This window comes from Globicephala melas, chromosome 3, assembly GCF_963455315.2.
Source record: "Globicephala melas chromosome 3, mGloMel1.2, whole genome shotgun sequence".
NCBI classification, from domain to species: domain Eukaryota; kingdom Metazoa; phylum Chordata; class Mammalia; order Artiodactyla; family Delphinidae; genus Globicephala; species Globicephala melas.
The window spans coordinates 170,363,456-170,429,937 of NC_083316.1; the positions used below are offsets into that span (position 1 = coordinate 170,363,456).

A 66,482-nucleotide genomic window follows, 5' to 3' on the forward strand; every position below is an offset into this window, starting at 1 on the left:
CCGGGTGGTGCCCACCTTGCCCGCGTAGTAGAAAGGGAACCAGGACAGAAGTAGATCGCTGAAGAACTCGGCCAGCCCAAACAGGCCGTACACCACCCAGTAGGTAAGCCACACAGTGTCGTCTTCTTTGCTTGGGCTTTCGATAGCTTTGATCCTGGGGGAGGCAAGGCAGGGTCAGGGGCTGCTCAGAGCCCCAGACGCCCCTCCCCGCGCCCCCAAACCAGCGGGCACTCACGAAGCATATGCGGGGTATGCAAAGCCGATGAGATTGCACAGCAGAGACGCCCCGTACCCGAACAGAAGATACAGGCTTAGCAGAGCGGCGGCTCCTGCGGAGAGGGGGCTGGGTGTGGGCTGCACGTGCTGAGCCCAGTCTCCAGAGCCCCCTTGGCCTGGCCCATGCAGCCTGCATCCATCACTCCTCCCAGAAGCCTCGGCGGCCCCTCTAGGAGGGGTTATTGCCCTGCAGCACCTGGGCAACCCTCATCGTGGCCCTGAACCCCACTAACATGTCAGTTTCCACCGCGGGACTGTGAGCTCCCCAAGGGCAGGCCGGCACCTTAGGACTGGTCTGTACTGAGTGGCTGCCCCGTGTTTGTTGAATGAATATGTGATCTCTGCAATTATAACCACCTCACTCTGGGTCCTATAGGAGGAGCTGAGCACAAGAGGCTAGAGTTTGAATATAAGTAAATGGGAGAAAAACCAAGGCATGATTCCTGGAGAGCGGAGAAAGGCAACAATTTCTAACTTTTTTCTTAGTCCAGGGTCTCTTCCCCTCACCACTGCTGACTCTGGGGCGGGGGGAACCACCCTGGGCACTGCATCTGGGGTGTGGAGCAGCATCCCTGGTCCCTACCCACTTGATGCCAGGAGCCCCCCACAGTCGTGACCATCAGATGTCCCCAGACATCGACCGGTGTCTCCTGGGGGCTGCACGGCCCCCTCTGAGAGCCCTTGTCTTAGTGGGAGGATGCAAAGCGCCGTATTGAGAGTCCCCCTGACTGAGGAGGGCTCTCACCCACTATGAGACACCTAGCAAGTGTCTCTCTGATTGCAGCCTCAGTTTCCCCAACTGTCAGTGGGGCGGGTAGTGGCCCTGTCTCCTAGGGCTGCTGTGGAGTTAGCTAAACAAGACTCAGTAGAAGGGACCCCGCCCTACACGTCTAGGGAACCCCTTCCGGTGGCCCAAGCACACTCCCAGCAATGAGGGCTCAGAGGAGAACGGTGTGGGGGATGGGGGCCAGGAGCGTTAGCCACTCTGAAATCATAATGGTCGCTGCTGCATTTATGAAGCGCTTCTTGTGTGCAGGTCTCTGTCCCTCCCTGCTCTGTCTCATTCAACAGCCAGGACGAAACGGAAGCTGGGGGTGGGGGTGGCGGAAGAGGCTCATGCTCATCACTCGGGGAGCCTCTGGCTCCTGGGAGCATTTACAGCCTCTTCCCCCACCTCCAGGCTGTTATCTGCAGAGAGAGACAGAAGTCACTAGTGGACCAAAGGGCAGAGTTCTCTCCACCCTCCCCTCCACCTGCATTAGCCTTTATCCTGGGGGTCTGGGGTCAGGAGAGGGAGGGGAATCCCCAGCTGGCCCTGGGAGGCCTGGTCACTGCCTCTTCTGGGTTTCCTCCTCAGTTACCTGGGAGGGGGTATTTTGGCTGTCTCAGGCCGGTGGGGCCCAAGGGTTCCGACATCTGGGAGAGGGGGGTGGGGGAAATGGCACCCCTTCCCTGGCAATTGCTGCTAGTTGGGGAGAAGCAGCTCTCCCAGGGCCCCTCTCCGCTCAATCCCTATTCCTGCAGCCTCAGCAAAGGGAGGATGACCTTGGACATGGGCGGGGACAGTCCAATCAGCAGCATACGGGGCTGGGGTGGGGTGGGGGTGGATGCTCCAGACAGGGCAGACAGCAGGGGCAGCCTCCCACTCCAGGCCTCGGTTTCCTCCCTGTGACCCCCCAGCCTACCCAGCAGGCCCCTCCCAACAGGCCCCTCCCCTGTGTTCTATGACCTAAATTCCCCACCCACTGGTATCAGGGATGTTGAAAAACAGGCAGGAGGTCAAGGGCTTGCTCTCAGGGGCAGGTCCCTGGCTGACCCGACACAGATTGGGCACTAGGAAGCTGGGGGGACAGGTTTTGGACCTTCCTTGGGCTGTCTGGCATGGGAATCCCCCAGCTGGCAGGGAAATGGGAGGAAAGGGGACTCTAAGGATCTGTACACAGGGCTCAAAACACGTGGCATGTCCTCAGCCAGAGCTGCCCCCCAGTGTCCGAACAAAGTGTCCTGTGATTCATTCCAGGGGGGCTTCCTGGAAGAGGTGGCAGAGGGCAGTCGGGTCTGAAGCACCAAAAAAGAGGGGAGGCACTTAAGGGACACTTACTGGACAGTTTCAGAGGGTGGCAGGGGCCACCCAAGGTCATTGAGGAAGAAAGGCAGAGGAGGGACTGGAATGGAAGTGACAATTGGGGTGGCTGGACCTCCCTCTCCGTGGGCCCCATCCAACCCTTCTTCAACCCCACCACAGCAGTCAAACAACCCAACTCCGGACGGGGGAGGGGAGAGGGCAGGCCAAGGGCAGGGGTAGGGGGTGATATTAGCAGGAAAACAACCTGAGGGGAGGTGGGAGTGACCCTTCCCCTCCATGTCTGGAGCATCCCCTGGGAAAACGGGAAGATCTCTACACTTGCTTCCATGCTGGAGTCCATCCGGGAAGAGGGTGGCAAGACTGGCAGGGCACTGGCTGCCTACCTGCCCCGTCCTCCCCCGGGGCCAGTAGGACAACTGGAAGAACCGGACTTCTGCCTGGCGGGCACCCAGGGCCCGGAGGGAGGGAGCAGAGGACGGCTGCGGGGCCGAGAGAGGGGGTGGTCCTCGACCGAGGTCGCACAGCGGGGGCGGGGAGGGGCTGCAGGTAGACCCAAGGTCCCGGTCCACGACCCTACCCAGAATCGCAGTCTCCTTCCTGAACTGTGGGCGCGCCCCGCCGCCTGAGCTGGACCCCGCAGCCGGAGCTGGCCGGAGGGTGCAGGTCCGAGGCCCCGGTAGCCCACGGCCTCAGTGTGCCCGTCGGTGAAATGGGGCGGCGGCCCCGAGAGCCCCCCCGACGGCTCACCCGCGGCCAAGTACCGCTTGTCGACACCGGTCTTGGCTTCGAGCGCCCCTAGCGCTTCGGTGGCCAAATTCCTCTGTTCCAGAAAGCGCTCGAAGCGCTGGCGCAGGCCATCCATGGCACCGGCGGGCCCGGGGCTGGCAGCTTGAACTTGACCGCCACCCCGTGCACCTGCCGTAGAGCCTGCGCGCTGCCTTCCGTCCACGCGAGCCGCACCGCCGGACCCCGGGGCCACTCTCCGCCCCCGGGCTGGTCTCCGCCCCTGGGCTGGTCTCCGCCCCCGGGCTGGTCTCCGCCTCCTGTCCCCCTCTCTGGCCAATGGGAGGGCAGGGAGGACAAAGGAGGTGGGGCCTGCCCCGTCTCCTCCGCCGCATTGCCCCAGGGCTGGCCGCGGCTGCCGCAGCCGCCCCTTTGGAGGAAGGGGGCGGGGCGCGGGGGCTAAGGACGCCGATTGGCCCAGCGGTAGCGGGACGTAACTGATTGGAGGGGCGGGGTCATGGCCGGGGATTATTCGCTGAGCCGTTGTGGGTGGAGCTGGGTGAGGAGAGAAGAGTGCTGGGGAGGCGGAGCTGGTGGGAGGGGCTGGAGAAAGGCCAGAGCTGATTGGAGAAACGAGAAGAGATTTATTAGCAAAAACAGGGAGGGGGCGGGGCTGAACGTAAAGGAGGAGGGACGGAATCTGAAAGGCAGGGTGGGGCGGAGCTAAGATGAGGAGGTGGGACTTATTCGAAAGAGCAATTCTGGTTGGACCAGGAAGGAGGCAAGGCTTATTCTAGGGGGAGGGGGTGTATAGGGAAGTAGGCGGGGCAAAATAAGGGGCGGGGTCAATTATAGCAACAGTGAACCCGCACCTCTGGGTCAGAAGAATTGGTGAATCATTGTACAAATGGGGAGACTGAGGCTCCAGAGGGTTCGAGTCTGCGGAAGAATAGGGTGGGCATGCCTCTCCCCCACCCTGCTGTCAGATCTTCGCGCCCATCAAGTTGGGGAGCTGCAAGGCCCCCTGGGAGTTGAAGGCTTTCAGGGGTTGCTATGGCGCCGGGGGCGGGGCGGGCGCTTGGGCCATCTCGGCGGTTTGGCCAGGAGGAGGGGCTTTTCTGAGGCCCCGCCCCCGCCGGCATGCGGCCCGCCCGGAGTGCGCTCTGGCTGCGCCTGACCTTGGCCTTGGGCCTGGCACTCGTTGGCCCCATGGCTGTGGGTTGGGCCTCACCCCGGGCTCCCATCTATGTCAGCAGCTGGGCCGTGCGGGTGTCCCAGGGTTACCAGGAAATCGAGCGCCTGGCGCGCAAATTCGGCTTTGTCAACCTGGGGCCGGTGGGTGGGACCCGGACTGACGGGAGGGGGCGAGGGCTGGACGACCCCAGACCCCGGCAGATGAGAGGGTACCTCGCTAGGTTCCCCAGATATCAAGGACCCCCCAGCTCACTACTGCCTAGACCATCTCCAGATCCTGGGACCCTCAGAGGGCATCTGAAGCTCCCACCTGGGCACCTGGTTGAGGGAAACATAAGGAAGGGGGGCTGGCCCCTGTCCTGGGAGGGACTCCATCAGGGGTACCAGGTCCCAGCCATGTAGCTGCTCCCCTTTATTCCCAGATCTTCCCTGATGGGCAGTATTTCCATCTGCGGCACCGGGGTGTGGTCCAGCAGTCCCTTACCCCACACTGGGGCCACCGCCTGCGCCTGAAGAAAGACCCCAAGGTGAGCCTGGCCTTGAGGCTGCCTCCTGAGGGATGTCAGCACCTCTCGTTATTCTTGTAATTGTAATAAATGTCTGTGTGACCTTCGGCAAGTCACCAGCTCTCTCTGAGTCTTGGTGTCCATTTGGCCCCCTAGTCTATACAGTGGGGAGTCAAATGGGGAAGATCTGTGCAGAGCACTCACCCCAGGGCAGATGCACTGTCAACAATTTCTTGTCACCTCCCCTTCCCTCCTCTATCTCACCCTGAAAGATCAAAGTTCCCAGGTACCCCATAAAGAGGCTGGGTTGGGGGAGGGGGTGCTGATTGGTAAGGAGGCAAGAAGCATGACAGCTGGAAACCCCACCAGGAGCACTGGGACAGAGAGAAGTGGTTGGTTTGAGACGTGGTTTGCAGGACAGAGGCCAGGATTGGATGTGTGGGACAGAGAGAAATCACGATCTGGAGCTGAGAAAACGGGGAGAAGGTGGCCGTGATTGCTGAGATGGGGACGGGGGAATATGAACCAGGTTGGGGGGGTATTGGGAGCAGAACAAGGAAAAAGGGGAAAGGGCAAAGGTCTGAGAAAGGGTGGCCTGGGGCAGGCAGAAGGGCATGTGCAAAGGCCCTGGGGTGAGGCAGCCACTGTGGCTGCAGCAGAGGAAGGCTGCTGGGGGCCAGACAGGCAGGGGGCCTTGTGGGCTTTGGAGAGGTGTTGGACAGGCACAGGTTTCACAGAGAGGGTTCCACAGAGAGTAATGCTGCAGTGTGCCAAGAATGGGCTGTAGAGAGGCAGCAGGGCAGGGCTGCTGGAAGACCAGGGAGGAGGTGGGTGTGGCCATACAGGGGTGTCCTGCACCAGGGAGGGTGCGGTTGAGAGAAGTGAATACTGCAAGGGGATAAGGGCATGTCTTGGGGAGAGGGATTCTAGAGCAGGGATGGGGACGGGGGCAGGGGTGGGACCCCAGGAGCCACAGCCACCCTGAATAGCAGCCACCACATGTCTGTGGGCCACAGGGGATGGGTGCTCTGAGGGCTTCAGTCCCCTCCGGAAGCAGAGCCCCAGGCACATGGGGACCCCCAAGAGCAGCCCCAGCAAACACGGGGTCCCTGGCCCCATCGCACACCATGTGGGCCCCAGGACAAGTAGGTGACAGCCCAGACACATTAAGTCTCAGCCCCACACCGCTGACCCTTGGCAGATCCAGGGAAGAGGCCGATGCCAGACCCTGGAAGCAGATTTGGGCCCTTTGACCAGGAATTGGTGGAAGGGCTGAGGGCCAGGGCCCTCTAAAGCAGCCTGGTGTGAGGGCAGGAAGCTGGGAGGAGGGTGGGCTGCTCGTGGGTCCAGCCTCTCCCGTGGTGTGGTCTCCCCACCCCCAGGTGCAGTGGCTCCAGCAGCAGACGGTGCAGCGGCGGGTGAAACGCTCCTTGGTGGTGCCCACGGACCCCTGGTTCTCCAAGCAGTGGTACATGGTGAGCTGGCCAGGCTGGACGGCGGGGCCAGGCCAGGCCAGAGCCCCACTGACCCCGGCCCCGCCTTGCACAGAACAAGGAGGTGCAGCCGGACCTGAACATCCTGCAGGTCTGGAGCCAGGGGCTTTCTGGCCAGGGCATCGTGGTTTCTGTCCTGGACGACGGCATCGAGAAGGACCACCCAGACCTCTGGGCCAACTATGTGAGACTGTGGGGCTTGGGTGGGGGCTGCCCCAGGTCCCACGGCTGGTCGCAGCCCCTCATGTCTCCACCCCCCAGGACCCCCTAGCCAGCTACGACTTCAATGACTATGACCCGGACCCCCAGCCGCGATACACATCCAGTGATGAGAACCGGTGAGCCCAGCATCCCACAGGGCATGGGGGCAGCCCCCACTACCCTACGAGGGGCCAAGGGGCTGTGACAGGCACCTGTCTCTGTCCTGGCGCCAGGCATGGGACCCGCTGTGCTGGGGAAGTGGCAGCGACGGCAAACAACAGGTTCTGTGGTGCTGGCGTCGCCTACAATGCCCGAATTGGAGGTACTCAGGCCAGGAGGGTGATGGGGCGCCTCTTGGCCCCACACTAGCCACTGGGCCATGTCAGGGCCCCAGGCTAAGGGTCGGGGAGAGCTGAAACCCCCACAGACACCTCCATCCCCAGGGCGGGGAGAGTGCGGAGCGCAGGCGGGGTGTTCACCAAGGCCACCTGTGCAGGGGTGCGCATGCTGGACGGCACCATCACTGATGTGATCGAGGCCCAGTCGCTGAGCCTGCAGCCGCAGCACATCCACATCTACAGCGCCAGCTGGGGCCCCGAGGACGACGGCCGCACAGTGGACGGCCCGGGCATCCTCACCCGAGAGGCCTTCAGGCGCGGCGTGACCAAGGTGAGCTGGTATGGGGCACGGAGGGCCTGGGCCAGCATGCAAGGCCCACACCCCGTCCCCGTCTCTGGCCTGGTTCTCCATCTGCAGGGCCGAGGCGGGCTGGGCACCCTTTTCATCTGGGCGTCGGGCAACGGCGGCCTGCACTATGACAACTGCAACTGTGACGGCTACACCAACAGCATCCACACGCTCTCGGTGGGCAGCACCACCCAGCAGGGCCGCGTGCCCTGGTACAGCGAGGCCTGCGCCTCCACGCTCACCACTACCTACAGCAGCGGCATTGCTGCCAACCCCCAAATCGTGAGCGCCCGCCCCACCCGGTGCCCTGCCTTCCCTCCTGTCCCCTACCTTGCCTCTTCCCAGGGCTGCCCGGTTCACGTCTGACACATAGACTGGGGTTCAGGGACCAGGCCCCACGGTTGGCGCCCCTTCACATGCCCTCGTGTCTCCCAGGCAGGGCTGGCAGCTGGGCGGCTGTGTTCACGGCCCCAGACATGCTGTCGTGCTCTGAGGTGCCTCTTCCTTGGAGCACTTGGGCCGTTTTGAACAAGGGCTGGGTTTTCCTGTGCACCAGGCGCCTGAGTCCCTCTCTGTGCACCCAGGTCACAACAGACCTGCACCACCGGTGCACGGACAAGCACACGGGCACCTCGGCCTCCGCCCCGCTGGCTGCGGGCATGATCGCCCTGGCTCTGGAGGCCAAGTAGGTGATGGAGGGGTCCTGCCTACTGCCGGAGCTCCCCAGTGTGGCCCCGGCTCACCCTCCCTCACCCACCCCCAGCCCGTTCTTGACGTGGAGGGACATGCAGCATCTGGTGGTCCGGGCGTCCAGGCCAGCGCAGCTCCAGGCCGAGGACTGGAGGACCAACGGCGTGGGGCGCCAAGGTGCGGCAGAACGGGCGGGGTTGGGGACGCCACGCCCACAGGGCGATGACCACGCCCCTCCACACAGTGAGCCACCACTACGGCTACGGGCTGCTGGACGCCGGGCTGCTGGTGGACTTGGCTCGCTCGTGGCTGCCCACACAGCCCCAGAGGAAATGCATCATCCGCATCGTGCACACCCCCACGTGAGCGCCCTCCTCTGCCCCCTGCACGCCCGCATCTAACCCCAGCCACGTCCCCACTGCCACGTCCCCAGACCTCTCCCCCCACCCTGGTGGGTGGACACGTGGAGGCAGGCCCCGAGGTCTCAGTTCACCCATCTGTACAAGGAAAGGGCAGGATCTGAGCCCAGACCCTGCCTGCTGGCCGCCCATCTCCCAGCAGGCCAGCAGGAGGGACCCTCACCTCACGTGCTGCAGCCCCCAGCCCCATCCTGCGGGTGATGCACGTGAGGAAGAACGTGTCGGCCTGCTTCGGCCACGCCAACTACATCCGCTCGCTGGAGCACGTGCAGGTGCAGCTGTCCCTGTCCTACAGCCGCCGTGGGGACTTGGAGATCTCGCTCACCAGCCCCATGGGCACCCGCTCCACGCTTGTGGCCATCAGGTGCGGGGGCAGGGGACCGGGCCACAAACTCTCTTTCCTGAGTAACCCCACGAGGAGGAGACAAGTGTCCCGTGGGGTCAGGCGGGCTGGACCCCACCCCTTGGCATCACAGACACTTACTGTGCTCGCGGCTGCTCAGGACTCTGGTTGTGAAGCCCCCCTCATCCCCCTGCCTGCCTGTCTGTCCCAGACCCTTTGACGTCAGTGGCCAAGGCTACAACAACTGGATCTTCATGTCCACCCACTTCTGGGACGAGGACCCGCGCGGCTTGTGGACCCTGGTCCTGGAGAACAAGGGCTACTATTTCAACACAGGTGAGAGCCGGGCACAGGCTGGGGCTCGAGCCCCACCTGCCCCATGCTCTGGAGCTGGCGGCCTCCTTACTGCCCCCAAGCCCAAGGCACAGGGCTCCCGCTGGTGTCCTCTGAGAGACTGAGCACACAGGGCTGGCATGTAATTGGTGTCTGGTTACCAGTGCACAGTAGGGGTTCAGGTATTAGGGGCAGGAGGTATCCAGTTACCAGCGCTTAGAGGGTACTGGGCGACCCTGGGCACCATCTGAGTCTGGGGATCCGGGGAGGGTGTGGGCCCAGAATGTCAGGACGAGGCTGCCGACAGCCTTTCCCTCTTCTCCCCGTGCCCACCACGACCCCTGCCCAGGGATGCTGTACCACTACACGCTGCTGCTCTATGGGACAGCCGAGGACATGACGGCGCGGCCCTCGGGCCCCCAGGGGACCAGCAGCGCGTGTGTGCAACGGGACACAGAGGGGCCGTGCCAGGGTGAGTGCCCGGTGCCGCATGGCCCACCTGCTGGGAGGCGGCAGGTGGGCAGCGTGCGTGTGCGGCCTGGGACAGGGAACGGGCGGGCCGGGGCAGCAGGTCGTGGCCTCACAGCCCGGTGGACGTGTCCCTCCCTCGTGCAGAATGCCAGAGCCCGGCCTACCTCCTGGGCCACCTCTGCCTCACCTACTGCCCACCGAGGTACTTCAACCACACCCAGCAGGCGGTGACGGCTGACCCTGGGCGCCCAGCCGCGCCTGCCCTGCGGGTCTGCTCCAGCTGCCACCCGTCCTGTTACACCTGCCGCGGCAGCTCCCCGCTGGACTGTACCGCTTGCCCCCCGCCGTCCATGCTGGACGCGCAGCGGGGCTCCTGCTCGGGACCCGACCCCCCTGAGGGCCCCCCCCAGCCCACTGCGACCGCCTGCCCCTGCCGCCACGGCCCGGCCCAGGCCGTGGTGCTGGCCCTGTTGGCCGTGGCCTTCGGGAGCCCCCTCCTCTGCCGCATCCTCCTTGTAGGCTGCCCGCCACCATGGGTGGGACCCCCCGGAGCAGGGGGCCACTCCCATCACCACTCCAGACCCCGCTGCAAGCTGGAACCCAGAGCTGGTTGACAAGGACAGCTAGCGTGCGCCTCCACCCAGGTCCCTGGTGGGCACCGCTGCCCTGCTGTCCAGACGGGCGCCCTGTGGGAACCTGCCCCGGGAAGGCCCTGGCTGCCACCGAGGCCGTGGGCCAGGGGCGGCTGCGTGGGACCCTGCACCCCGGACTTGGCAGGTCCAGGTGAAAGAGGGGGAGAGAGAGAGAGAAGTCTCGTTGCACAGTTTGGGTAGGGAGAGGGTAGGATGGGGCAGAGCCCGGCAGTGACCACCATCCCTTCCCTTTCCGGAATGGGGGAAGCAGGAAGGAGAGCAGATGACACCGTCCAGGGTCTCGGGTACCACGTGCGACCTCAGAGTTTGCAAATAAAGGTTGAATAGGAGGTGCAAGTCTGTGGGCTCCTTTGGGGCACCGGTCCCTTCTCCATGGAATGATTGTGGGAGTCCCCTGCGTATCATGTGGAATCTGCCTTCCCCGGGGCGTCTGTCCCTGGAGAAGGGGTCAGCTGGGGTTCTGGGGTTGGGGTGGGGTAGTGTCCCAAGTGATACCCACCCGTGTGCTGCAGAGCCTCTGAGGCCCCACGATGCAGCCTGGCCCCCTGTGGCTCTGGCTCCTCTTCCATCTTTTTTTTTTTTTTTTTAATTTATTTTTGGCTGTGTTGGGTCTTCGTTGCTGCGTGTGGGTTTTCTCTAGTTGCGGCAAGTGGGAGCTGCTCTTCGTTGCGGCACGTGGGCTTCAGTAGTTGTGGCTCACGGGCTCTAGGCACGTGGGCTTCAGTAGTTGTGGCGCACGGGCTTAGTTGCTCCGTGGCATGTAGGATCCTCCTGGACCAGGGCTTGAACCCGTGTCCCCTGCGTTGGCAGGCGGGTTCTTAACCACTGCGCCACCAGGGAAACCCTCCTCTTCCATCTTTATGCGTGAGTTTCTCTTTAACGTGGAGAACTAACAGAAGTGCAATTTGCAAAGGACAATTCACCGCAGCTTTCCATCCACTCAGCCTGTCTACCAGCTTCCAGTAATTACACCTTTGTCTATTTTCTGAGGTCGTCGGGAGGCTGAGGGAATTGTGAGCTGGGGTACATTGATCTTACTCCTTCAGGCCTTGACCTCCTCATCTGGAAAATGGGTTCTCCACCTCTCTGGAACAGAAGGAGGATCCTGAGGTGCAGGGGTGTGGGGGTGGGGGTGGGGTAAGGCATGGATGGAGTTAGTAAGGGTCCCTCCTCTGTCCTGACACACACCAGTGGGGTGGGGACATGTTCCTCTTGATTTTCAGAGCGGGGAGGCGATTTCCACAAGGAAGTGGAGGCTGGTTGTGCCTTGACCATGGCCTTCACTTGAACTCCTGGTTTGTTTCAGGAGCCCCAGAGACAGCCCCGGTATCCAGTGGCCCTGGGCCCCTGAGAATCTCCTTGGCCACCAGGCCCAGGTTGGCCAGCCTCAAGCTGTGAAGGGAATGGGGCTCTGTCTAGGGCTGCAGCTGGACCCAATGGAAGCAGGTGGCTAGTGAGGGAGGGGAGACAGCCAGCTGCTCTCTGAGTCCTGCCCACGGCCCCCAGAGTCCCACCAAGCTCAGCCCCTAGTTCTGAAGTTAGGTCCAGTCTGTGTGTCCAGAAGCACATGGCCTCCCTCTCAGAGCCTCGGTGGCTGCACCCGTGCAACAGCATTAAGCCTGGCACCTGCCTCACCAAATACTCTCAAGGATCCAAAGAGGTAGTTTTCCCGCCTGGCACATAGTAAGTGCCCAAAACATGCCATCTTGGGGCAGCCACTTTGGGAAATAGTTCCACAGACAATTAAACATAGAATTACTGTAGGACTCGGCAATTCTGCTGCCAGGTACGTGCCCAAGAAAACTAAAGACACATTCACACAAAAACCTTTGCAAGGATGTTCACAGCAGCAAAAATGTGGAAACAGCCTAAACATCCATTGACAGGTGAATGAATAGATACAGTGTGGTCCCTCCACACACGGGAGCATCACTCAGCCATGAAAAGGAGTGAAGCACTGACACTCCTCAAGACATGGATGGACCTGGAGAACACGATGCTCAGTGAGAGAAGCCAGGCATAAAAGGACACACGGTGTGTGATTCCACTGATGGGAAACGTCCAGAACAGGTCTCTCTATATATTCCCAAACCATTGACTTGTACGCTTTAAACAGGTGGACTTTATGGTATGTAAATTACTTTTTTTTTTTTTTTTTTGGCCGCGCCTTGCGTCTTCTGGGATGTGGGAGCTTAGTTCCCCCACCAGGGATTGAATCCAAGCCCTCGTTAGTGAGAGCGCAGAGTCCTAACAACTGCACCGCCAGGGAATTCCCTGTAAATTACTTTTTATAAAGTTGTTTAGAAACGCAAAAACCTCCCTGGGCTCTGAGCCTGTCTTCCCACGCTACCCAAGAGGGGAGGGGCCAAGATCACCGTCCAGCGCTACGCCCCCACCCCGGTGGGGAGGGGGTTTTAGAGACAGGAGAGGTGAGCCTGACGGGGATCTGGGAGGCCGGACCAGACGCGCGTGCTACGCCCCTGGCCACCTCGCTGGGGCTGGCGCAGCTGGCATTCACGGAGCGCTCGCTCTCCGCCCGCCACCTGGCGTGGGCTGCACAGTAACTTTGTTCCCCCGACAGCCACGCTGGGGGCCGTGTCCCCCTTTTGCAGAAAACCGGGCTTCGGATGCCTTGTTAGGCAACGAGAAGAGCCGGGATTGGACCCTACGCCCACCCCTTGGGCTTCCAGGCCCGGCGCGTCCTTATTAGCTCTGGTCCAGTCAACTTCGCTGCTCAGATGGTACCCGGAACCTAGCGGGCCCGGCCCCTTTAAGAGGGGCGTGGCTTCGCGGCAGGCGGGAGCCGGAGGAGGCCGGAAGTGCGCGTCACGGGCCTGTAGGGTGGGTCCGCGCGCCAACCGGAAGCGGAAGTGGCCACTGGGCCGCGGCTGCGGGCTGAAGGCTTTACGCCAGGTGAGGAGGCGGTCGCACTAGGGGCTTCAGCGGGAAGCTGGGGCCTGGGTGGAGACGGAGGCCGAACCCCCTGGCCCTGTGCTGTTCGGCCCTGGGAGGAGCGGGGCAGGACGGGCTTCCCCGGGAGCGGGGTTCCGGAGCGTGTGTAGGTTTTGCTGGGCGGCAGGAACGGCCCGGTCCATGCTCCCTTCTCCCACCTGCAGAGATGGGCTCCAAGGCCAAGAAGCGCGTGGTGCTGCCCACCCGCCCGGCGCCCCCCACGGTGGAGCAGATCCTGGAAGACGTGCGGGGGGCACCCGCCGAGGACCTAGTCTTCACCGCCGTGGCCCGGGAAGGTAGGGGGAGCCCAGGTCGGGCGGGGGAGAGGCGGCCCAGAGACCCCAGCAGGAAGGGGAGGAGGAAGCGCCTGGCTGCCTTTAAGACATACTGGCAGAGTTAAGTAGTCAGGACGGAGACTGTCTGGCCCTGCAGTGCCAAAAATACGTAGGTCTGGCCTTTTGCAGAAAACGTGTGCCCGCCCCTTGTTCAGAAGTTTGGAAGCACATGAGTGTCATACAGTTGTAGGGTGAATTTTGTGTTCCACTCAGTGAGGTTCGTTTATTCATTCAACAAACCTTCATTGAGAACCTGTTGTGGGTCAGGTTCTGGTCTAAGCACTGAGGTGGATAGGTGATGAAAATAGATGGAAGTGCCTGGGACTTCCCTGGCGGTCGAATGGTGACGACTCGGCGCTTCCACTGCAGGCGCCACGGGTTCGCTACCGGGTCGGGGAACTCAGATCCCTCCTGCTGCGCGGCGTGGCCAAGGGGGGGGGTGAAAACCTGCGTGCCCTCGGGCCGTTCTAGTGGGTAGAAACGTTCAATATGTAAGGCTTGTGGGACGATAGAAAGTGAGAAACGCTCTGGGGCTTTGTTTTTTGTTGTTGTTGTTTGATTGTTTTTGGTGTCTTTTTTTAAAGTTGAAGTATAGTTGATTTACAGTGTTTTGTTAACTCCTGATGTACAGCAAAGTGACTCAGTTATACGTACATATACATTCTTCATATTCTTTCCCATTATGGTTTATCACGGGATATTGAATATGGTTCCCTGTGCTCCTGAGTGGGACCTTGTTGTTTATACAGTTTGTATATAATAGTTTACACCTGCTAATCCCAAACTCCCAATTCGTCCCTTCCTCGCCCCCCCTCCCCTTTGGCAAGCACAGTTCTGCTCTCTATGTCTGTGAGTCTGTTTCTGTTTCGTAGATAAGCTCATTTGGGTTGTTTTTTTTCTTTTCTTTTTCTTTTGGCCGCGCTGTTCGGCATGTGGGATCTTAGTTCCCCGACCAGGGATCGAACCCATGCCCCCTGCAGTGGAAGTGTGGAGTCTTAACCACGGGGCCACCAGGGAAGTCCAATTTGGGTCATTTTTTTTTTTTTTTTTTTTTTGGCGGTACGCCGGCCTCTCACTGCTGTGGCCTCTCCTGTTGCGGAGCACAGGCTCTGGATGCACAGGCTCAGCGGCCATGGCTCACGGGCCCAGCCGCTCCGCGGCATGTGGGATCCTCCCGGACCAGGGCACGAACCCGTGTCCCCTGCATCGGCAGGCGGACTCTCAACCACTGCGCCACCAGGGAAGCCCCTTATTTTATTTTTTTATTTTTAAAATTTTTAAAATACTTATTAACAAATATTTATTGAGTATGTGTGGTGTACTGCTATAAAGTGAATGGTGTTTTGTTTTTTTAAAATTTATTTTATTTTTGGCTGCACTGGGTCTCCGTTGCTGCATGCGGGCCTCTCTCTAGTTGCAGCAAGTGGGGACCACTCCTCGCACACACACACGTGTGTACACACACACACACCATATCTTTATCCATTTATCTGTTGATGGACATTTAGGTTGTTTCCATGTCTGGCTATTGTAAATAGTGCTGCTCTGAACATTGGGGTGCATGTGTCTTTTTGAATTAGAGTTTTGTCTGGCTATATGCCCAGGAGTGGGATTGCTGGATCTTATGGTAGCTCTATTTTTAGTTTTTTGAGGAGCCTCCATAGTGTTTTCCAAAGTGGCTACACCAACTTACATTCCCACCAACAGTGTAGGAGGATTCCCTCTTCTCCACACCCTCTCCAGCATTTATTGTTTGTAGACTTTTTTTTTTTTGGCTGCGTTGGGTCTTCATTGCTCTGCATGGGCTTTCTCTAGTTGTGGCGGGCGGGGGCTACTCTTCGTTGCAGTGCGTGGGCTTCTCATTGCGATGGCACGGGCTCTAGGCACACGGGCTTCAGTAGTTGTGCCTTGCAGGCTCAGTACTTGTGGCACACAGGCTTAGTTGCTCCACAGCATGTGGGATCTTCCCGGACCAGGGCTCGAACCCGTGTCCCCTGCATTGGCAGGCGGATTCTTAACGACTGCGCCACCAGGGAAGCCCCGTTTGTAGACTTTTTAATGATGGCCATTCTGACTGGTGTGAGTTGATACCTCATTGTGGTTTTGATTTGCAGTTCTTTAATAATTAGCGATGTTGAGCATCTTTTCATGTGCCTGTTGGCCATCTGTATGTCTTCTTTGAAGACATGTCTGTTTAGATCTTCTGCCCATTTTTCGATTAGGCTGTTTTGTTATTTTGATTGAGTTGTATGAGCTGTTTGTATATTTTGGAGAGTAAGCCCTTGTCAGTCGCATCATTCGCAAATATTTTCTCCCATTCCATAGGTTGACTTTTCGCTTTGATGGTTTCCTTTGCTGTACAAAAGCTTGTGAGTTTGATGAAGTCCCATCTGTTTATTATTTTATTTCCATTATTCATTTATTTATATATTTTGTCTGCGTTCGGTCTTTGTTGTGCCACGTGGGATCTTCATTGAGGCATGTGGGCTTCTCTCTAGTGTGGCGCACGGGCTCCAGGGTGCGTGGGCTCTGTAGTTTGCGGCACACGGGCTCTAGTTGAGGCGCGCAAGCTCAGTAGTTTGCGGCATGTGGGATCTTAGTTCCCCCACCAGGGATCAAACCCTCATTCCCCGCGTTGGAAGGCAGATTCTTTACCACTGGACCACCAGGGAAGTCCCAGTTTTGCTTTTATTTCTGTTGCCTTGGGAGACTGACCTAAGGAAATATTGGTACCATTTATGTCAGAATGTTTTGCCTGTGCTTTTTTCTCGAAGTTGTATGGTGTCATATCTTATATTTAAGTCTTTGAGCCTTGTTGAGTTTATTTTTGTGTATAGTGTGAGGGAATGTTCTAACTTCACTGATTTACACGCAGCTGTGGGACAGTGGTTTTTTTTCTTAATAGTAAAAAAAAAAATTCCGTTCTTTGTTCCATGTAGCCACATTTCAAGGGCTCAGGAGCCCCTGGTGGCTCAGCTGGAGGGCGTTTCCATCATTTGGAACGTCGTGTTGGACGGGGCAGCCCGAGGAACAGGAGCTGTATTTATCTCTGGCCCGCGGCTGGGTCTTCAGAGGCCACTTGAGCCCCAACTTAAGGATCCTGGGCCCAGTTACCCCATGAGCAGTGCCGGGGCCACTCGAGGGCGAGGGGCTTCCCCTGCCGGCCTGTGTTCACATCTAGGACCATACCTGGCCTCCGTGTGCACTGTCTGGCCTTTCCCACCTTGTTACTAAAGCAGATAAAGTGATTTTTAGTTAAATGCCAGCGTTTCTGGGCCTGTTTGTAGACAAGGAAACCAGGCAGAGTGGAGAGGACCTTGACGTATCTCCAGGTGGCCCTGAAACCTGTGCTTTTCCTGCCCTGGTCCCCCCACCCCCCCGCCACGCCCTTTAGGAAGCGTGGTCGTTGGGAAATGTGCGTCCATGCCCTCCTGGCCTCCTCTCACCTCCCTGATTGCTGAGAGCACAGGTGAGGCCGGCCGGCTCATGGTCAGGGTCAAGGCCCTTTCCAGGAGCTGGAGCCCACCCCCAGGCGGGGCCAAGGGACAGTGGAGTCTGGCCTTTACTGTGACCTGTGCCCTTCGGTCCACTGCTTTCTTTGGGGGGTAAACTGAGTCCCCTGTGTGGCCAGCGGGCAGTGATGCTGCCGTGTCCTGTCCCCAGACCCCCCAGCCCCCTCGGGAAGGGCCGAGGACACTGAGGCCCAGCGGGAGCAGCTCTACCAGCAGAGCCGGGTCTACGTGGCCACGAACCAGCGGCTGTGGCGCGTGGGCGCCCAGCTGAAGCAGCAGCGTGAGGAGCTGTGGCGGGCACGCGAGGAGCTGGAGCAGGAGGTCAGCCACGTGGGCCAGGTGGCTCTGCCGGGCACCGCGGCCGCCACCTTCCTGGGCTGACCCGGCTCCCCGGGGCCTCGGGGCCTCCGCTCGACACCTGGCCTGGCGCACCTCACCTGACACCTGGCCCCTGGGTCCCGGAACCAGGGTCCAGGCTCTCTGATCCGCGGCCTAGGCACGCCTGGCACCCAGAGACCCCGGGGGACACAGCCCGCCCAGCGGGTGGGGCTGCCTCAGCCAGGCACAGGCCCCTCCCCGAGGGTGGGGTCCGGGTTGTGCGCATGCCCCTCGCCCTCAGGAGCCCCGACTGGACTTCCTGCAGGGCCCAGCCCCCGAGGGCCCTCCGTCCATCCTCCCTTCCTTCCTCCGGCGACCCTGCTTCACTGCCCACCCCCCATCAGGCTGAACTGGTGGGACCCACCCCTCTGGTTCTGCTGTCTTCGTGTTAACTGGGGGGCCCCAGGGGTCCCAGAAGAGGGTGGGGAGTTCAGTGTCCTCCCTGACACGTAGTGGCTATGGTTATGTGAGGAGCTGTGGCCCCCCCAGGGCCCAGATCTGAGATGGGGCCTCGCGGTGGGTGCCACCCCTCAGGGCCCCCGGCACCCCGACCCAGGGCCTGGGCGCTCCCCCAGGGCACTTGTCTGTCCGTCAGCTGTGGGGTTCTGTCACATGGGGGCGCCATGAGAGGACGTGGTGGTCAGTCCACTGCCCCGGGCCATCACCCAGCTGCCCTCCTGTCCGTACACCTTCGTCTGTGGACAGGTGGGTGGTGGGGCAGGAGAGGATCTTGAAAAGGGCATCACCCTAAAAAACCCATCCCATGAAGACCAGAGAAGCAGTAGGCTGGCGGGAGGTGGCCCCGGGGCCAGGCCCGTCGTGGATGAGCGCAAGTCCCTCTGATGAAATCCCTGTGTGTGGCTGCCTGAACAGTGCCTCCATAGGCCACTCCTTTGCAGGCTCCCCAGAAGCTCGGGGCAGTGCTGGGGCCCAGCACGCAGGGCCCTGACAAGGGAGACCCTGCGCATCCCAGGCAGAAAGAGTGTCTGCTTCACCCTCAGAGACCCCAAAACTGGAGACTTGACTTTGGAGGCCCAGGAGACAAGCCCAGTGCGGGCTTGTCTCTAGTGGCAGCAGTGGACGCCAGGCTGCCTCCTCCAGGGTGCGCTGGCTAACAGCGGGCCCCTGGGGTGAGCTGCTTCCCCTCTCCCTGCCTGGCCTGGCCTCCGGGTGGGGCCGCCTGTCTTTGGGGCACTGTCCACCCTCCAGATCCCCCCTGGCATCAGGCAGAGACACTCCACTGACTCCTGCCGGGTGCCTCCCCCTGCGCCTGTTCTGAGTGCTCTCCCTGCACCCCCGGGTCACGCTGGGGCTCAGCCCTCGGGCGTCCCCTCGCGTCCTCGCGGTTGTGGGGAGCGAGGCTCTGCAGGTGGCATGTGGACCCCCACCCTGGCTTGTCCCCCCTGGAGACGGGCGCAGGCATTGTGGAGCGCAACTCAACAGCTGTTTATTAAAGGTGCATGTGAGACGCCTGGTTCCGCGGCCTCCTTCCGCCAGACGATGGCTTTACAGTTGGGGGGACAGGATGGGACGGGGCTGTACGTATTTACACGTGTCCGGTGGCACTGCAGACCCAGGAGGGAGATGCAGGGTGGAGGGGGAGCCTAGACAGCTGGGCTCGGGCGGCAGCCGGCAGGGTGGCAGGGGTCAGGTGATGCACCGAATCCAGCACCCAGCTCGTGGTGTCCATCTGCTCCTGGGCCCAGGTCCGGGAGTGGGTGTCCTGTGTCCCCTCAGCGGGTGGCCGGGCAGCATCCTGAGGGCTTCAGACTTTGGTCCTCCAGCTCCTGCCGCAGACGACTGTCCAGCAACCGCCAGTGCCTTCCTCCAGGAAGCGCATCTTCTCAGGGCCCTGGGCCCCCATTGGCCTGCTGGGCTGGGTGATGAGGCATGGCTGGCCCCGCTGCAGGGGTTGGAAAAGGCAGAGGTGGCCCTGACAGGATGGCCCCGGCCTGGGGAGAGAACGCCTGGGCCAGACAGAGGGCAGCGGGGGCGGCCGGGGAGGGTCCTCTGCCCCCAGTCACGGTGGCTGCGCTGCTCGCCGAGAGGTAGCTCTGGGAGTTCGCCCCACGGCCCACGTGGGGAGACAGGCACACAGCGGCCAGAGCGCCACCCGGGTCTCCCAGTGCGGGGGGCTCCCACCCCGGCCCTCACGGCTGGGCGAGCTGGGGTGGGTCCCCCTTTTCCAGGGGAGGCTGGCCCATGGTGGTGGTGGGCAGCATCCTTCAGCCCCCATATCTGAGAAGGCGCTCGGAAGACCCCCCAGTCCCGCCCTTCTGGCTACTGACGGGGACTGGGGGCGGCCGGTATCTGAGACGCGTCTGATAGTGATCCGCCTGGGGGCCCGGTCCCTGGCACCCTGCTCAGCCCCCGGCCTCCTTCGCTGCTGCCGGCTGGCCCTCCACAGGAGGGGCACGTGGTGCAGCCCTTCTCTCGTGCTGCATTCAGGCCCTCAGGCAGAGTCCTGGCGCCTGTCCTGCAGGACGGTGTGTCGGTGTGTCGGGTGTGAGGAAGAGGTTGCAGTCTGTGTGTCTCAGCAGCGGCACGGTGTCCGAGGGAGGGGAGGGACAGTCGGTGGTGCCCGGGGTGGAGATGGGGCCCCTCCAGCACCTCCTCTTGACTCAGCCCTGCTCCCCCTCCTCCCAGAGAAGGGACAGATGCTGGCACAGGGTCCCCGGCCCCAGGAGCAGCTCTGCAGGGGACTGTGACTTTAGATCCACGGGACGACCGAGAGCAGCCCCGCCCAGAGCTGGGTTCTGCAGGGAGGCGGTGGGCGGCTCTTCGTGCAGGTATGCCGGGGCTCCCCCTCTGCCTCCTCTGGGACCAGCTCCCTCCAGCACCTGTGGGCTCCAGGGCCCCCGCTCCGAGTCCCACAGCTGTGCTGGACCTCAGGGAGGAGGCCGTGCCCGCACGGAGCCCACAGATCCAGGGCTTCCCGCGTCGCAAAGGAGGTTGAGATCGAAAAGGGAAAGGCCGGGGGCCGGGCGCCGGGCGCTGGGCGGGCGCCTCCCGGGACGTCCTCAGAGTGCAGTCCAGGCCCGGCGGCGGGGCGGTCAGCCGGGCCCCGGCCTCCCCTCGGTGCCCCGCCCGCCTCGGCCAGAGCCCTTGCTGCACGCCTGCCTCTCCATGTTCCTTACGAGGATTGCGGGGGTGCTGTGTCCAGACCACCCCCGGCCAGTCCCGGGGTGCTCCAGGCTCCCTACACTCGCCGTCTCGGGTGGGGCTGCCTTTCTGTGGGGCTCAACCACGCCCCTCCCCCGTGCCCCCCGCTGAGGCTGAACAGGCAGGCCAACCGGCTAAGCCCTGGTGAACAAATTACTCAGCCTTGCCCGTAATTACAGGCTTCCTGCTCTGCCATGGTTGCCTGCCAATGCCCCCAGCTGGCAGGCTCCCGTCCCCCACGTCGGCGGGCGGGCACTGTCACCTCCCTGCGGCTCCCCGGAGGGGAGGGGAGGGGAGGGGGTGTGGTGCTGATGCTGGGCCCGGTGGAGTCAGGAGCCCAGGAGGGCACTGCCGAGGACAGCCCCAGCCAGGAGGGTGGTCTCCGCGTGGGGGCCAGGCTGGGACGGCGCCCTCGTAGGCACCCCCTGGCGGGGACGCAAGGTCCACCCTGCAGCTCACTTTCCTTGCAGAGCCCCCTGGGCATGGAAGCAAGCGCCTACGCAGTGAGGGTGGGGCCCGTAGCAGGGCAGAGGCTCAGAGGGCGGGGCCCGGGTGGGCAGGCGGGTGCTGGGACCACCCTCGGGGCAGCCAGACGGCCCTGGGCCGGGAGAGGACGTTCTGGAAGGCCAGCCCCGGCCACTATCCCAGGAGGCCGGTAGGGGCGGGGGCGGGGGCTTTCTCCACGGCAGAGTCAGTGGTGGCTACCACCATGGGGCTGGGCACGTAGTTGAAGGGGGGGACGCGGGCGGAGCGGCTGGGGGAACCGTGTCGGCTGGCGGGGACGAAGGGGCCGGGGGCGGGCGCCTTGGCGGGGCCCGGCCCGTCCACGTCACTGCCGAGGAGGAGGGAGGGGGCGCTGCCGGTCGTGGCCTGTGGGGTCACCCAGCTCTCCAGGCTCGGGGACGTGCTCGAGTTGGTCTTGGTAGCTGCGAAGTCCTCGGTCTGGACCACGGCGTCGCTGGTCTTGCGCTGCGGAGGGCCTGTGGGGCCGTCCTCCGGTGAGGAGCCCAGCAGGGGCAGGGCGCGGGGGGGCAGCGTGCTCCGCAGGATGTGCGGAACGTCCTCGTCCCGGATGCGACGCCACGTGGTGCCCGGCGCGGCCTCCCCGGTGCTGCTGCGGGGTGCGTTGTCTGCCACAGGCACGGGGGCGTCGGGCCCGCGGGCCACACTGATGTGAGGCAGGGAGGCGTAGCGCTTGACCGTATCGGGCCGGGCGGCTGGCATGCGGACGGGCAGGCGAGACGGGCTCTCAGAGCTGGTGCGCCGGGGCGGCCGCTCGCCCAGGCCGGGCCGGGCCGTGGGGGGCCGCTGGGCGGCGGGAGCCTGCCGGGGGGCCGCCCGCAGCTCATCACAGCGCGAGGAGCATAGGAAGACGGCGGGTAGCGCGGGCCGGCCGCGGCGGGGCAGGCCTGCCTGGGCAGCCGGGGTGGCGGCCTCAGTGGCGGACAGTTCGGTGCGTCGGCGGCGCAGCAGGCCCGGCGACTCCTTGATGAAGGTCAGCTGCCTCCGGAAACCGGAGCGGTCGGAGGCCTCACTGCCGCTGGAGCGGGCGGAGGCCACGCTGCCGCTGGAGCGGGCAGAGGCCACACGCACGAGCCCTGGGCGGCCCCCTCGGGCCCTTGGACCTGGTTCCGGGGCTGCCTTGGCCAGGGGTGGCGGCCCCCGCCGGGTGGGTCTCTGCATGAAGGGGATCCGCACGGGCGACTTCTGTGTCTTGTGCTGCTTGGCCAGCAGGGCCCGGGCGGGAGTCTTGGTTGCGGGGGAGGCCCCGGGGCCGGGCAGGGTTCCTGTGGCCTGGGTGGCCGGGGGTGACCTCCTCGGCAGAGGCTGTGAGGCCGGGGAGGTCTGGGAGGAGCTCGACGAGGGGGTCTTGGCGAGGCGGGCAGGTGGCGTGGCACTCCTCTGAGGGGGGCTCAGCGCCGCCAGCTCCGAGATCTTGCCGGGTCGGTGCAGGCTTCGAGACCTCTGCTGCCCGGGGCCAGGGATTTTGGCGGGGGCTGCTGGCTGCACTGGACTTGGGACTCCCGTCTTTCTCGGCACATTGCGGGGCCCAGGGGCACCTTTGGGCTGGGCCCGGGTGGCTGGGCTGGGCATGTAGATCACTGTCCGTCCCCGGAGCACGGCTGGCACCCCGGACGCGGCCTTCTGAGTGCCACGTGGCTTCTCCAGGCCGCTGCTGCGCTGGGCCAGAGCCCTGTCCCGTTTCTCTGGCCGCATGGCACTGCCCACCTGACCCTCTGCCCTTGGCCTTTGACCCTTCCTGTGCAGGGGAAGCTGCAGGGTGGAGCCCACCGACCGCCCTGAGGCAAAGGACAGAACGGAGTCGGACTCAGAGGAGGCCTCGTGGGTGGCTGCCGCCGCTGCCTGGTGTAGCCACGTGACGATGGAGTTGGCCCCCTCCTGGATGGCGCGCCACTCGACGCTGTCCAGGTCTGAGGCGTGGTCCGAGCCCGCTGCCTCCTCACTGTGCTCCCGGGGCCCCTCTGCTGGCCTCTTCTCCTGCTGCACCGCTCTGGACTGGCGGCACCCTGGGCCAGACACCTGGGGCCGGCGCCTGGGCACGGCTGAGCCAGTGCAGCGCCGGAGCAGCTCTGCCTCGGCCCGCGGGCGGGGGGCGCTGTCCCGCCTGCCCCCGGGGCCTGGGTCCTTGGTGACCCCTGGCTCGCGGGCTCGGGGCCGGCTGGCTGCGCGCTCAAAGGGCTCAGGCTCGCTCAGGGAGCTGGCGGAGGAGCTCAGGGAGTAGCATGGTGGCGTCTCATCAGCGATGAGGCTGGGCTGAGCCCGGGCTGGCGGCGCAACCTTGGGTGCGGCAGCCTTGGGCGGCGCGACCTTGGGCACGGCCTGCACCTCCTTCCTGCCACCAGCCGGGTACTCCCTCTTCACCGCGCGGGGGATCGCAGATGCCCGCCGCGGGGGTGCCACCGCCGCTGCCGCGGACGGCTCTTCGTCTGAGTCGTTGCCATAGAAGCAGTACACGGCCTCCTCGGTGGGCGTCGTGAGGCATAGAGACTGCAGGGCCCCGTCCCCACGCGCCTGTCCCGGGCGGGAGCTGTCCCTGTCTCTGCAGGCGCTAGGGGGCCGGCAGAGGGGCAGCTCCAGCCCTGCGCGGCTCCTGCCAGCCCCCCGGGGCTGCTCTGTGCTCCGGCCCGTGCCCCCCGCCCTGTGCCGGTGCCCGGCGGGCTGCCTGGTGGGGGCGGCATGGCCCGCAGCCTTCTGCCCCTGCGCAGGCCCGCCATCCCCGGGGGGTCCCTGCAGTGTCTCCTCGCTGAGGGAGGTGGTGCTGGAGAAGGTGACCGGCGTGCCCTCGGCCGAGTCGGTGCAGGACTCATCCTCCCGTGCCGGGGCGGGCACCAGCATGTAGACGGGCACGGGCAGGGTGCGGTGGCCAGGCACCAGCGCCGAGGCCACCTTGCGGAGCCGGGCGGGCACGGTCCCACCCAGGCACTCGCGCAGCAGTTCCAGGTCCCGGTCGGTGGATGTTGGCCCTTCGAGGCGGCCGCTGGCCTCATCCCGTCGGCGGTGCCCGGGGCCCACGCCTCCCGCACTGCTGCGCTCAGGGCAGGCCGGGGGCAGCAGCCGCAGCTCCACGTCCTTCTGCACATAGAGCTCATGCAGGGCCAGCGCACTCAGGCTGGAAGCACACGAGAAGTTCTCGTCGGGCTTCTCCACGGTGAAGCGCACGCTGCCCGCGTCCAGCTCAGACGGTAGCCGGCAGCGCTCCCGGCAGTCGGCGATGTCCAGGAAGCGCTTCACGTAGCTCTCCCACTGCAGGCTGAACTGGGTGACCTCACGCTCGCCCGGCGGCGCGGGGGCCGGCGGGGGCGTCTTGCTGCGGCTCGGTGGCATGGTCTGCCCGGGGCTGTCGGGCAGCTCGCTGGGGCTGACTGTACCGCTGCCCAGCCCGCTGCACGGATCGCTGGCGACGGAGCTGGCAATGGATGGGCTCTCGAAGCTGCCCAGCGAGCTGACCGAGCTGCAGCGGCTCAGCACCAGTGGCGTCTCCTGTACGCAGTTCTCAGACGAGCTGGACGGCGTGGCGTCCTCCACCCCCAGGCCCCGGCCCCGCTGAGGCACAGGGATGGCCATGGGCAGGGAGGCGGAGCCCGGCCCCTGCCAGGCCCCGTCCAGCCCGGCCTCGCTGGGGCCAGCCTCCTCCAGCCCCTCCAGGGACGAGTCGCTGTCATCCAGGTCCCCGGCCTCACTGGGCCCTGGGCGGCCAGCCGAGGACAGTGAGGACAGGGAGCTGCAGCGGGATAGGCAGAGGGGCGCCTTCTCCACCGCCAGCTTCTCGGGCACCTTGCTTAGGTCCTCTGCGGGCAGCCAGGCCTGTTTCCGGGCCCTGGGGGCCAGGGACCCCGCGCCCGCTCTGGTGGTGCCCTCAAGCAGCGGCACATGCTGGTAGGTGGGCGACAGCTTGATGGTGCACACGCGGGCATCTGTGGCCGCGGTGTCCCGGGCCTTGGGCTCAACCTGGCCGCTGGGCAGGTTGAGGTCAAGCCGGCTGGGCCGCGCCTGGCCGCACAGGGGTCCCTCGCAATGCTCGGCCAGCGCGGCCAGCGAGCAGGGCTGCGAGTGCTCGCGGGGACAGTGCCCGTCGCTGGTGCTGCCGCTGTTAAGACTGTCGTTTGAGAGGCTGGCGTGGGCCGCCTTGAGCCGCAGCAGCGGGTGAGCCCGGCTGCCGGCCTCTCGCCGCCCTGCCTCGGGCCCCCGGCAAGGGGAGCAGGAGTGCGCACGGCCCTCCCGTGGGGCCTCCTGCCCGGGATCCCCAGAGCTGAGGCTGAAGCTGTCGTCAGACGAGGTGTGCAGGGCCGAGATGTCCTCCACCAGCCGGTCGATGCGCGCCACTGCCAGTGCCAGCTTGGCCTTGGCCCTGGCTGCCACAGCTGCCTCCCCGCCGGCCTCCTTCTCGGACTCCAGGCCGCCCCGGTGGGCGGGCGGGGTGCGGGCCAGCGCCTGGCCCTGCAGGAAGGGGCTGCCCAGGAAGAGGGGCAGCACGGCGGGGCTGGCGGGCTCGGCGGTGGCGGCAGCTGCGGTGGCCAGAGAGGGTGCGTCGTCATCATCAAAGCAGCCCGAATCAGAAGCGTAGTCCTGGGCCAGGCCATCCAGGTGGCGCAGGGGCGGCAGCGGCTTCTTGGAGGTGGCCTCGGCCTCGGGCAGGCCTTGCTTCTCCAGGTGGTCAAGTGCCTGCGCCAGGTGCCGCGCGTCCAGCGCAGCCTCCAGCGCCCGCTGCTTGCGCACGTACAGGCTGGGCGCACAGGCGCTGGGGGAGACGGCAGTGGCTGCCGCCTGGTACTTGGCGGGCCGGTGGGCCAGCAGGTTGCGCAGGGCGGCGGCGCTGCCCATGGCGATCATCTTGTGCTTGGAGTGCACCAGGTTGCGCAGCATGCCCACAGCACCCAGGTCCCACAGCAGCTCCTGGTCACCGGCGCTGCGGGCCGACAGGTTCCAGAGCGTGCCACATGCGTTGCTCACGATGGTCAGGCTGTGCGACGTCAGGTGCTGCAGCAGCGTCTGCAGGCAGTTGTGGTCCCGCAGCACCTGCCTGCGGGGGCCGGAGGGGTGAGGAGGGGCGGGAGGTGTGCGTCAGACCCCCGCCAGCCCGGACCCCAGCCCACCGGACACCCGCCCGCCGGCAGGACCGTGGCCACGTGGGACAAGTCAAAACGGAAGGTGCCCAGGTGACATTGCATTTCAAAGGAAGGGATACATTTTTAGTAAAAGCATATCCCAAACATTGAGTGTGCTGTGCTTGTGTGAAAGGTTTCATTTATTAATCTCAGCAAACTATTTATGAAACAATACTAATGTGTTAACATTACTTATTATTTACCTTTTCTTTTTTTTTTTTTCCCCCCGCTACGCGGCCCTCTCATTGCTGTGGCCTCTCCCGTTGCGGAGCATAGGCTCTGGGCACGCAGGCTCAGCAGCCATGGCTCACGGCCGGACCGGGGCATGAACCCGTGTCCCCTGCATCTGCAGGCAGACTCTCAACCAGTGCGACACCTGGGAAGCCCCTATTACTTATTATTTAAAATGAAATTTCATTAAAACCATCTCATTTTATTTCTTTAATTTTTATTTTACATTGGAGTACAGGTGATTTACAGTGTTGTGTTACTTTCAGGTGTACAGCTAAGTGATTCAGTTATACATGTACGTATATCCGTTCTTTTTCAGATTCTTTTCCCATTTAGGTAATTACAGACTATTGATTGGAGTTCCCTGTGCTACACAGTAGGTCCTGTTGATTTCCTATTTTATGTATGGTAGTGTATAGTATAACTCATTTTAGGGCATCTAAATCTTGTGATATTTGGGATATACTAAAGACAGATATCTGTTTGCCTTTAAAAATACTAAGCATTGTTTCTTAATTATTGTCATCACTAGTAAATAAATGTTTTATTTTACTTGTTAAGATCTTTAGCACAAGTATCTCCCATGCAACATTCGGGACTATACTAAAGATAGTGTTTTTAAAAGAAAACAAAAATCTAAGTATTGTTTGTTAATTATTAGCATAATTAGTAAATCAGCGTTTTAATTTAATTGATAAAGTCTTTAGCACAAGCGTATCCCATGCAGTATTTAGGATATGCTTTTTCAAAGTTATGTGTTTTCATACAACTCAAGCATTATTTATTAGTAGTATTAACAAATAATTTTATTTATTTTAACAAAGAACACATTTTTACTATTATTTAGAAAATAATGTGTTGTGGTTTTTTTTCTTTGTTTTTTTTTGCATTACGCGGGCCTCTCACTGTTGTGGCCTTTCCTGTTTCGGAGCACAGGCTCCGGACACACAGGTTCAGCAGCCATGGCTCACGGACCCAGCCACTCAGCGGCATGTGGGATATTTCCGGAGCAGAACACGAACCCGTGTCCCCTGCATCGGTAGGCGGACTCTCAACCACTGCGCCACCAGGGAAGCCCCTGTTACTTATTATTTAAAATGAAATTTCATTAAAACCATATCATTTTATTTCTTTAATTTTTATTTTACATTGGAGTACAGCTGATTTACAGTGTTGTGTTACTTTCAGGTGTACAGCTAAGTGATTCAGTTATACATGTACATATATCCTTTCTTTTTCAGATTCTTTTCCCATTTAGGTTATTACAGACTATTGATTGGCGTTCCCTGTGCTACACAGTAGGTCCTGTTGATTACCTATTTTATGTATAGTAGTGTATAGTATAACTCATTTTAGGGCACCTAAATCTTGTGATATTTGGGGTATACTAAAGACACATTTCTGTTTGCTTTTAAAAATACTAAGTATTGTTTCTTAATTATTGGCATTACTAGTAAATAAATGTTTTATTTTACTTGGTAAGATCTTTAGCACAAGTATCTCCCATGAAACATTCGGGAATATACTAAAGGTAGTGTTTTTAAAAGATAACAAAGGGCTTCCCTGGTGGCGCAGTGATTGAGAGTCCGCCTGCCGATGCAGGGGACACGGGTTCGTGCCCCGGTCCGGGAAGATCCCACATGCTGCGGAGCGGCTGGGCCCGTGAGCCGTGGCCACTGAGCCTGCGCGTCCGGAGCCTGTGCTCCACAACAGGAGAGGCCACAACAGTGAGAGGCCCGCGTACCGCAAAAAAAAATAATAATAAAAAAATAAAAGATAACAAAAATCTATTGTTTGTTAATTATTAGCATAATTAGTAAATTAATGTTTTAATTTAATTGATAAAGTCTTTAGCACAAGCACATCCCATGCAGTGTTTAGGATATGCTTTTTAAAAGTTATGTGTTTTCATAAATCTGAAGCGTTATTTATTAGTAGTATTAACAAATTATTCATTTTAATAAAGAACACATTTTTACTATTATTTAGAAAGTAATTTGTTTTGTTTTGTTTTGTTTTTTGTGGTACGCGGGCCTCTCACTGTTGTGGCCTCTCCCATTGCGGAGCACAGGCTCCAGACACACAGGTTCAGCGGCCATGGATCACGCGCTCAGCCGCTCAGCGGCATGTGGGATCTTCCCGGACCGAGACACGAACCTGTGTCCCCTGCATCGGCAGGCGGACTCTCAACCACTGCGCCAGCAGGGAAGCTCCTATTACTTACTATTTAAAATGAAATTTCATTAAAACCATCTTATTTTATTTCTTTACTTTTTATTTTACATTGGAGTACAGCTGATTTACAGTGTTGTGTTACTTTCAGGTGTACAGCTAAGTGATTCACTTATACATGTACATATATCTGTTCTTTTTCAGATTCTTTTCCCATTTAGGTTATTACAGACTATTGATTGGCGTTCCCTGTGCTACACAGTAGGTCCTGTTGTGCTACACAGTAGGTCCTGTAGTGTATAGTATTACTCATTTTAGGGCATTTCAATCTTGTGATACTTGGGATATACTAAAGACAGATTTCTGTTTGCTTTTAAAAATACTAAGCATTGTTTCTTAGTTATTGGCATCACTAGTAAATAAATGTTTTATTTTGTTAAGATCTTTAGCACAAGTATCTCCCATGCAACATTCGGGAATATACTAAAGATAGTGTTTTTAAAAGAAAACAAAAATCTAAGTATTGTTTGTTAATTATTAGCATAATTAGTAAATTGTTTTAATTTATAAAGTCTTTAGCACAAGCATATCCCATGCAGTATTTAGGAGATGCTTTTTAAACGTTATGTGTTTTCCTACATGTGAAGCATTATTTATTAGTAGTATTTACAAATAATTTTATTTAATAAAGAACACATTTTTACCATTATTTAGAAAATAATGCTTCTGTTTTTTTTTTTTTTTGCAGTTCACCAGCCTCTCACTGTTGTGGCCTCTCCCGCTGCAGCGCACAGACTCCGAACACGCAGGCTCAGCGGCCACGGCTCACGGGCCCAACCGCTCCGTGGCATGTGGGATCTTCCCGGACCGGGGCACGAACCCGTGTCCCCTGCATCGGCAGGCGGACTCTCAACCACTGCGCCACCAGGGAAGCCCTGCATTTTTATTTTTAATAATTTAATTTAAAATTCAGTATATCCCACGCAATATTTGCAATATTCTTATACTTTATAATAGCTATGTACTTTCATACATTAGAATTATTACTATTAATGTTACCTAGTAGGTAATAGTTACGCTAATGAAGAATAAGCATTGTTTTATTTATTAATGTTGCTTAGTGAATATTTTAATAAAGAACAACTATTTATGATTATTATTTAGAAAATTATGTATATGCTTACTATGTTAATTTACAATTTAGTACAAGTATATCCCGTGCAGTGTTTGGGATGTATTTATACTAAAGATAGTACTTTTAAAGTAAACTGAAATCTAAATATTGTTTGTTAGTTATTAGCATTATTAATAAATAATGTTTTATTTTAATTGGTAAAATCTTTAGCGCAAGTATAGCCCATGCATTATTTGGGATATAGTTATAATTTTTAATGGTTACGTATTTTCATACGTTAGAAGCATTACTTAACGTTACCTAGTAAGAAGTTAATATGTATGTTAATGAAGAATAATCTTTGTTTACTACTTAGCGCATAATAGTTTGAAAAAGAAAAAGCATTATTAATATGACTTAGAATGCTACGTATATTTTTACTAAGTTAATTTAAAATGTGGTACGAGTATATCCCAGGCAGTATTGGGGATGTATTTATACTAAAAACAGTCAGCGACCGGGGATGCATCGTGCCGACCCATTCGCAGGTGGACGAGGTGAGGCTCCCCGTGGTTCAGCGCTGAGGGGGAGCCGCCAGCCCCACGCCAGCTGCTCCTGGGCTCCACCTGCCCAGCACCCTCCCCCGTGCCCCCTGCTGACCTGTAGTCCTCACGGGTGGCGATGAGGCTGGACACGTTGCGCAGGATGCCGCCTCCGCTCTCGATGATGGCCAGCGAGTTGCTCTGGCACTTGTAGGTCAGTGTGCTGACCAGGAAGCCCAGGGCGCCATCCACCTGGCAGATGGCAGCCTTGTTCTCCGTGCTGTGCGCTGAGAGGTTCCACAGGGCGCTGAGCACGCTCTTCAGGGTGGACTCCTGGGCACAGGGCAGGAGCAGGAGGGGGGTCAGCGGCGGGTCCCCAGCCCCACCCACCCCCGGGCCCTCTCCCTCGAGGCGCCGACACAAGGCACCCAAATGCCTCTTCGAGTAGAAGTCAAAAGTAACACAACCAGGGGCTTCCCTGGTGGCGCAGTGGTTGAGAGTCCGCCTGCCGATGCAGGGGACGCGGGTTCGTGCCCCGGTCCGGGAAGATCCCGCGGGTTCGTGCCCCGGTCCGGGAAGATCCCACATGCCGTGGAGCGGCTGGGCCCGTGAGCCATGGCCACTGAGCCTGCGCATCTGGAGCCTGTGCTCCGCAACGGGAGAGGCCACAACAGTGAGAGGCCCGCGCACCGCAAAAAAAAAAAAAGTAACACAACCGGCCACAGCAAGATCTTTTGGGTTGGAAGCCCCCGGTCTGGTTGTCCGTCTGGCTTGACTTCCCCCCAAGGTGGCGAACTCACCACCTGCTGCCAGTGCCTCCCAGCCACGTGGCTGGCACCCCGCAAACGTGGCCCCCACCACCCTGCCCGGGGCCCACCTTGGAGGCTCGCAGGACGCACTGCATCAGGGCCGTCATGCTGCCCACCTCCCTCAGCACCTTCTTGCTGTTGATGTCCGCCCTCCAGGACAGGTTGCGCAGGATGCTGGACACCACCTGGGCGAGTGCAGGACAGGCTGTCTGGGCCCGGGCCCGGCTTCCAGGGTGGCTCACAGGGCCCACCCGCAAGCCCCACGGTGGCAGGTGGCAGAGCCCAGGGTTGCCCCCCACCCCCGGCAGCACCACAGCCCCCCGGGTACCTGGTGCAGCTCCTCACTCTCGGACGCCAGCTGGGCCACGATGGCCTCCATGCAGCCCCGGCGGGCGCACAGTGCGGCCTGTGGGGTGACACGGGAGTCATGCCATGGCGGGAGGTGGGGCGGGGGCACCTGCCGCGTTGACTGAGCACCTACTATGTGCTGGAGCTCGAACCCCACCCCCCACCCCATCTTCACCACCACAGCGGAGGGAGAGCACTCGCCCTGTTGCTCTGATGAGAAGACAGGCTCCGGCAGGCGCAGACACCCTGCCCAGGCCCAGAGGCCCCCGCTCCACAGGGGCGGCAGCAAAGGGGCCAAGAGGATGGTGGCCTGGACCCCAGGCCTCAGTCTCCCCGCCTGTCCCCGCCTCTCAGTGCTGCTTCGAGGCGGGGAGGAGGCCAGCAGGTCTTGGCCTGGGGGATGCTGGCCTACCCGCCGGCCCACCCAGGCACCTTGTTGGCGACGTCCCCGAAGGTTAGGTTGGTGAGGGTCATGCCGGCGTATCGGCGCAGGGCCAGGTTGAGAGGGTCCCGGGTCATCTTGTGCATCTCATAGTCAACCTGCAGTAACTCCGCCACGGCCTGCAGCCCACCTGTGTGGACACGGCAGGGCTGGGGGCAGGGGGGCGCCCCTCACCACCCCGCCTGCCCACCTCCCAGCCTCTGCCCGCGCAGCTCACTCTACCTATACGCCCTCCCCTCCCTCCGATCTGCTCTCCTCAAGCCCACCTTTGAAGCCCAACTCTGAGAACACCTCCTCCAGGCAGCCTGGCTGGCCCAGCCCCCTGCGTGCCCTGCACCTTCACACCCGCATCTTTTCTGCCCTCAGCCCCCAGTCACACTTCGTCCGGCTGCCGGGCCTTTGCACATTGCTGTTCCCTCTGCCCGGGATGCTCTTCCCCACTGTTCGCCCAGTTTCCTGGGTCCCCTTCTGCTCAAGAGTGACTTCCTCAGGGAAGCCCCCAACTCCCCAGATGAGAAGTTCCCAAAGCATTAGCCAGCAAGCCGCTGAGGGCAGGGCTGGTGGCTGCCCCGCTGCGTCCCCAGGACGGACCAGACGGCGTGTGCTCAGGAGCCACTGCTGATGGCTCACACACGCGACTTTTTTTTCCTTTTTTTTCTTTTAGTTTTTTGGCCATGCCACAGAGCATGTGGGATCTTAGTTCCCCGACCCGGAATCAGACCCGCGGCCCCTGCAGTGGAAGCACGGAGTCTTAACCACTGGACCGCCAGGGAGGTTCCTGCACATACAGTTCTTTACTCACTAGGACAACTGGGTTCTCACTTTACAAAGAGTAAATGGTCGGGACTTCCCTGGTGGTCCAGCGGTTAAGACTCCATGCTTCCAAAGCAAGGGGTGCCCGGGGTTCGATTCCTGGTCAGGGAACTAGATCCCACATGCTGCAACTAAAAGCCTGCATGTCCCAACTAAAAGATTCTGCATGGGGACTTACCTGGTGGTGCAGTGGTTAAGAATCCACCTGCCAATGCACGGGACACGGGTTCGAGCCCTGGTCCAGGAAGATCCCACATGCCGCGGAGGAACTAAGCCTGTACGCCACAACTATTGAGCCTGCGCTCTAAAGCCCGCAAGCCACAACCACTGAGCCCATGTGCCACAACTACTGAAGCCCGTGCGCCTAGAGCCCGTGCTCCGCAACAAGAGAAGCCACCGCAATGAGAAGAAGCCCGTGCACCACAACGAAGAGCAGCCCCTGCTTGCCGCACTAGAGAAAGCCCACGCGCAGCAACAAAGACCCCAACGCAGCCAAAAAATTTTTTTTAGTTAAAGAAAAAGATTCTGCATGCTGCAACTAAGACCTGGTGCAGCCAAATAAATAATTTTTTTTAAAGAGTAAATGGTCAGCGGGAGCAGAAGGGAAAGAACCTGCAGGAACCCAAACACACACAGCCCTTCCCCCTTGTTCGGCAACAGGATCGTCCTCAGGACCCGGGACCGATGAGGCAGCTTTGCTGAAGAGCACGCCAGTGGGGACCACCCTGGGGAAGGGGCTTAGCAACACAAACCTACAAACTTCCAAAGCGAACCTGTACGTGTGTGTGCACAGCAGCACGAGTCACAGCAGCCAGAAGGTGGAAACAGCCTGAGTGTCCATCACCAGACGATGGAGAAACACACCGTGTCCCTCCACACACGGGGACGTCCCTCAGCCACGAAAAGGGGTGAAGCCCTGACCCTCGCTACCACATGGACGGACCCGGAGAACACGATGCTCAGTGAGAGAAGCCAGACACACAGTGTGTGATTCCATTGATGGGAAACGTCCAGAACAGGCAGAACCACAGACACACAGCATGGGTTCGTGGTTGCCAGGGGCTGGGGAGGGGGATGGGGGGCTGAGTGGTTAATGGGGACAGGGTTTCAGTTTGGGAAGATAAGATTAAAAATGGTTAAGACAGTAAATTTTATGTTACATATAATTTACCACAGTTTAAAAAAATGTTTAGGGAATTCCCTGGCGGTCCAGTGGTTAGGACTCGGTGCTTTCACTGCTGAGGGCCCAGGTTCAATCCCTGATTGGGGAACTAAGATCCCATAAGCTCTGCAGCGTGGCCAAAAAAAATTAAAATTTAAAAAATGTTTAAATACGTAATTATAAGTCAGAGTGGGGAGCTTCCAAAGCCTTTTTGCTTCTTAATCTGGAAACGCCACTCCCGGGAACCCACACAAAGGAAAAAAATAACAATAGGGAAAAAGAGGTTGAACTGAACTGTGCGTGGGGCACGTTCACTGGATGAGCCACTCAGCTCATCACGCATCCCTTGCCTGACTGACAGACACCAGTGACATGCCAGCATTTCCATCTCGGGACCCCTGTACACGCTGAACATTTTTTTGAGGACCCCAAAGAGTTCACTTGGGTCACAGCTCAATATTTATGATACTGCCACCAACAACAAAACAAACATCCCAATCAAAAAATGGGCAGAAGACCTAAATAGACATTTCTCCAAGGAAGACATACAGATGGCCAAGAGGCACGTGCAAAGATGCTCGACGTCACTTATTCTTAGAGAAAGGCAAATCAAAACTACCATGAGCTACCACCTCACACCCGTCAGAATGGCCATCGTTAAAACGTCTACAAATAACAAATGCTGGAGAGGGTGTGGAGAAAAGGGAACCCTCCTACACTGTTGGTGGGGATGTAAGTTGGTGCAGCCATTATGGAGAACAGTATGGAGGATCCTTAAACAACTAAAAATAGAGTTACTATATGATCCAGCAATCCCACTCCTGAGCATATACCCGGACAAAACTAGAATTTGAAAAGATACATGCGCCCCTGTGTTCACAGCAGCACCATTTACAATAGCCAAGACATGGAAGCAACCTAAATGTCCATTGACTGATGAGTGGATAAAGAAAATGTGGTATATATAGATACAATGGAATATTACTAGGCCTTAAAAAAAAGAATGAAATAATGCCATTTGCAGCAACATGGATGAGCCCAGAGATTATCATACTAAGTAAAGTATGTCAGACAAATACCATATGATATCACTTTTATGTGGCATCTAAAATATGACACAAATGAACTTATCTACGAAACAGAAACAGACTCATGGGCACAGAGAAGAGACTTATGGTTGCCAGGGGGGAGGGGGTTGGGGGAGGGATGGAGTGGGAGGCTGGGGTTAGCAGATGTAAACTATTATATATAGGATAGATGCACAACAAGGTCCTACTGTAAAGCACAGGGAACCATATTCAATATCCTGTGATAAACCATAATGGAAAAGAATATAAAAGAAGAATGTATAGGTAACTGCATCCCTTTACACCTGAAACTAACACAATATTGTAAATCAACTATACTTCAATAAACAAAAAATATTTACCACACTAGAAATGAAAACGGAGAAATCTTTTAACCCCAGAACGCACAGCCCAGCGGTCCTCAGAGTAGGAGTGCCTGGAAAAACCCCTCTGAACACACATGCGCACGAGAGTGAAAAAGGCAGATCGCATCTTCGTGGAATTATCAACATAGCACTGAGTGTGCAGGCCTCTCGGAAGGAGCTTGGTAACCTCCAGCCGTCCCTGGACCGGCTGGCGGAGGAAGGACTCCAGACCTGTGCCCTCTTGTAAAATGTCCGCCACTCCAGATGCCCCTCCCGGAAAGGCTGCTCCTGGGCGCTCCCCCCCACACCCACATTGGGTTTCGAGCGCCCGAGTCTATGTGGCCGGACCACGTGAGACCTTACAGCACCTTTGGTTTGACCATCTGCTGGGTGAGAAGTAGTGCCTCGTTTGGCCCTTGATGTTTCCTTTCCCCATGTTTTGATTACTTTTATGCGGAAAAGATGCTGCAGTACTCCCAAACCTAAAACTTCACAGGGTCGCTCCGCCTCGACCACCCAGTAGCTCCGATTCACCTTTTCTCCTGCCTTCCCGGCCTCTCCCCTGTTCTCTGAGCCCCAGGACCACTAGTGCCGAGAATCTGCCCTGCACTGGGTGAGGCCCGGAGGCCGTCCAGATAGCTCCAGCTCGCAGGGGCGGCGAGGGGCACTCACCCAGCTCGTTCATGGCACGGCGGTATTCCTCGTCGAAGGAGAGCTTCATCACGGCGCAGGTGGCCTGGCAGATCTGTGGCTCGATGGGGACCGGGGCTGTGGGCAAGGGGACCGGGTCAGAGCCCTTCCACTGCAGGAAATGTCGCCTGGTGGGTCCCCGCCCCTCCCTGCAGTCTCCACCCTGCAGACCTGCCAAGACCTGGAGCTTTACAAAGTGCTGCCCGCCGGGCGCGCGGGGTCACCCCCAGAGCATCGGCCCCTCTGAAGTGAACGAGGAGGGGCCTGCCTCACCTAGCCTGGTGCTTAGCATCTGATACTAACTTTGCAGGCGGCCCCAACAGCTAGGAATCTCAAACTCTGCCCCCGCCTTTCGAGGGTTAACTACAATCTTTCCATTCAATCAACGACCGTTTCTTGAGCGTCCACCTTGTGGCTATCCCTTTGCCAGTCTGTCTTCACAGGTTCCCAGGAGGCCTCAGCCGGCGCGTGGCACAGAGCAGGTGCCCGGCAAAAGCCATAGGCCGCTGTTACTGCCAGCGGTGCTGCCCTGGCACCTGGGGAGCCCAGACTGCCGCCCAGCGCACAGAAGCTGCTCACTCACTCACCGCCGCCGGCGCCGCTGCCCTCGGGCCCACCGTCCCGGGCCTGCAGCCAGTCCCAGCAGGTCTCACAGTAGGCACGGATCTGCTCGAGCACGTGCAGGACGCGCATTTCCTTGCGCGCCAGACCCTGGTCCGGCTGGGAGAAGACGATGTTGTGCAGCGCTGCGTTGGCGCGCATGCGCGCATCCTTGGCTCCCGGCGCCCCTGGGGTCCCGTTGCGACCCCCAGCCCCGGCCTCGGTGCCGTGCAGGATCTGCAGCAGCAGCGGCAGGCAGCCCGAGCGGCGCATGGCCACGCAGCTCTCAGGTGAGCTGGACATGGCGAGCAGCGTCCGTGCCGTGTCCTCCTGGTCACGCGTCGCCAGCATGGACAGCAGCCAGAAGACCACCTCCACCTGCGAGGGGCAGGAGATGTCAGGGTGGGGAGCCCCGCCTGGTTCACCTGGCCCCAGACGGGCCCACCTGCACTCCCCCTAAACGGATGAGAGTCCTATGACTTCAGCCCAGGAGAATCTCTTGCTCACCCCACTACCCTCACCCTGCATCCTCCCGGGGAGCAACACACACACACACGCACACACCACTGCAGAGATGCCCCCAGCCCATGAGAGCCAAATGTCCACCCCATCAGCTTCACCAGTACTCCTAGGGGTGACCCCCTACATCTAAGTCCAGAGTGCCCCTCAAATACACAGAACAGGTATCCACACCCACGCCAGGCTCCGCACCACAACCCAACCTCCCGACTCACTCCAACTCAGGATGACCCTCCCACACCTGGGGTTGCTTTAGGGAGGGCTGGAGAGGGAGGGGCCTTCGAATGCAGCAGGGATGCAGGACCCACTTCACCGTGTATCCCAACCCAGCCGGCCGCCACTGCCCCCACCCCGCCTCTCAGCATCCCCCCCCCCGGACTCCCCTCACCTTGCTGTTGCCCGGCTGAGGGGCACCATCCTCAGGGTGCGTGGGGACCTCGGCCTCTGGGTCCTCATCCATCGGCATCGACTTCACTGCCAGCAAGGCCTGTGGGGAGAACGCCAGGCCTGCGGGTTCCGCCCAGGGGCACCCCACAAAGCGCCCAGGCTGCTGATGCCTGCCCTACCCCCACGACGATGTGGCGGGGGCCGCAGACGGATTCCTGAACCCTGGGCAGGGCCTGGGGGTCTCCCTGCTGCCTGGGGCTGTCACCACGCACTAGGGCTCTGACTTCGCCCCTCCTGGTACCTGGGGCTCGGTCTGTTGCACCCGGTCCTGTGCCGACAGCAATTCCTTGTCTATCTGCTCCAGGCGGGAAGCACGGATCTGCGTGGGAGAAAGGGCACACTGAGGAAATCCCACCTGGCTCCGACTCCGCCCACACTCCCAATATGGCCCCTTCCCCAGTCCAAATCCTGCCCCATGCTGACTCCACCCAGTCCCTGGTTTGGCCCCATCCATTGCCAAAACCCCACCCTGGGCTCTGACCCCGCCTCCTCCTTGATATGGCCCACCCACTCTCAACACCCCCACCCCCACCCCCCCAGTTATCTGACTCCACTTCCTGATCCCACCCAAGGTCCAACCCTCAAGCCCAGGCTCTGGCCCCGCCCACAACTTAAACCCCAGGCCATCCCTCCGGACCCACCTATTTTCTGACTTGGTCCCGCCATTTGACTGTCAACGCCCAAGTCTTGGTCAGACTCGGTTCCTCGCACTGGTCGCCCCGTCCCTATCGTTCTGGGACTCTGTCCTCTGAGCCGGGGTCTGCGCTAAGCCCCCTATGGCTCCGCTCACACTCCGCTCTTAACTCTGGCTCCGCGTCCTGCGTCAGGCCCCACCCGCAGGAGTCTCTGTCCTCTGATTCGCCCGCAGGCATATAACCCCGCCCATTAACAATATCTGCGCTCCTCCCACAACAATATCTGCGCTCTGATCCTCCCGCTGGTGTATGGCTCCGCCCAGGCTCCGCCCCAGCCGCACCTGCGCCCGCTGCACCATCTCGTCCGAGGTGCCGAAGCGCTCCTCCATCAGCGAGCGGATGTGCTGGGCTTCGAACTCCAGCTGCTGCCGGATCAGATCCATCTGCATCGAGAACTGCTGGGAGGGGCGGGTGGGCCTCGGTGAGCTGAGGGGGGGCGATACCCGGGCGAGGGCTGGGCCTCCGCTCCACTCCGCCCCCCGCCATGGGCGGGGTGGGGCGGGGCGGGGCGGGGCACTGCAAAATCCCGGGCTGCTCCGCGCGCTCACCGTCTCCACGTGCGGGAGTTCGTCCAGGCGCTTGGATAGGCCCTGCAGCTGCGAGTAATACCAGAGCTTCTCCTTCTCCTCCTTCTCGATCTCATTCAATAGGAAACACCTGGCGGAGGGCCGGTCGGTGGACGCGGGCTCACAGAGCGGGAGACGTTGCCACGTGTTTGTTTACCCTGACTTTTGTAATCACTTCTGGGGTGCTTACTGGGTGCCAAGTTTAATAGGTAGTGTGGCAAAGTCTCGCCCGTGGTGCCCCTGGCACTGGGGTGGGGATGGAGTGCAGAAATTATTTGAAAGTAAAAAAGGTAACTCCTTTGTAAATTTTGGTCCTCGGAGAAAGGCTCTGAGGAGGCTGTTCTAACAGCTCTCGAACACCGGCTAATCTCCCTCTAGCCTACACAGGGCAAACTTCAGGCTCGGATTGCTCCAGGTGCAGTAGAGTCTCCCTCTTCACACCCTGTGAGGAGACACTGCTATTTCCATTTTACAGAGCAGAAGTCTGAGGCTGGCAGGGGCTAGGGTTCTTGCTTGAGGTCAGACAGCAAAGCATGGACTTAACTCCAGGCTGCTCCAGAACTTCCCCGTCTGACCGCACACAACGCAGCTGAGCTGAGCTAGGTACCCAGACCCTGCCTCCTCCTTCTGGCCTCAAGCCCAGGTTTCTTGGGCCGCAGCCCTTTCTCCACAAAGGCTGCCTTGAGTCTCTCTGGCTCCAGGCCTGACTGTGAGCCCTGGCACTGGACACAGCCCTGTCCCTGGTGACGCCTGTGTGTCCAGGACCCCTGGGGACGTCTCCCAGGAACCTTCCCCTCTGCCAGGAACACCCCCCCCCTTGTCCTCCAGCTGAGGTCAGTTGGGCCAGGAAAGGGGGCTGAGGCACCACATGGGGATGGGGCAGGGAGTGGGCAAGGGGGCTCATGATGTGGGTGGAGCCTTGTGACCACTGCCTGTCGCAAGGTTCCCCACCATCTCACCGTTCCCGGTCCAGTTCCTCTAGCAGCTGGATGGTGGCCCGGCTCAGCTCCCCAAAGCTGTCCTTGGAGGGCCCAGAGCTGTGCACCGGGCTTCCCTCGGGGGTCCGGGCAGTGGGCTCAGGGACCAGAGCCGGGGGCTGGAACTTGAGGTTGTACAGGCTGGTGATGTCCATCTGCAGGGCTGGATGGGCGCAGAGGGAGAGGCTGACGTCAGCACGCCCCCTGCGCCCCCTCCTCCCAGCTCCCTCAGGAAGCAGACCAGCATTGGCCCCAACGTGCGGGGGGGGGGGTCCCCAGGCCAGCCCCTCACCTTTCAGCTGCTCCAGCACCTCGGTCTGCCCCGAGGACACCAGCACGCGGGCCTCCTGCTCCAGCTTGCCCTGCAAGTGCTTCAGGACCTCCTGAACATGGAGGCCGGAAAGAGAGCGGTCAGTGGTCCAGCCCCCTGTGAGATGCCCCTGTCCTGCCTGCCCATCCCTGGGCCCAGCGCGCTGGTGTTTGTCCCTGTGACCCGGGTCCACGTCCTCCGCCCAGCCTCCCCTCGCACCTTCATGCCCGACGTTTCTGTCTCCAGCTTGGACAAGTGGCTTGAGTTATCCCGAAGCTCCTGCCTCAGGTGACTGTTCTCGGCCTTCAAGGCCTCCACCTGCCGCACCAGCTGCTCGTAGGGCGCCACGGAGCTCGTCATCTTCAGCTCCTGCAGCGCCTGGGCCCACGGGAGAGAGGGATGATCTGAGGGTCTGGGTAGGGGGCGGCCCTCGACCTAAGTTCCAGCCCTGGGTTGGGTCTCAGGCAGGGGTGGCTGGCGTGGACTGCTGCAGGCGGGATGGTGCTGGCCCAGGGAATCTGGGGGACAGACGGCCTGGCAGTTGGAGTGACGGACATAGGCAGGGACAACGGGAGACAGAGGGACAGAACTGTCGGAGAGGTGTTCAGACAGACAGCTGAACTGACCAACAGACAAGACACAGACAGACACTGGCCATCACTGTGGGGCTTTTAGACACACAGACGGACAGCCAGACAGTTGAAACTGGCAGGGGGACTCACCAGCCCAATGCCACCAGGCTCAGAGATACACAGCCAGAGAGAGAGAGACAAACAGACAGATGGACGGACAGCCAAGACCCTCTCCTGAATGAGCACAGCCGCCCAGAGGCTGGGTGGACAGACTACCAGCTGGCCCAGATGCTGGCCAATAAGAACGCCGTGAAGGTTCTAAGAAAGCGATGGACGGGCTGATGGTGGCCCCAGCAGCTGGACAGCCAGCCAGCCAGACACAAACCCACCGTAGTCATCCTGGGGGTCTGCAGCCCGGACACCCCCTCCAGCAGCGGCTGGATCTGGAGTAGCTACCTGCTCGGCCCTGATGCCCCTCCGGTCAGCGCTCTGTCCCTAGAGCCCCCGGAGGCCCCTGCCCCCGCCCCTGGAGCCGCCACTGCCACTTGCTCTTTGTGTGTCTGGCTGCCCTTCTTGCTACAGCCCAGCCTCCTCCCTCTGTCCAGCTAGCCGGTGTCTCCTCCCTGGCTTGGCCATCCTGACCGAGCCGTCCCACCACCGGCCCCCCTTTCCTCTTTGTTCCCTTCCCATCAGCCCTCACCCCCTCCCTCCGCCTTTGTCTGAGATGCACCAATGGCAGCCCATCCCCTCCGCCACCTCCTCCCTGGGAGCCCCCTCCCCCTGCCCGCCTGAGCCCCCTCCCCAAATCAGTCAGCCGCCCCTGCCCACAGGGGGGCACCTGCCCCTTCCCTCTCCCTCCACCACCGGGGCACACCCATTCCTTCACTCGCTCACTCATTCTCCCTCTCCTTCCCCCCAGGAGCCCCCCCCACCCACTGTGGGCACAGCTGGGCCTGGAGTAGGGGTAGGGGGGGCTCGGCCCCAAGGAGGAGTCAGTCCATTCTAACCACTCAGAGGACCTACTGCGTGCCTGGCCTTGTCATCTGACACCTTGTCACAGTCCTGAGCCTTGAGCCTCAAGGATCAGCATTCGACTGCTCCCAGAGAGAGAAACTGAGCCTGGGGGGACGCAGCAGGCATGACTGGGACCCAGACACCGTCCTGGAAGTGGTCACAAGTCAGGCAGTGCTGGAAGCACACAAGCCCCTCCCCCGCTGCAGGCCTCGGTTTGCACATCTGAGGAATGGGGAGAACTCGGTCTACCAGGCTTATCTTATGGGCCGACTAGAGGGCCAGGTGGGATGGTGGTCATGGAGCAGACAGGACAGTCCCATGGGTGACAGTGTGTCAGGTGGGGGAGGCTGGCGCCTGAGGACCACAGTCCCCTCTCTTACCCTGACACTGATCCTGCCCGAGGCTCAGTTGGGGGTCCCAGCTGGGGATCAGGACCCACTGGCGCTGTGGCAAGATCCCTGGGGTCCGGCTGGGGCCCTGTGTCCTGGCTGAGGCCACCATGCCATGCCCAGCCAGGGGGAAGCACTAGTCCCATGCATGCCCCTCCCACTCGGCAAACCCAGACCCCTCCTGGGGCCCTCTCCCCAGGCTGCCCCCAAGGGGCTTTTCTGGAATGGCCCAGACCGAGCCTCAGACCTTTCACTCCCCCCACAGGAGTGACCCAGTGGTCACTCCTGCGTCCCCATCAGACTGAACTTGGTAGCAGGGCCACGCATCAGGCTCCCTCCCATTCCAACCTGGGTCCCCAACACCACACTCCCACCAGCCCCTCAAGCTCTACCCAGCTGGCCCCTCCCGGGGCAGCCTCGCCAGCCTCTTCCCGGCCTCCCACATCCCCTTTTCATGCACAGACAGAGGGCAAGTTGCGAGTTGGATTCCATTTCTCCCCTGCGCCAATGCCTCCACGGCTCCCCAGTGCCCTCAGCATAAGCTGTGAGCCCTCTGCTTACAGCCCGCATCACTGCCACCGGCAGCTCTCTTTCCCCCAGGCCATTTCACATGCAGTTCTCCTGCCCGGAGCACCTCTCCTAACTCCTGCCATCGTCACAGGCCACCTCCTCCCTCCTGTCTGCCCCTCACCCCCAGGCTGCCTCGGGGGACTGCATCCGAGATGTGTGCACCGATAGGAAAGCACCAATAGCTAGGGGTTTTGTCTGAATGACAGTGAGGGGCCGCACGTCCTCTAGTTAAGCTGCCACCCAGAGAGGTGCAGCACCATTCCCCAAGACACACAGTGGCTTGTCCGAAGACTCTGGGAGGTCTGGGTATTGACACCTGTGAGTGGGTGTTTGCATGGGATCAACTGCAGCGACGCAGACGCCCACCTCCCTGAGACACAGTTTCTCCTCTGGCTCCGCCCTGAAGAAACGGGAGGCTCCAGCCTGTGTGCTTACAGGCGCGGCAGAGAGAAAAGGACAGAGACTCCGGCAAGGCGGAGGCCGCACCCGCGCTGCCCTCCACCCAGGGAAGGCGCCCGCTTACTTTATCTCACTGGGGTTGGGCTGGCTGCGGTGCCGAGGGCCTGGGGGTTCCTCCCTCCGCGCAGCTACGCCGGCCCCGCCCAAGTTCCCAGTCCTCCGGGGCTGGGGCGGCCGCGGGGCGCGGGCTCCAGGGCTCCGGGGTTTCGGCGGGGCGGACGAGGACTCCGCGTTAGACAAAGCCCAATCCGGGCCTCGCCAGGCGGCGCCGCCACTCCGGGCGCTGGGCGAGACCACAGCGCGCGGGGGAGGATGCGGGATGCAGGCGCGGCGGCCAATGGCGGCACGGGAAGATGGGCTGGTGCCATGGCAACAGCCAATGGCGACCCGGGGCTGGGACCGCCGGCGGCTGCGGGGCTTCGGGCCTCCGAGCGGGTTCGGCGGGGTGTGTGTGTGTGTGTGTGCGTGCGTGTGTGTATGGGTGAATCCCCCTTAGGGAAGGGAGCCTCCCAATGACCATGACCTTGTGTCCTCCACTCCATTCGGGGTGAAATGGCGTTTCAGAACCTGCAGTGGCTGGATCTGCAGAATTTGAGTGTAAGCCATCCAGTTTTGGGTGTTACATCAGAACCTTAGGGTGGAGGGAGGGAAGCTCCAGGGGCGGGGCAGGAAGCCCCTCCCCACGGATACGGCCTGGCCTGGATCCGATGGGTCAGGGCAGGCCAGGGTTGGGGATCTAGCTGGACCACCCCGTCGAGCGTCCTGGCTGACATGGGGAGTGAGCGTGGGGGATGGGCAGGCAGGCTGGGACCCTACATCTCTCCCTGTCCCCCTGCCTGGCAGAGTGTCAGCGCCTCCGTGACTCCATGGCCCTTCCTACATTCTCTGAATCTCTGACTCTCTGTGTCTGTCCCCTGTGGGACCCATAATTCACCCTTGCACAAGGGAAGCCAGAGGAGGGAGGGGGCTGGGCTCCCAGGAGTACCCATCCCCAGCTGTCTCAGATCGTCAGTGGGTCTCCGGAGGCCACTTGAGGGTTTAACACCCAGAGGCCGAATCTGCAGCTGCAGCTCAGGCCGCCTGCTGCCCAAAGGACGAAGGAGACATGACATGGCTTTGGGGCTTGCCTCTGTCTTCTCTTGGCTGGGGGGCCAGGGCAAGTCGTTCACCTGGAGACCCTCAGTTTCTCCCTCTGTAAAATGGGGAGGTGGCTGCAGCCTTTGTAAGGGCTGGTGCAGGGAAGGACAGGACAGGAGGGGCAGCCAAGGACACAAGGACCACGGCTACCATGGTGTCTCCTGTTGGGCCGGCTGCAGGAGGCCCCTTGTGTCCCACCCTAGGACAAAAACACTGGGGGCGCCGAAAGAACTTGGACCTTGCGTGTTCCAGAGCCTCCGGAGCCAAACACAGCCGCCCCAAGCCTGTGGGACCCGGGAGTGAGTGCAATGGGCAGAAGGGCTCTTTCCAGAGGCTGGGAAGGCTGCACTAGAAGGGGACACCGGTGCTGGGCCTCTTCAGCATGAATCAGAGCTGGGCATGGGATCAAGGAGGGGAAAAGCATTCCAGGCTGAGGGAACAGCACATACAATGCCTGGAGCCAGGAGAGCTCAGAGCCCACTCAAGGCATATGGACTTCGGTGGTGGGGCTGGACCAGGGAACTGATGAGGCGTTTAGAGAAGGAGGAGTCCTGGGGCTGAGCTGACCACGGGAAAGCAGGGCAGACTGGGCAAAGCTGGAATGGGGGCGGGGAGAGGACAGAGCCCAGGGCCGACTTCAGCTCCACCTTGACTCCCCTGCATGACCTGGGGCATGGCCTCAGTTTCCCATTTTGTTCACTGGGAGGTGGTTAGAGAATCCCTGCCCCAACCCCCATGGGACGAAGTCTCAGCTCCCCCATCCAGTCTTAGATGCCACTGCTCTCCAGGCCCCTCTCAGCCAGAACGTTAGAGCTGGCAGGGGGCTTGGAGGGTCCAATGGCCAGTCTTGTCCTCATTCACGGGGGAAAACTGACGCTCAGGGCAGGGAGCACGTTGCTTGAGTTCATGCGCAAGCCCAGCCAGGCCCTCCCTGGGCGTTCCTCACCACTCTGGGTGGGGCTGGGGCCTGGAAGGTTGAGAGCACATGAGGGCTGAGACCCCAAGGCAAAATGCCCTTGTCCGCAAGCCTCTGGAACATCACGTCCCTGACACCACCGCAAATCCTTGACCCTGTAAATCTTTGAGCCACAGCCAGAATAGGGCATCACTGTAAATTCTAGAAAGACAAGAGCCTTCGGAACCCTCAGAGCCTCTCAGGACCCCAGGCCCAATCTCGGGGTGCCCAGGCCTAGTGGGGGGCCTCTTCCCAGTCTCCCTCCCTGGTATCGTCTGCTCCCTCTACCGCACAGGGCTCGATTCTCCCCATCGCCACCATAAAACAACGCCCCCCGAGCCTGGCACACAGCCAGGTTCATTCTTGGGCCTTCTGAGCCTGACCCCGGGCATCTCTGCCCCCTTGATTCGCCCCCCCCTTCCCCATTGAGCCTCCGCCGTGTCAGGGGCCGGGGGCGGAACCAGGAGCGTCCCCCGACTCGGAGCTGGATGGGGGTGGGGGACAAGGGAGCAGGAAGGCAGCAGGTGGTCATGAGATCACAGAGACGGGCTCAGGCTGAGTGACTGGGCAGGGCCCTGACAGGTGAGGAGAGAATGCCACTGGAGGTGGGGGAGGGGTGGGGCCGGCTGGTCCAGGCCGCGTCCCCGAATCCCGACCCGGGATGGGTCGCCTGACCACGGTTCTGGGCCTCAGTTTCCCTGGCGTGAAGCGGACGGGCTTGAGGTCCCTTCAGCACCGCGGACAGCTCCCGCCGGCCTCTGGGCTGTGCCCTCTGCGGGCGCCTCCGCCCCGCGCTCAGGCTCCAGCCCAGCTCGAGGCGTGACCTTGGGCTCCCCGCAGCACCCTCCCAGCCTCAGTTTCTCTTAAAGAGGGGATGTTATAGGCCCAGAATTCAGATTTCGGAGGCCAGCAAAGCGCTCGGGCCCGGTGGGATGGATATTACTATGGACATCCGCGTGGGCGAACATCTAAGTCAGCCCTACGCTCTGCGGCCAGAAGGGGAAACTGAGGCCTGGAGAGCTGTAGGGCGTGGCACGGTCCCCCACCCGCCCGCGCACGGCGGAGCCTCGGCAGAGCGAATCCTCTTCGCAGCGCCCCCGCCGTCAGCCCTCCCGCCGTAGCCAGTCTTCTGGTCTGCGCAATGAGGAGGGGTCCGGGGGTCTGTCTCGGAGGCAGAAGGCTGGGCCCGGCGTGGCCGCGCCTGCGCAAACCCGGAGTGGGGGGGGGGTTGTGGCTGCGGCGCGGGGGAGGGGCTGCCAGCCCTGCGAACAACCTGAGGCGGTTTCCCTGGCAACGGTCTCCACAGCGACTGCGCGAGACCCCAGACCCTTGGCGATTCCCTGCGCGTGCCCTTGCGCCTCCCGCTGCCGCGACCACCGTTCCCGCGGTCCTCACCCCATTCCGGGCTGCGGCTCTCCCGCCCCAGCCGCGCCCACGGCCAGACCCCACGCCCCGCGGCCGGGACCCCCGCGCCCTACCTGGTCCCCGAAGAAGGCCGAGTGCAGCAGGCTCAGCAGCCCCAGGAGCCCCATGGAGTCGCGGCCGCCTCAATCAGTCTGCGCCCCGCCCCTCGGCCGCCGGGGGTGGGGGTGGGAGGGACGGGCCGGGAAGCCTGCGCCTGCGCGGAGCAAGGGACTGAGAGGGGGGTCACACGGCGGGGCAGGCGGGGACTCTAACGCGAAGGGGGCGAAAGAGGGGGGAACTGGGGGGCCCTCCCGGGCGGGGGAAGGGAGTCTCGAGGGACTGAGGACTTGGGAGGGGCGGCGTGAGGAGACACCGAGTGAGGGAGATGGGGGCGGGGACCAGCGTGAGCGGAGAAGGAGGGGGGAGGGGCGGGGGTCCAACGGGGTTGGGGAGCCCTAGAGAGGCGCGGGAGGGGTCCCTGGGGGCGGGGGAAGAGCAGGGAGGGGCTCTCACGGGAGCTGGAGAGGCGGTCCGGTGTTGGGAAGTGGGCCCGGGGTAGGAGGGGTCCCCTTGGAGGGCAGAGATCTCTAAGGGACGTAGGGGGGCGCCGCCCTTCGGCCTCAGTCGGCTGCCCGCTTGGACAGTGTCCCTGCAGTGGCCGGGGCCGCGCGTTCCGTTCATTAGTCATTCAGCAAACGTTGACTGCGCGCCTGCTGCTTGCCGGGCTCTGAACTGGGCGCTGGGCACGCGGGGGACTGGTGGGCGACACCACACGTAAACCAACTTTCAGTCATTTACCAAACACTTATTAAACACCTACTGCGTGCTGGGCCCTACGCAGTGAACAAAATAGTCAAAACCCCTGCCCGTGGGAAGCTGACACTGGGGGGAGAGGGACCGATAGTCAACAGGAGAACATGTTGGCTAGAAGTAGGCGCTGAGGAGGAAACAGCAGGGGAGGTGGGGGGCGTGGGGGGCTACTAGGAAGGGCACTTGAGTGGAGACCTGAGGGGTGACCCAAGAGAGAAGAGCATCCCGGCAGAATCAACCGCTAGCATAAAGGGAGGGGCAGGAGGTGAGGACGAGGAGGAGACTGGGCGGGTCAGGCCGTGCAGCGCCGGGGTGGGGGGACGAGGGAGCCAGCCCCCAGGGCGGCGGGCAGAGCAGGGACTCGCCCCGCTCGCTGCTCACAAGCGCCCTCTGGCGGCTTCGGGGAGAACAGGCCGTGGGAGGTGCCGGGAGACGAGGCGGGGTCCGGGACGACTGAGGGCGTCCGGGAGGGGTGGGGTGGGGGAGATGGGGAGGATGGTGTGGGGTGGGGAGGGATGGGAGAGGGGGGTATGGAAAGGGACGGTGGGGGTGGCGGAGGGGGCGTTATCACGAGCTCTGCTAAGTCCTGGGGAGTAGAGAACAAGCGGCGAGAGAAAGGGGCGCTACTGTGGCCGGGATGGTGAGGGCCGGCCTCCGCAAGCAGGTGCCGGGAATCAGCGGGAAGGGGGTCCGGCGGAGAGCGGAGCCCGTGGGAAGGCTGGGAGGTGGGAACTGGTTGGGAGAGGCCGAGGAACAGCGCGGGGCGGGGCTTCCTGGGCCACGGCGGACCCTGGGCGTTCTTCTGGAGCTTGGGGAGATCCCAGGAGGATGACACGCATTAAATTGACGTCCAGGTGGGAGATGGTGGAGGGCTGGCCAAGGTGGTAGCAGTGGGGCGGTGGGAAGCGGCAGACCCAAGTTAGGTTCTGAAGCTAGCTGACCGACGGGGGTGGGAGAGGGGTGTAGAGCCCCGAGCCCCAGCGAGGGAGTTGCCTCTGAGATGGTGGAGATGGCGCGCAGGCTTCAGGGGCCCAGGACAGATTCAGGAGGGACGGGACAAAGAAGCAGGAACGTAGCGCGGCCTGAAGGCGGAGCCCGGGCCGCCACCAGACAGAAGGGCTGGGCGGGGACGTCCGGGTCTACAAGGACTCCTGCCTCGCCCCCTGTACCGCCCCGATAGTACTCCAAGATTCAGGCGCCACCTGGCGGCTACAGTACGCGCCGCAGTCTGGATAAGACAAGGTGTTCGATTCAATACTAATATGCAATCTCCTAATCTTACGTAACTATTATACAAACTGCAGAAAATTAAAGTGATGATCATTGCCACTCCTGCCCTAAGCCCACCCAGGTGACCTGTGGTGGCCAGGCTGAAAGCTTCCTGTGAACGCTCAAAAGGTGACCCTGGTTATGGGGGGCCTGATGAGGGGTTACACCAATGCTGCTGTCCCAGGGAGGGTCCTGCTCATTTTTACAAAACAAGAAACTCTGTGCCAAAGGTTCAGTCAGTAACTTCGACTCCGCAGGCCAGGAAAGCACCGGAATGAATATGAATGGGTATGTCTGTGTGCCAATAACACTTTATTTACAAACAGATGGCAATGTTTGCAGCACCCATCCCCACTTCCACCAGCACTGCTCCACTCCGCAAGATGGAGGGGCTCACACCCCTGGCACATGCATTTTGCTCCTGCAGGAGGGCCTAGCAGCTCCAAAGTTACGCACGTTTGTACAGCTTTTCGTGCTCAGTGTCAAAAACCACCTCCCTGCGAAGGGTCGGATTTGCCCAGGGCATTCCTCTCTACTCTTCCAATTCAATGTAAAAAACGTGTTTACTTCCGCAATTGCTTTATCTTTCCTTTTTAAAATATTTGATTTACTCATGGCTGTGTTGGTCTTTGTTGCTGCACGCGGGCTTTCTCTAGTTGCGGCACATGGGCTTCTCGTTGCGGTGGTTTCTCTTGTTGCAGAGCACAGGCTCTAGGACTCCCGGACTTCAGTAGTTGTGGCTCATGGGCTCTAGAGCACAGGCTCAGTAGTTGTGGCACATGGACAGCATGTGGGATCTTCCTGGACCAGGGCTTGGACCCATGTCCCCTGCACTGGCAGGCAGGTTCTTAAACACTGCGCCACCAGGGAAGTCCTTTGTTGTTTTGGCTGCGCTGGGTCTTTGTTACTGCACAGGCTTTCTCCAGTTGTGGCGAGCAGGGGCTACTCTTCGTTGCAGTGCACGGGCTTCTCACTGTGGTGGCTTCTCTCGTTGTGGAGCACGGGCTCTAGGCGCGCGGGCTCAGTAGTTGTGGCGCAGAGCTTAGTTGCTCCGCAGTATGTGGGATCTTTCCCCACCAGGGCTGTAACCGGTGTCCCCTGCGTTGGCAGGCGGATTTTTAACCACTACGCCACCAGGTAAAGCCCAATTGCTCTTTTAAATTATGGAATTTCCAAAAAGACAACTGAGGCTACAGTGGAGGGAGGCTACCTACTTGCTTTCCAGTTGTGGGGCCGGGCAGGCAGGTCCTGTTCTGACTGAAGTGAATCTGGTCCATGTTGCCCAGAGACCTTCCACGGCAGCCCTCACAAAGTCCTTTAAACTCACTGCGAGGCAGACAGCTAATCTCACCCGACACCCAAGCCTCACGTGATGTATTCAAGTTTCTAGCTGGTTCTTCTGAAGTCCTATCAGGTTCAGGGGGCCATCCACAAGTGTGTCAGTGTTCTATCCATTGAATGGGCTGCCAGCCCCTCACTTCTCAACTTTGCCATCACCCAGGTGTCCTATCTAGTGAGCTAGACCCACGGGCTGCCTTCCCCACTCATCCTTCCCTTCTGCCAGGTGTAGGTCAGGCCCACCTGTCCTTTCTCAGCCCACGGAAGCTCATGGTTTCTGCAGGGCTCTGGCTCTTGGCATGTGCGTGTGTTAGGAACTAGAGGTCCAGCAGCATTTTGACGTCTGTCTGTTTATACATCAGCCCTGTTCCTAACGGGTTGCTCTCTTCTCCTTAAGGGTTTAAAGGAGCCCTCCATGAATCAGGGACATGAGACAGACTGCAGAGAATCTAGTCTCAGCACTTGGGTCCTTCTGCCAAACTGGGCCAACCCCAGTGCTTAATCCCGTCACGCAATCTGTCTCCTGCCTTCTCCACTCGAGGTTACACAGGATGAGCTGTGCTTTCTGTTCAATTTAACTCCAGACCAAGATATAACAGTACAAGCAAATTACGTTAAAACTGAAATTCCGGAAAAGGAGCCTAGAGCAGCAGTCACAGGGGGAGAAGCTCCTTTCAACCATCTCCTCCCCGCCTCCATGGCTGGACTGTGGCCGCCCCTCACATTCTAAACTGAGGTGCAGACTTGGGTGCCTAAAGGCCACTTGCAGGACACCTCCCTGCTCCCCACCTTGGCTGATGGCAACTCCAGCCTTCCAGTAGCTCAGGCCAGAACCTGGGAGTCCCATTCACTTTCTTCCACATCCCATCAGCAAGTCGTAGGGACCCCTTAGGGCCTCACTGCTGCTTGGACAGTCACGGTGCCTGTCCATCCACTGGGGCACCTGCCATCTTTCCCATCGTGAAGGAAACAAGATCTGATCAGGAAGACTTAGGGAACACGGTGGAGACCCCACCCACAGGACACCCCAGGAAGGCGCGATCCAAGGCTCAGGGCCCCGGGGTTACTGTGGTTTTCAGAAGCTGATCGGGAGCACAGGGAGAACCAAGAGGAGGCACCGATGCAGGCAGCGCAGGCCCCTGGACATCCCGGGACTTAGCACAGAGCCCAACCCACCCGTTCCCTAGCCTCAGCCTACCCGAGGGGCTGTGTCTACAGCAGGAAACCCAGGGCCACACGCTGTCCAACAATGGCCCGTGACCCACCTGAGCCTCCAGGTTTTGTGACCAGGCCCAGCCCCCTTCCCTGGGGGGTGGACCGGAAGCACCACACGTGGGAAGGACTGGTCGCACTCGGGACTAGACAAGTCTCTACCTTTATTGGCCAGCAGGCTACTTAAGGGGGATGAAGCGGGAGGAGTGGGTGGCCCCAATGCCGGGCCGGCCGTGCTTCACAGGCTTGTAGGTGATGGAGAACTCGCCTAGGTAGTGGCCGATCATCTCAGGCTGAGGAGGAAGGGAGCAGGGTGGTCAGGCGGGCGTGGGTGGCCACGCCCCGCCCACCCCGGCCCAGCACAGCCCACACGCACCTTGATTTCCACCTGGTTGAAAGTCTTGCCATTGTAGACGCCCACCATGCTGCCCACCATCTCGGGCAGGATGATCATGTCGCGCAGGTGCGTCTTCACCACCTCCGGCTTCTCCATGGGCGGCGCCTCCTTCTTGGCCTTGCGCAGCCGCTTCAGCAGCGAGTGCTGCTTCCTCCGGAGGCCGCGGTTCAGCCGCCGCCGCTGCCGCGCGCTGTATAGCTGCATCAGCTGCTCACTGCAGGCACAGCGCACAGAGCGGGAGGCCTGAGACCCGGCTCACCCCCACCGCCCGCCCACTGACACGCCCGCTTCCCGTAGGGCCCCCAAAGCAACACTCGCAGCCCGGCCAGGGCCCACGGCACCCGCGCCGAATGTTCGGGATAAAGCCCTCCGGTTCAAGAACCGCCTCCCCGCCCCCCGCTGTCTACAAACGAGGAAGCCGAGTCAGGAAAAGAGGTAGCTCAGGTGAGGCGGCGGAGCCGCCGAACTTCACGGGCAAACTGCTCTGCCCCGAAGGCCTCAAAAACCCAGGAGCGGGGCCACCCTGAGAAACCCACAGCCAACGAGGACCCTGTGCTGTGCCCCCAGGAAGCCGGCCCCCTCCGAGCCAGACCCGCGTACATCTCCAGGAAAAAAGGCGTCCCTGGCTGTCCGCAAGCCTCTCTCCCCATCTGGGGGCCAGGTCGTCGCACCCACCCCGCCTAAAAGCTTCCAGCTCCTCCAACCAAACCTTAGACCAGGGATCGGCAAACTCCCGCCCACGTACCAAATCCCAGCCTGCAGCTGCCCGATCTCAAGAGGCTCGCGAGCTAGGACAGCATTTACATTTCCGAGTGGACGAAAACACGTCCAAAGAGGACGCGTAGAAATCCTTTTAAATTCGATCCTCAACGTCTCCACGTGGAGTTTTATCCGCACGCAGCCCCGCCCTCTCCTTTACACACGGTCTACGGCCGCAGCCGCACATCAGGCTGCAGCCCCCAGCCCTCGGGCACCCCCGCCGCCGCCATCCCCCTCCCCTGCCCGGCCGCCACTTACTAGGACATGTCCAGCAGCTGGTCGAGGTCCACGCCGCGGTAGGTGAACTTGCGGAAGGTCCGCTTCTTCTTCTGCTCCACTTCCGCCTGCGCGGGCCGGGATACTGGTGAGCGGGGACCCCGAGACCCATCTCCCAGCCTGCGGCGGCATAACCGGGCCCGCGGCTCCCGCCGAGAAACGTGCGGCCCTCCCGGGCACGGAAGCCCACGGGGCGCACCACCTCGGGCCCGTCCTGGGGCGGCCCGGGGCTACGGGGGCTCGGCTGGGACAAGCGGGCCGACACAGGCCTTCCCTGCCCCGGGTCGTTCCGACACCCAGCAGGCCCGCCCCGCGCCCCCATGTCCGGAGGCGGTTCCAGAGGCCTGCAGGAGGCTGCCGCAGCCGCGCGGCCTGACCCCGGCCTCCACTGCGCGGCCAGAGCTCGGATGGCGCCGGATGGGCCCGGAACAGACACACTAACCGTGACACTCACCATCTGGTCGGGTCTTCAGAAAGGATCGTCCTTTCTGCGCCTGCGCAGTTATCTCGCGGCCTCTCACGTGCCCCGCCCCAGGGCTGCGCGCGCGCGCGCTTCCGCTTTCCCAACGGAGGACGCGCGCCCTCTGCTGTCCGGAGGCCAGAGTGCTGGCTGCGAGGAATAAAGGAGCCTCTGCCAACCTTGGGTGCTCGGACCCCTCAGGCTGGAGCCGGCCGCCTAGTATTTGGGAGCCCCTTCCTCAACTGGGGGACGTGAGACGCGTCGCCGCCCGTTTTGGAAACTCATATTCGTGCTCCTTAATCTCCATAATGAAATCCACGTAAAAAAGTGTTTATGGAGTGCCTGTTTGCAGTAAGCGCGCTGTCTGGGTTCGGGACTGGCCCTCCCCTAGGGAGCTCGCGTCCCAGTGGGCGAGACAGACCCGTAAGAAACAAGGTCATACAGATATCTTATCCAAAAGGAAACTCGGGGGGTTGGGACACTGGCTTTGCACAGATGGTCAGAAACGGCTTCCCTGATAGGGACCAGCCAGCCTTTAACAGACGAGCTTATATCGATATAAAGTAACAACTGCAACATTGCAGTGCTAGGTTTGCAACACATAACATGTGATATGTCTAACAAGAAGAGCAAGGACGGGCCGAGGGATGAGAGCTATATAGGAGTACGCTTTCAATAGTCACTGGAACAAGTGTCCATCTGAAGGCAATTCTGGTACATTAAGATGTATGTGGTACCATGTGGCCCAGCAGTCCCACTCCTGCGTGCATACCCCAAAGAACTGAAAGCAGGGACTCCAACAGATTTGCACACCCATGTTCACAGCAGCATGATTCACAGTAGCCAAAAGGTGGAAACAACCCAAGTGTCCATCCATGAATGAGGGATAAACACAATGAGGTCCACCCACACAGTGAAATATAATTGAGCCTTAAAAAGGAAGGAAATTTTGACACATGTTACAATGTGGATGGAACTTGAGGACATCAGTGAGAGAATCCAGACATAGAAGGACAAAATACTGTATATTCCCACCCATGTGAGGTCCCCAGAGGACCCAAATCCATAGAGGCAGGAAGTAGATGGTGGGGGTCAGGGGCTAGGAGAGGAGGATGGGGAGTTAAGAGTTTCAGTTTGGGAAGAGAAAGTTCTGGAGATGGATGCGGGGGCGGGGATGGTTGCACAACAATGTGCATGTACTTAATGCCACTGAGCTGTGCACTTAAAAAGTAGTTTAAAATGGCCAATCTTGTATTTTTTTAATTTTTTTTTTTTTGGCTGCGTGGCATGTGGATCTTAGTTCCCTGACCAGGGATCAAACCTGTGCCCCCTGCAGTGAAAGTGTGGAGTCTTAGCCACTGGACCACCAGGGAAGTTCCCTACCAATCTTATATTTTGTCACAGTAAAAAGCAACCCAACAGATGTGTGTGGTAAACTATAGAACAACCCCTAAAAAACTCAAAAAGCACGATGAAAAAAATTAAAAGAATTAATTTTCTAGCTACACTAGAAAATAGTCACTGAATGCAAAAGAAAGCCGTAACAGAGGCATACAAGAACAAAAAGACGTGATACATAGAAAACAGTTAAACATTTGGCAGGAGTAAGCCCCATGAATAGAGGATGCAATCAGCCCTGCAGGGAGACTGAGGTCCTGGAAGAGGGAGTGAATGTGCAAAGGCCCTGAGGTAGGAATGAGAAGATAAAACAAGAGAAAAGGCCAATGCCCTCCCCTCCCCCCGCCACATGACTCCACCGCGCCTCACTCAGTTTGCCCTCACTCAGTTTGCGTGTGGGGCACGAGGTGATTGTCTCCGGCCCCCTACCGACCAAGTGGCTTTGGGGGGAGCTGGGGCTGGCCTGGAGGGGACGGGAAGTCTGAGCCCTCCTCAGCCATTTCCACAACGGGGCGGGGCGGGAGGGGCGGTAACCAATTAGGCTTCACGCGAAGGAGGGGACGTCCCTCCGTGCCCCAGTGGGGTACAATCACTGTGTTTGGGACTGCAGGAAGTGTCAATCAGGGTGTGAAGGTGCGAAGCGGGCTTGCCCAAGTTTACGGAGGCAAACGTGGTCCTGGGAGCTCCTGGCTGGCTGGAAGCCCCTTAAATGATTGCACGGCACTCTTTGGCCAAGAGACTGTAATTTTGCAGAGAATTCATCTTGCTGATGTAAGGAGCTAACTTTTAACAATGCGACGACACGCGGTGGGGGACTGGAGGGTGCGGGCACGAGGCCCCCCACTCTGCCTGACCCTGCTGCTTCTGTGAACCGGAGGGATGGGAGGAGGAGGGGTGCAGTCTTGGAGGGTCGTCTTGGGTCTGGGGGAGAAGATGCCCGTTTCACTGGCTTTCTGGGCTGAGCCAAGCTTCCCTTCCCCCGCAAAGTGCACTGGGCTGGGGCTCTCCGGCTGTCTAGTTCACCGCATTCTCAAGCCTGGCACACTGGAGCCATCCGGGATTTATGTTCTGAAATCTTGTTTTTGTGACAACGGAACGGCCCCGTCACTTCACGTGGCAGAGGAGACTCTGCAGGTGGGAACTCGTCCCACCCCGCCTCCCTGGCCCCCAGGTTCCCTCTGCATCTCTGGGATCCCCCTTGGCTAGGACTCGAGCTGCTCCACTGCCCAGGCCTGGCCCTGCCTCTGGGGCCCTGTGAACAACAGCTGGGCCCCACCAAGTGCCCACCATGACGACCTTCAGCTCCCTGAGCTGCACCCCACCGGCCCTGAACTGGGGGTGCCGACAGCCCCAACCCATGTCCACGGCCCACTTCATGGAAAGATGAGCGGCCCGCCCAAGGCCACAGTCCAGGTGTCACTCCCACAGGGGCGGGGGTGGCCTGGCCAGCCCCACCCACGTGTGTGCAGGCGTCTCTTCCTCGGAGCCCGGCAAGTGGCCTCTGAACCCTGGGACCCAGGGTCCCTCACAGTGCGTCTGCAGCTCTGACCAGGCCCCCCACCACCACCAGACCAGATCCCCCAAAGCCCCAGACCTGCCGAAGAGGGCCCGGGCTCCCCACACGGAAAGGGGCTCCTCTAAGCAGAGGGAATAACAGACACAGCGTGGGTTTCTAATCCAAACGCACTTTCTTTATTCAAACCGGTCAGCGGGGACGCCCTAAAGCCCCAAGCGCGGGAGATGGGCTGGCCCGGCCTCCTCCTGGTCCTTGACGCCAGAGCGGACGCAGGCGAGCGCGGCCCCACGGCGCACCTGCAGACATGGCCAGGCACGCCAGTCGACAAAAGCAAAGAATAAACAAAAAACAAAACACACTCAGTAGATTTCTTCTTTAAGCTCCCAGAGTTTCTGGACCAACGAGTCCCAACCCTCAAAGCCAGGAGTGAGGGACTAAAAACGCCCCTCACCTCCACCAGTGCCGACAGAAACCCTGTTTTAAATTAAAAAATAAGCGAGTATACATTGTAGAAAATTTCTCTTAAAAATCTCACAATTTGTAAATGTATATTTTTTTCTTTAACATAAAAGTTTACAATATACGGTAAAATAAAGGCTCAGGAAAATAATTGCAAAAAAAAGGAAGAAAAAGAAACCTGAAGTTTTGAATTAAAGCTGAAGAATTTTTTTAACCCTGTTGTTGAACCAGTGACTTTTTTATTGAGCTGATGGGTTAGAGAAATAATACGTTTAAAAACTTCGGTCCAGATGCCCACAGCCACCGCCAGAAGCCCCCCACGCTCCAGTTGGTATTTTCCCCAAGTTTGTGATTGTCACGAGTTCACAAGTTTGAATCCTGGCCTCAGCCGCCCGACATCCTCAAGGTGCTGCGGCTAGCGTCGGTAGGGGTGGAATCCTTGTACGTTGTGGTTCTGACCGCGTCCAAAGCCACTTCCGCCGGCGGGGGGACCCCCCGAGCCGGGCACCGAGGGGCCCCCGTAGGAGGGGGGCTGCTGGCTGGGGTCTGAGAAGCCCTGTCCGAAGCCCGCCAAGTCCTGTCCGTAACCTGCGGGGAAGGGCTCAGTGAGTTGGGACCACTTCCGCTCCCACTGGCACCCACGGCCAGGGCCCTGCGCGGGGCAAGGCATGGACCCGGAGGGTGGAGGGCCCACCTGGGGGCCTCGGCAGGACCCTGGGCAGCTGTCTTGCACAGAAAGAAAAGCAGCTCTGAGACCCCTCGGACCCCTCGTCTGTCCCGTCTGCTCTCAGCCCCTTTCCCCACTCACTGCCCTGCCCTCACGGCTGGAGAGGCCCTTGAGCCTGGAGACACAGATGATCTGGCCTGCCTTGGTGGACCACAGGCTTCTAGAAAGTTTGTCCTCAGGTGGACCACAGGGTGGACCACAGGGTGGACTCAGCACAGATTTCAGGATGGGAGGAAACGTGACAGGCCAGCCTGAGGTACAGGTACAGAGCTTGGCCCTGACGGTGCTGCCTGCACAGCCCCTCCAGGTTGGGCAGTCCCTCCTCCAAGCAGGAGCAGACCCACACCACGCGCGGTGGAGGGGGCCGTCCCGGGGGCCCAGACGCCCACCGTGCTGCCCCATGGAAGGAGAGCTCGGGGCTAGCGGGGCGGTGGCCGGACGAGATCCTTGCCCCGGCAAGGGCCCGTCCCCGAGGGCACCGCCGAGTCCACCCCCGCCCAGGATGGCAGAGGAGGCGACATCGTGGCCCGGGCGCAGGCAGTGGGGACCGTGGAGGAGGAGGCGCCACCTACCTAGGCCACATCACTGCTCAGCCTGACCATAAGAGTGTAAACAAAGTGAGGGCCGAAGCCTGGCGGCTCTGGAGAAGAGGTACCCAGGCCTGGCAAGAGACGAGACCAGGCTGACTGCCCCAGGCGGCCTCGGCAGAGGAGCAGGGGCGGGGAGGGGCACACGCGCTGTCGCTCGCACACCCCCACCGGGGGCCGGCGACCCCACACCCGCCACCACCGCCACGTCCTGCTCCGGGTGAGGTGAGAACCCACATGCTCAGGGACCGCGGCCGGGCAAGGCCCCCAGGGGAACAAGAGCGTGCGGTGTAGGGGTGCTGGGGGCGTCTGTTCAGCGCCAGCAGAGCCCCAGGCCCACCCTGTCCCCACAGGAGCTCCTCTGATGGGTGCGGACCCCGGGCTCCAGCATCCACCTGGCAAGCACCCTTGGGGACGCACAATGCTGACGTCGAACGGCCCTCACACCCGCCCTGCGCCCTACAAACCCAGACACCCAAGGCGGCAGGGCCCACCGGGGCGCCCCCAGGCACAAGGCCCCGGACGTCTGCCAGCCGCGGATGCTCCTCCGCGCCAGCGCCCTGGCTGAGACCCCAGAAACCAAGCGCCTGCATAAGGCCCGCTCGAGCCTGGGTCTCTCGAGCTCTCCCCGCGGCGCGTGGATGTGGGGAGCGAGGCACTCACCGTACTGACTGTACGGGAAGTCGGGCTGCGCCGACGGCGGTTTGCTCATGTCCGGAGCGGCCTGAGACGGAGGCGGCGGGAAGGCCAGAGGTGCAGCCCCCGGAGTGGCCGGTGGTGGGGGAACCCCTGGGGGGGCGAACTGATCCGGTGGGGGAGGTGGAGGCCCGTAGCCAAAACCTGCAGGCAGACAGGAAAGACAAACACAGACGCGGTGCTCACCCTCAGGAAGCCGCCCAGACCACCTCCACCCAGCAGCCAGGCCTCGAGGACACCCACAGGCCGGGCCCACAGCCGAGGAAACGACCCCCACCGGGCAGAGCCCGACCAGCGGCCAGCCTGGCAGCACACGCCTAGCCGGGCGGGGCCGCAGCCCGGGTGGCCTTGGGAAGGCGGGAAGTTGTGAGCCGTCCATGAAGGGCGCCCCGCTCTTCCTCATCAGAAATGAAACTGGCTGGGGGCTGGGCCGGGAGCAGGCGCCCCTCCTGTAAGGACACGCGGTCATCAGGTGGCCTGCAGGCCCTGGTCCGGGCTACAGGGCTGCACTGCCCGGTCCCAGGTCCCGGGTCCCTGGCCACAGGGGGCCGCTGAGCACGCCGCCCCAAGGAACACGAGGGAAGGAAGGCAGAAGACACTTCCTGCCGGCCGAACGATACACTCAGGTGGCTGCTTGTCGGCCCTACAGGATCAGGTGAGGCACTTCTCTTTCCTGATGGACACACGGTCACCACGTGTGGCCACACCCCCTCTACCCACGGTGCTGGGGGACGGAAGGCCCGCCCCAGCCCTCCAGGGGCGCCTCTTCAATTACAGCTGGGCACAAAGCAAGTGAATCAAGTCCCCTCAAGTGAAGCACGGAGAGCAGGTCCCTAGGGATCAAGGTGAGCAAGAGGGTGGGGGAGGGAGAGGGTCTCTGTGTCCGACAGGGCCCGCGGCCACTTACTGAACTGCGGGGGCGCGCCGTAGCCCTGGGGGAAGCCCTGGGGAGGGGGGAACCCTCCAGGAGGGGTAGACACGATGTAAGAGGTGAAGGGCGGAGGCGGCGGAGGGGCTCCTCTTCCTGCGGGGGGCGGTCCGTAGCCACCTGGAACACAGAGAGCAGGATGAGGGCGGGCAGAAGCCCCCAGCCCCATCCACCAGTTTCACACCCTGTTCTCTCCATCTCCTCCCAACAGGGACTCACCAATCGCCTGTCCTGCTGGCACCCACATCCCTGCAGGGAAAACAGAGAGGGGTGGGTGCTGCGTCAGCGCCATGGCGTGGACTGGGGACCCCCGCCCCCCGCGGGACCTGGTGTCCCGACGCATCACGGGTGCAGGGGAGACGTCAGAGGGGAGCCTTCCTTGGGTCGCATGGCCCCAGCCCTTCCAAGCAGCCCCTCGGTCGGGAGGGCGGGGACGCCCACAGAGCAGGGACTCAGTCGCATGTGTGGGACTCAGGCTGGGAGGCAGGAAGCCAGGGCGGCCTCCGGCCAAGCGCTGGTTCTTCCCCTGCTTGTGGGTGTGAGGGCATCTGGTCTCACTAGATGGTCCCCTACAGCCGTGGCTTGTTTTGCAATAAAAACCATTCTAAAAGCCAGCCCTGGAGAGACCAGGAATAAAGCCTGGAGCCATGCAGAAACAGTCTATGAGCTTGGGGGCGCCCGGTGCCCTTCCCTGGACAGTGTTCCTTCCCTAGGTTTCTAAAGGGAATGGAGGCTCCTGGATCCTGGCTCGGGGCCCCTGGCCACCCCAAGCCTCCCCGCAAAGCTGTCCGTAAAAGCTCTGCCAGCCCCACACGGAGGGCCCACAGCCCAGGGAGCTGGAATAGACCCAAAGGGCTCAAGAGGCAGGACGCCATGCTTCCTCCCCGCTGGGTGGAAACCCCACTCTCCCCAGAGCCTCCGACCAGAGCCTGCGAGACAGTCAGCCACGTCCATCTCCCACTCCGGCCTCGTGGCACCTGCCCTTGGAGACACATCTCCGACCTCCGCCGGAGGCACCAGCCCAGCACTCCCAGCGCCCGTGGGCGGCAGACGGGACAGACCCACCCAGCCCTGGACAGGGAGGGGCCCTGGCGCAGGTTCCGGCCCCCACAGCCCGCACGTGTGGCAGTGGGCGCGTCCCAGCTGTGGATGGGCCCGTCGGGAGGGACGCCAGCCTTACCTTGCGGGCCATACCCCTGCTGCCACGTGGGCGGGGGCTGACCTGCCCAGCCGTTGGCGGCACTGGGCACGACCCGGCTGCCCCACTGGCTGGCCCCCGGCTGGCCTGGCGCTTGGCTTTTGCTGTCCCGTGGCTCGGCCCGTTTAACTTCCACCTAGACAAATCGAGCTCTGGTTTAGGGAGATGCTGAGGGTCTCAGACCCCCTTCCCTTCAGACACACCCTCAGATAACTTACAACTACACTTAGCATCTTATTATGACTTAAAACTAAATACTTAACTATAAACCTTATTTAGGCCAGTAACTTTTTTTCTTAAAAAAGTTTTTAAAATTCTTTTGTCTAAAAAATGTTTCTCAGGTACAACAGATCCAACTGTAAGTCACATGAAGCCCCACCCACTGCAGAGCAGGGCTGAGGGCCAAGAGTCCGCAGAGAGTTCTGTGCGTGACAGGGGCCTTTCAGTCAAGTTAAGGGGCAGTGTCAACCCAGGGTCACGCAGGTCAGGCTCAGGCCAACCATCGTGGCCCTCCTCTTGGCCCCGCCGGCCAGCTGTGCAGGCCCTCTCCAAAGCCCCCGCCCTGCCTTCGCCCTTCAGCTCATACCTGAGAAACACAGTTGGTTTACTTAGGTTTTTTATTTAAAATGTCTAATGGAAGATAAAGACTTACCTTCCCCAGGCTAACGCTTAAAGAATCTCAATTAACTCAAAATAATGTCAGAGGGAATGGATGTGATAAGAGAATCTTACATTACATCTAACAAAAAAAGTAAACAAACATGCAATAAAATGGACATTTGAATCAGTAAGCAATCTTCATACTGTGTTAGGTCAGCAGCCCAGGACCCTTCCGCTTTTGGACGTGCCAGGAGCCACAGCATGTGGAGGGTGGGACAAGGGGACCGAGGTGCCCATCCCACCAGGCCTAGCCCCGCCTACACAGCCTTTCCAATGTGGGCCGACTGACAGCAAAGACCCCCGATTCCAGGGCTGCGTTAGCATTCTAGAATCCCCAGTTATTCTTGTTTGTAGGATAAATTTTAGCAAGGAGAAAGAGACAATGAATTCACTTGGAGTTGTCCTTGGGGTCTCACAGCCTGGTGCGCCAAGCATCCTGTATTCAGAATCCCATCAATTCTGCCTAAAGGCATTCCTGGGAGAGGACAGACAGGCGGGGGACAGAGGCACAAAGACCCCACCTTCCGATGCCCCGAGGATGCTCCATGGACAGGAACAAAATCCCCAGTAGCTCAGGGCGGTGCGAAAGCAGGACCAGAGGACCCATTTCAAAGAACTCAAATTAATGAGTCTTCACACTTTCCTCAAGGGAATTTGGTTCCTGCTTACAAAGCAAAGCAGCCCTGTGATTTAAGAAGTATATATATTCTTTCAGTCTTCCTATTCTGCCCTTAGCTTTTAATTACAAGTGGGCCCCAGCCCTTCGAGACAGGGCTGGAGCTGGACTCTGCCCCTGGGAGCAGATCCGTGCACTGAGCGGGCCTCTCTGTCCCTGAAGGAGGACCTCACTTCTCCCCAGTTGTAAACGCCACAGGACCTTAAAACATGGGACACGGGCTCTTCTGAACGTGTGTTCATAACAGCGCACACCCTTGGAATCTGCAACCTAACCTTAAACTAGAAGCATCAATGAACGTCTCAAACTGAGAGCATGACTGTATCTCCTGCACAGTCAGGTTCGCGTGGAACTGAGTCAGCCGCCCATCTGTAAAGCGAAGGGGCGGGGGGGGGGTACCCCTGGGGCCAGACTCCCTCCACGTCTCAGCCGACGCAGGGCTCCGGCAGAAGGGCTGGGCTTGCCGAGGGGACGAGGACAAGCCGAGGGCCTGGGACGGGCGGCAGCCTGGGCGACTGCACAGCCCCCCACCGGCTACTCAGGTGAGAGCCAAGTTCTCAGCAAGCTCAGGGCCGGAAAATGAGGGGTCGGGCCACCTCCCGAGAGGCTCCCTCCGTGGCAGCAACACAGTATGAAGATGAAACACCAGAGGTCACTTGACTGCATGGAGTTAAGAACTATCAGGAGCATGTGGCCGGTACCGAGTTCACAGTAAGTGACCCAATTTGAAAACCAATCCTTCAGGATGTTTACGTTGCCTTCAGTTTTACACGGAACCTGTTCTCAAAGGTTCACGGCCCGGCACTTTACGGGCCGGCGTGGGACGGGAGGGGAGGGGAGGGGACACACATCTGAAGGAGTGGTCACTGAAACCAAGCCTGAGGCAACCCGTGACTTCACTGGACACCAGCCTGCCCGCCCCGCCGGCCGCCCCCCAGGGGCTCTAGAGCCAGGGGCTCCGAAAACCGGGTCCGACCCCCAGCTGGGGGTCCTGGGATGACTAGCCCGGCCCTCCTCCTGTCAAGGGATTTCCTCTCCAGTGAAATCCCGAGGTTGCCTAAGACTTAGTTTGGTCTTAAGGTAAAATAAAACTACAACTACACACTTTTTTGCCCATGATGTCGTGAAAATGCATGTTGACAGCCTGGTCCACTGATTGTTCGTCCTCGAAAGTAATAAATCCAAAACCTAGCCAACGACGAAGAGTGAATCAAGGTAGCAGGGTGTTGTGACACAAAACAGGATGATGAACAGTATTAGGGACGGGCCGAGGGATCGACCGAGGGTTTCAGCGAAGCAAGTGTGCGAGGCTGTGGGGCATGAGCACGTCTCAGCCCAGACGCCGCCTCCTCCACAGAGATGACCTTGGAATCACAGGGGCGCATCTTAGCAGCAGCCCGGACAGCAGGGCGGTGAGGGCCCGGCTGGCGGGCAGCCCCAGGTGTGTCGTGGGTGCGCTTCTGCTTTTCTGAAACCCAGGGTCCTCCCCCTCGGCTGGCAGTCGCTTTGCAGCTAGTGCTGACAGCAGCCGTACATTGTTCTAGCGCCTTAACAGAGGTACGTCTCTACCAGTTAGAGCCTCGCCAAGCTTGCCCAACGCTGTTGGGTAAGCCCGAGGAGTCCTGCCAAGGTAACGTACGTATGTATACAGGTGTCTATCTATACGTAGCTGCATAAATACACAGAGATACAGGCCACAGTGGGTTCCAGCAGGTCAAACACTGCTGTCGGCAGCAAGAGCAAGAGGCACCATGTCATCAAAAGGACAATTTCAAAGGGAAAAACAATTTAGCGTTTCCCAAACACAAGAAAGTGCAGTATAAACGAAGTTTGCTGGTCTGGTGAGCGCGGCTGCCTGGCTAGCATGGAGTGTCCAGCCCTCAGGCTGCTGCTCTGGCTCCCCAGGGCCCATCTGCGCTGAGCACTACAGGCCCCCCACGGCAGCCAGCTGCCGGAAGACCCCGAACAACAAAGGACAGGCCAGGGGAAGGGCCAGGGCCCAGAAGGGGCGGAAGATGGGTGTGGGGGGAGGGGCACGGAGCACCGCAGGAGGTGGACGCAGGGGGCGGGGGCAGCCCCTGGCGGCAGGGGAGGGAGCGCCCAGGAAGGAGGCCTCTCCAGCTGAGCAAAGAAGGATGCGGGAGCACAGCTGTGTGGACCGTGTGGAAAGACTCCTGGCAGAACTGTGGTGGGAGAAGGATGGAGGAGGGAAGGCAGCTCAGAACGGTAGGCGGCAGCCTCTCCGGGAGGCCCGTCCTCTCCGCACACGCGCCTGCCTGAGCGTGACACACGCATACAGGACCTGCACACGGCGTGGGGAGGAACTGTGAACAGACCGGAGGAGACAGGCCGCAGTGGCGGGCACGCGGGAGGGCATGAGGGAGCAAAGGCAGCGGCTGAGGTGTGTGGGGACTGAGCCCCGGGGCGGGGATGGGGAGCCTCAGATGGACCGAGGGACAGGGAGGGAGGGAGGGAGGGAGGGAGCGAGGGAGGGAGGCTTCGGAGAAGACTCAGGAAGGAGAGAAAGTAGGGACGAGCTCTCGGGGAGCCCGCTGACCAACTGCTGGCTCTGGCTCGGCTCCCACCCTCCACCCGCCTAGCACTGGGGGCCGCACAGGGACTCGCCAAGCCCCACGGCGGAGGATGATGGCAGGAGCTACATGGGAACAGGGCCGAGGGGCGAGCCCCAAGCACTCTCCCACAGCCCCTCCTGCCCAGACCCCGCGCCGGCTGCCTGGCGCCCCCGGGCCCGGGCTGAGGACCACAGGCGGCCCACGGGGTGACTAAGAGCAGCCTCGGGACCCCCACGTCCCAAGGCGTCCCAAGATCGGAGGCAAATGGTGGAACACAACATGGGTGATGAACGGCATGTGAGAAAGTGAACGTTTTCTCCAAGTGCAGGAGTGTCTGAAGCCACAGGGCTCGCGGTCCTTAGAGTGCAAGAGGCGGTGAGTCGTGGGGAAGGAGCCCCGGGGCAGGGCTTCTAGGGACGCGTCTGTCTGTCAAGAGGCGACATCACCGCTGAGGAAGCGGAACAGAAACACACTGAAACTTCGTTTACACCCCACTGGAGCAAAGCCCGCTCCCTCCTCTGACTGCGGGACTGGCCTGTACCTGTGTGATATAATTTAGCACCTGGAGAAGAGAAATCTAAAGAGATATCGTTAATCACAAACAATTCACAGAGAGAAAAGGAAAAACAACTTACTTAACATTACTGTACTTTACTATGAAACACTTAAGTATGTCACTAAGCATGTACGTCTACATTAAAATTAAGACTAAGACTTAACAGCTTAATCGACATGAAGTGAGGATACGTTACTTAATCATGGAGGAAGAGGAGGATGAGGTTCAAATGGCAAACTATTCTCCAGCATGGCGGGCGCATGCTGTGGGCGGCGCCGGCCACGCTTGGATGCCTCGAGGGGCTGGGCAGGGGCCGCGGGGCCTGGCGCACCTAGCTCACAAGGCCGGCCCAAAAGCGGTTCAGGAACCAAAACAGGGACAGAGGCAGGGACAAACAGCAGCAGCCGGGGGGGAAAAAAAAAGAAAGAAAAACAAAGGGCACGGAAATTGGGCGCCCAGTGTCCCAGCCCCGCAAACCACAGTGGACGTGCAGGTGGCGGCGGGGGAGGCTGATGCGGGCGCGCAGGGGCGGCTCCTTGCCCTCCTCCCACCCGCCCCGCCGACTTAGGGGACTTACGGAAAAAAGAACAAGAAAAGAAAAAAAAGCATGGGATGGATCAAGGGAACTCCACGTTCAAGCCGAGCTGGGGCAGACCTAGCCTGACGACATGAAATGAGACTCCTGACTTCGCTGGAGTGAACTTAAAACAGGAGATGGTCGTAATTGAGCAAGTTCACAATTTAAAAGAAAGACTAATCTTTCAGGACACCCTTAAAAACATAAACCATGTTGAAATTCATGCCAAGTTGTAAAAACTTCAAAAGAACGAGCTTAAAAAAAAAAAAAAAAAAAAAGGTTGTACCGCCTGCCCTTGGGAAGCAGACAGGCTGGGGCTGCGTGGGAAGGGACTTCAGTCTCCAAACCACCCTCTCCTGAGGCAAGGCTCGCTACAACCACCACCTAATTGTGAGATAGTTTGCCATCTGAGGGGAAGGCCAGGGACAAACTCCATCTCTTTTACCTCGAGGCCTCTGCTTTTCCGCGTCGTAGATCATGACCACTTCCGTGACCTGGAAGGGAGATGGGCGTCTGAGGGCCCAGGTCTGCAGGTGGCACAGGCACATCTGCCTACAACACTCCCGGCCCCCGCTGCCTGGGACTGCCTGCCGAGTGCAGGAAGTTCCGAGGCAAAAGGCCGGCTTCCTGGGCTCTGAGACCCATGGGGCCGAGAGCAGGCCGAGGGGTGCTCACGGGGCAGGGTAGGTGGCGGGTCACCAGGGGCCCAGGCCCCACGCTCCAGTGGGGAGACGAGAGCCAGGACCTCCCACCCGGGATCAGAGTCCCCGGCCTGGCTGGGCCACCACGTTCCCTTCCTCGTCCACTCCGCACAAGTTCCTGCCAGGCCCTGGGTACAAACAGGTACCACCAGGCAAGCACGCTGCAGCCGGGGCACGCGTGGCCAGTGGAAGCCTGGGGGGACTTCGTGTCTCTGCTTCGGATGAGGGGACAGCCTCCCAGCCCACTGGCCCCCTAAGCCCTGCCTGTGTCCTGTCTGCCCCGCTAGAACTCAGCTCCC

At 60.3% G+C, this 66,482-nt stretch overlaps 6 protein-coding genes across 22 annotated transcripts in view; 2 read left to right on the forward strand and 4 right to left on the reverse strand.

Annotated features, from left to right (window-relative positions):
- The window catches only part of REEP6 (receptor accessory protein 6), a 9,404-nt gene extending 6,038 nt beyond the window's left edge, over positions 1–3,366 (reverse strand). For all 5 annotated transcript variants that reach the window (XR_009563587.1, XM_030845659.3, XM_030845657.2 and 2 more), the window contains exons 1-3: positions 3,110–3,366; positions 236–329; positions 16–154 (exon numbers count right to left, since the gene is read on the reverse strand). Coding sequence is in view for 4 of the 5 variants with exons in the window: in XM_030845659.3 (XP_030701519.2) it covers positions 16–154; positions 236–329; positions 3,110–3,224 (348 nt within the window). In the remaining variant the exon portion in view is untranslated. The remainder of the gene's footprint in view (positions 1–15; positions 155–235; positions 330–3,109) is intronic.
- An 859-nt stretch (positions 3,367–4,225) lies between these two features.
- Positions 4,226–10,036, forward strand: PCSK4 (proprotein convertase subtilisin/kexin type 4). Its single transcript, XM_060295621.1, has 15 exons — positions 4,226–4,420; positions 4,702–4,806; positions 6,168–6,260; positions 6,334–6,462; positions 6,540–6,616; positions 6,713–6,801; positions 6,976–7,148; positions 7,236–7,448; positions 7,751–7,851; positions 7,930–8,033; positions 8,101–8,218; positions 8,418–8,639; positions 8,830–8,954; positions 9,301–9,423; positions 9,567–10,036. Exons 1-15 carry the CDS (start codon positions 4,226–4,228, stop codon positions 10,034–10,036), a joined length of 2,337 nt encoding a protein of 778 aa, XP_060151604.1.
- A 2,868-nt stretch (positions 10,037–12,904) lies between these two features.
- C3H19orf25 (chromosome 3 C19orf25 homolog) lies at positions 12,905–27,861 on the forward strand. The gene is made up of 3 exons (XM_030845753.2): positions 12,905–12,988; positions 13,192–13,323; positions 17,026–27,861. Exons 2-3 carry the CDS (start codon positions 13,194–13,196, stop codon positions 17,253–17,255), a joined length of 360 nt encoding a protein of 119 aa, XP_030701613.1. The 5' UTR covers positions 12,905–12,988; positions 13,192–13,193; the 3' UTR covers positions 17,256–27,861.
- APC2 (APC regulator of WNT signaling pathway 2) lies at positions 20,491–46,606 on the reverse strand. Of its 6 annotated transcripts, none has more exons than XM_030845755.2 (15): positions 46,485–46,606; positions 40,130–40,288; positions 39,893–39,983; positions 39,583–39,763; positions 38,606–38,714; positions 38,339–38,452; positions 37,604–37,681; positions 37,304–37,402; positions 36,384–36,774; positions 35,779–35,874; positions 31,690–31,829; positions 31,238–31,315; positions 30,978–31,094; positions 30,219–30,433; positions 20,491–25,956 (listed from the first exon to the last, which is right to left on the reverse strand). In XM_030845755.2, the coding sequence occupies exons 1-15, from the start codon at positions 46,536–46,538 to the stop codon at positions 21,054–21,056; spliced, it is 6,825 nt and encodes a 2,274-aa protein (XP_030701615.2). In that variant the 5' UTR covers positions 46,539–46,606; the 3' UTR covers positions 20,491–21,053. The 6 variants fall into 6 exon arrangements, with proteins under 6 accessions (XP_030701615.2, XP_060153427.1, XP_060153429.1 ...); XM_060297444.1 differs by having other exon boundaries at positions 38,339–38,455; XM_060297446.1 differs by lacking the exon at positions 46,485–46,606 and adding an exon at positions 42,979–45,381 and having other exon boundaries at positions 38,339–38,455.
- Positions 46,607–51,173: 4,567 nt separating this feature from the next.
- Positions 51,174–52,998, reverse strand: RPS15 (ribosomal protein S15). The gene is made up of 4 exons (XM_030845656.3): positions 52,926–52,998; positions 52,454–52,539; positions 51,416–51,650; positions 51,174–51,332 (listed from the first exon to the last, which is right to left on the reverse strand). Exons 1-4 carry the CDS (start codon positions 52,926–52,928, stop codon positions 51,219–51,221), a joined length of 438 nt encoding a protein of 145 aa, XP_030701516.1. The 5' UTR covers positions 52,929–52,998; the 3' UTR covers positions 51,174–51,218.
- Positions 52,999–56,004: 3,006 nt separating this feature from the next.
- Positions 56,005–66,482, reverse strand: part of DAZAP1 (DAZ associated protein 1) — a 20,621-nt gene continuing 10,143 nt past the window's right edge. For 7 of the 8 annotated variants that reach the window (XM_030845649.3, XM_030845648.3, XM_070045358.1 and 4 more), the window contains 7 exons: positions 65,928–65,976; positions 62,882–62,964; positions 60,423–60,576; positions 59,462–59,491; positions 59,222–59,362; positions 58,282–58,458; positions 56,005–56,892 (listed from right to left, as the gene is read on the reverse strand). In XM_030845649.3, the coding sequence (XP_030701509.1) occupies positions 56,720–56,892; positions 58,282–58,458; positions 59,222–59,362; positions 59,462–59,491; positions 60,423–60,576; positions 62,882–62,964; positions 65,928–65,976 (807 nt within the window). In that variant the 3' untranslated portion in view covers positions 56,005–56,719. The other variant, XM_070045359.1, reaches the window with a different exon arrangement.

Coding starts and splice junctions, on each gene's coding strand:
- PCSK4 (XM_060295621.1), top strand. CDS start 4,226: ATGCGGCCCGCCCGGAGTGCGCTCTGGCTGCGCCTGACCTTGGCCTTG. Junction 6,802..6,975: donor CTACAATGCCCGAATTGGAG/GTACTCAGGCCA, acceptor CCACCTGTGCAG/GGGTGCGCATGCTGGACGGC. Junction 7,449..7,750: donor TTGCTGCCAACCCCCAAATC/GTGAGCGCCCGC, acceptor CTGTGCACCCAG/GTCACAACAGACCTGCACCA.
- C3H19orf25 (XM_030845753.2), top strand. CDS start 13,194: ATGGGCTCCAAGGCCAAGAAGCGCGTGGTGCTGCCCACCCGCCCGGCG. Junction 13,324..17,025: donor CACCGCCGTGGCCCGGGAAG/GTAGGGGGAGCC, acceptor TCCTGTCCCCAG/ACCCCCCAGCCCCCTCGGGA.
- APC2 (XM_060297444.1), bottom strand. CDS start 46,538: ATGGGGCTCCTGGGGCTGCTGAGCCTGCTGCACTCGGCCTTCTTCGGG. Junction 31,095..31,237: donor AGAGTGAGGAGCTGCACCAG/GTACCCGGGGGG, acceptor GCACTCGCCCAG/GTGGTGTCCAGCATCCTGCG. Junction 25,957..30,218: donor GCCACCCGTGAGGACTACAG/GTCAGCAGGGGG, acceptor CGGCCCCCGCAG/GCAGGTGCTGCGGGACCACA.
- RPS15 (XM_030845656.3), bottom strand. Junction 51,651..52,453: donor CAGCTGCTGGACATGTCCTA/GTAAGTGGCGGC, acceptor CTGTGCCTGCAG/TGAGCAGCTGATGCAGCTAT. Junction 51,333..51,415: donor TCAACCAGGTGGAAATCAAG/GTGCGTGTGGGC, acceptor CTTCCTCCTCAG/CCTGAGATGATCGGCCACTA.